The sequence below is a fragment of the Zingiber officinale genome, chromosome 7B (genome assembly GCF_018446385.1).
Source record: "Zingiber officinale cultivar Zhangliang chromosome 7B, Zo_v1.1, whole genome shotgun sequence".
In the NCBI taxonomy this organism is placed as follows: domain Eukaryota; kingdom Viridiplantae; phylum Streptophyta; class Magnoliopsida; order Zingiberales; family Zingiberaceae; genus Zingiber; species Zingiber officinale.
Window position 1 is genome coordinate 10,761,583 of NC_055999.1, and position 72,089 is coordinate 10,833,671.

Below are 72,089 nucleotides of genomic sequence, written 5' to 3' on the forward strand. Positions count from 1 at the left end.
CTACATTAAGAATTCAATTAGGTGGCCATGGATATTCCCTCGGTCATCTTGGAAATTTTAGTGAGCACCTTTTCTCAAGGGCTCACTGACAACGATTTCTTTCGCTCCTTAATCAGGAGGCCTCCTCGAGACTTCAACCATCTACTCGATAAGGCGATCGAGTATATTAATGTAGAAGAGGTGCAATCCGCCCGGAAGAATGAGATGGTCATGCCCGCTCCATTATCTGCTCTAGATCACCGAGCACCTCCACCGCCTCCTCCCCATAAAGGACCCTGAGCAGGTCCTCAACCTCGTCATCAAGAGTCGTGACCTCAAGCGATACAACATGTGGAGGCCGAGAGGCAAAGATCCCTCGAGCCCCTAAGATGGGTTCCACCCAAATTCTGCACATATCATCAATCAGAGGCACACAACACTCAAAATTGTTACAATTACAATTTAGAGAGGTGTTAGGCGGCTAACCAAAGATTCCGTCGGTGCTCACTGTCTCCTAACCACTGACACTATCAGCATTTGAACGATCCATCTCGAAGAGAATATCGAGGTGCTAGTCAACGCAAATGAATGCCCTAGAAGCAATGAGACCGAGCCCAAGTGATGTACGCCTATCATTTGTCACTTCTGGAATGTCCAATTACAAGACTTTAGGCAAAGCATTTTAAGGAAGCACTAAATGGGCTACTCAAAGAACATTGGGTTGATTATGAGAAAGGAGAAACTAAAATAATCCCAAGTGTTGGTCATGGTCTAATCCATGTAATAGGGCATATCCATCCATGACTCAGCCGTGCATAACGAAAGAATGCTAATAAGTATGGGAACTCATTCATGCATGAAGACTTAAGTATTTTTGATTCCTAAGTTATTAATTGTTTGCATGTGACATTGGTACTCTAAGTGTTGCATGACTTTATTTCGTTTTGAGTTCCTAGATTGCTTGCATGAGATATGCGACATTGGGACTTACTTATTGCATGCATTCATTTTGTTTTGGGTTCCTAGATTACTTGCATGAGCCATGTGACATTGGGACTTTACTTGTTGCATGCATTCATTTTTATATCTTCTTTGTTCACTCCCATTATATAAGGGACACAAATCTGAACATAAAAGGCAACTTGGTTTTGGTGAAATTTGTGTGTACTCTTAGTTTTTGAAACAACTTCTGAACTTATCGAGTATACTCTCACAGTGTTCAACACATCAAAATTTATCACCCTTGGGTGTAGCATTTCCTTTTCCTTCGTAGACTTGGTTCGTGTCAATTCTTAGTTACAAGTGAAGAGTCACTCTTGTCTTCTAATTCCTGGGATTTTATCCATCGTTGTCTTGGGTTTCATCACATTTGTTGATGGCGTTCGTATCATCTGGTATTAGAGATTCAATTTTAAAGGCAAGTGTAAATCTATCTTTACTTGCTATTCTACAAAAAAAAATATGGTAAAAAAAGAAAAGCATAATCAAAAAAAATGTAGCAAAAAAATAAGAAGAAGAAGAAGAAGTTGCTTGTGCAAGTTAGAGTTTTATAAAGTAATTTTAACAACCCATTTTTTTCTCTTACTCTCAATCTTCTACTCTTTCATTTTCTCTTAAAATTCTACCATCATAAGTTTCGGTGGTTTCTTTTGAATTGTTATGTGATATTCCAATTTGTTCTAGAGTTTGATTAAAAACTAAGAGATATCATCAATTGAGAGCCTACCATCCAAACGTGAGTAAGTGCTTGTGAGATTTTCTTTCATCTTTGTAGACATGTCCAACAACTAGGAGGATGGAAATGAGGGGGCTAGACAACTTCTGAACCTGCAATTGCAAGTACTGATGGGGGAAATGCGATGGATGATGAGCGTGGAAATAGAATCTATCCATGAGAGGTTGGAATGAGTAGAGGATGGGATGCCAAGAAGACATTAACAAGACCATTCTACTGTACCACAATGAAGACATGCTCAAGGGGTTGATGTAGAAGAGGAAGAAGAAGAGGTGGGGGAAGACTTTTGTGAGCAAAACTACAACCAAAGCTGGATTGTATATCGAGGAGATAGAAACGTGCATAGAAGGAATAATGATTTAGGAGGAATAAAGCTGAAGATTCCAACCTTCCAAGAGAGAAATGACCCAAAAGCTTACTTGGAATGAGAAACTAAGACGGAAATGGTGTTTGACTTTCATGATTTCTTAGAACTTAAGAAAGTTAAGTTAGCTGTTATTGAATTCACTGATTATGCTATTATTTGGTGGGATCAAGTGGTGATGACTTGGAGAAGGAATAGAGAGCAACCTGTGTCCACTTGAGAGGATATGAAAGTCCTCATGAGAAGGAGGTTTGTACCCGACCATTATTATAGAAGCTTATATCAGTGGTTTTAAAGGTTATCTCAAGGCTCCAAAAGTGTGGATGAATATTTCAAGGAGATGGAGTTGTCCATGATGTGAGCTAATGTCGATAAAGATCGGGAACCACCATGACTATGTTTCTATATGGTTTAAACCTAGAAATTGCTAACATTGTTGAATTGCAGCATTATGTGGAGCTATCGGACATGATCCACCAAGCACTAAAAGTGGAGGAACAACTCAAGAGGAGATAATTAGCTAGGAAAGGACAACTAATGAGTACCAATGACACATGACGTGAAGATCCAAGAAGGAAGGAACAACTGCAAAGCAAGCCAAAGTTTGAACCCTGCAAGAAGCCCAAACCCACAACATCTACAACTCAAGCTAATTGTGAGTCCATTTCATCCAAATCTTGATATTAAGTGTTTTAAATGTCAAGGGCATGGTCACATAGCCAGCCAATGTGTGAACAAAAGGGTAATGGTAATAAATGTCCAAGGTGAACTTGAGTCGGAAGATGAGGATGAAATAGTTGAAGACATGTCACAAAAGGAAGATAGTGATGATGAGAAACATGCTATTATTGGAGACTTATTGATGGTCGAACGAGTTCTCAATCTACAAGCTAAGGAGGAAGAAGGTAATCAAAGGGAGAACTTATTTCATACTCATTGCTTTGTCAATAACAAGAGTGTTATTATTGATTTGGGGGGCGGGGTTGTACCAATGTGGAAAGTACTGATTTGGTGAAGAAATTATTACTACCAACTCAAAAACATACGTGTCCTTATCGACTTCAGTGGTTAAATGATTGCAGTGAAATCAAGGTAACAAAGCAAGTCATAGTAACAATTTCCATTGACAATTATGAAGATGAGCTTTTGTGTGGCATGGTTCCGATGCATGCATGCCATATATTGTTGGGCAGACCTTAGTAATTTGATTGAAAGGTAACACATGATGACCTTACAAATAGGTATATTTTTACTTTGAAGGGACAACCTATATATTCTTGTACCATTGACTCCAAGATAGGTTATGGAGGACCAGTTGAGATTACAAAAAGCAAATGAAAAGAAGAGAGGAAAAAATTAAGAGGAAAAAAATTAGGGGAAAGAAATTGAGAGAAAAGAAATTAAAGAAAAAAATTAATAGAAATGAAATTGAGAGGAAAGAGCCAAAAGGAGTGGGAAAGGAAAAAAAAAAGAGAAAGAAAGAAAAATAATTTTTATGCAAAAAAAAAATATGAGCTCAAATGAGCTTTGTTTTCAATCAGTTGTCCTTATCCTTTTGTATAAGGAGGTACTCTTGAACACTAATGATTTTAACGATTCCTTGCATAGTGTTTATTATTTCTCTTTTATAGGAATTTGAGGTGGTCTTTCTTGAAGAGGTTCAGTATGGTTTACTTTAATTAGAGGAATTGAACATCAAATCGACTTCATACCTAGTTCATCCATTCCAAATCAACCTATCTATAGAAGCAATCCAAAGAAAGCAAAGGAACTTTAGAGGCAAGTTAATAAATTATTAAAGAAGGGATATGATCGAGAAAGCATGAGCTCTTGCATTGTGCCTGTGTTACTAGTCCCCAAGAAGGATGGAACATGGAGGATGTGTGTTGATTATCGAGCCATCAACAACATAATGGTAAAGTATCATCACCATTCCTAGGCTTGATGATATGCTTGATGAGTTGCATGGTTCTTCTATGTTCACAAAAATTGATTTTAGGAGTAGATATCGTTAGATTAGAATGAAGGAAGGTGATGAATGAAAAACTAATTTTAAGACCAAGCACAGCTTATATAAATGGTTAGTAATGCATTTTGGTGTAACTAATGCTCCTAGTATTTTTATTTGTTTGATGAACCATGTTTTGCGTGCTTTTTTAGGCATATTTTTCATTGTGTATTTCGATGATATTTTGATTTATAGCAAAAGCTTAGAAGATAAGTGTGTTAAAAGACGAAAAGCTTTTTGCTAATCTCAAGAAATGGTCCTTTTGTACAGAAAAGGTCATTTTCCTTGGTTTTGTAGTTAGTGCTAAAGACGTCGAGATGGATGAGGAAAAGGTGGAAGCAATCCAAGAGTGGTCAACACCAACCACAATCAGCCAAGTGAGGAATTTTCATGGTTTGACCAGCCTCTATAGACGGTTTGTTCACAATTTCAGTAATACTGTAGCTCCTCTTATATAATTTATCAAGAAGAATGAGGCATTTAAGTGGGGAGAAGAGCAAGAGAAGACATTCAACACCTTGAAAGAAAACATAAGTTCCACCCCTTTACTAATCTTACCTGACTTTTCTAAAACATTTTAAATCGAATGTGATGCTTCTAGTATGAGTATAGGTGTTGTACTTATGCAAGAAATGAGACCGATTACTTACTTCAGTGAGAAGTTGACTAGAGCAACCCTCAACTATTCCACATATGACAAAGAGATATATGCATTGGTGAGGGTACTAGAGACATGACATCATTACCTATGGCCAAAAGAATTCATAATTCACATGGATCATCAGTCTCTAAAGCATTTGAAGGGCCAACATAAGTGGAACCGACGTTATGCTAAATGGGTGGAGTTCATTAATACATTTCCTTATGTGATTCGATACAAGCAAGGTAAAGAGAATGTGGTCACTGATCCATTATCTTGAAGGTATACTTTACTTTCCATATTAGATACGAAATTACTTGGATTTGAATATATTAAGGATTTATATACTAACGATGCTGATTTTTTCGAAGTGTTCAAAGTATGTGAAAAGTTTGCATTAGGTAAGTTTTATAGGTATGATGGATTTTTATTTCGTGAAAATAGATTGTGTGCCTATGTGTTCATTGCATGAATTGTTTATAAGAGAAGCCCATAGTCATGGCTTGATGGGGCATTTTGGTGTTACTGAGACTTTAGGAGTTTTATAAGATCATTTCTTTTTGCCTCATATGAAATGTGATATGTCCTTTTGTAAAGACCCACCTTCTAATACTAGGCTGTAAGGCGAATCGTCACAATAATGCTAAACTATACTGTGCGGAAAGCTGGGCTAATTAAATTTTTACTCTACTAATGACCGATACAACTGATAAGAAAGGTCCAAAGACCTGCTCTGCTGGTGCACATATGCTACGGAGGGGAACCTGAATGCCCCAACTGAGCTAGGGGCTAGAAACTAACTTCCCAACTACCTGCCGGCCTGCTGATCGATCTACGGATCGATCAAAGCTGGGGAAGCTCCTGCTCCCAACTGGATCGGTCGGCTGACCGATCCAGCAGAGGCTGGATCGGTCTGCGGACCGATCCAGAAGAGGCTGGATCGGTCGGCACGACCGATCCAGGTATGTCTGGATCGGTCTGCAGACCGATCCAGGCACCTGGAGACGCTGGGATCGCTACTGTATCGCGCTGGATCGGTCGGCTGACCGATCTAGATCGGTCGGCTGACCGATCCAGTGACACGGCCAGGGCCTGATCGGTCGGGAGACCGATCAGAGTCTGATTTCACCCGGGGACTCGGATTTCAGCACTTTGGCGTGCCAAAACCTCACACAACACTTCTAAAATCTATAGAACATATTCTAATGACATAAAACTAGCATTCTAAACTGAATATAAACATGGTCTACTAATTTGTAGCATTTAATAACTGAAAGTGCATAACACAGAAATACTAAAAGTCCAATCGTTTAAACTTGCTCAATCCCCTAAGGATCTTTGATTCCAGTTCCATACACACACTTCCTCATCTGCATTGACCTCCAGCCTCCACTGCTAGTCCATCTTTCCTTTACCTTTATCTGCAGTATAAGGAAGAGTAGAATCTGTAAGCTTAAAGCTTAGTAAGAAACCATCTACCTCACAAAATCATGCATTCGATGCAATATGTTTTTAAATCATGCTATTTGAAAATATGCGCTGAACTTGCTAAGACATGGCATACTGAAATCGTAAGGCATAACATATAAGCATGGCATAAGCACTGAATCATGGCAAAGCAACCAAATAAACACTGAACTGAATATAGGCTAAACTAACTGAAACTAAATCTGTAACTGGAAACAAACTCAACTAGCATAATGGATTTTGAGTTTTGAAATCTAATACATAATAAGTGAAAATACATAATCATGCTGTTTGGGCCCAACATCTGTACTAGACCCGGGGTTGCAAGTCCCGAATTTGGCAGGGTTGTCTAGGCTATCTGAACCTAGGGACGACTGTGGGAGTCTAACCCAATGGATATTTAATCCAGTACAGTGCCACTGAAAATAAAATACTGATATCTATAGCTAACTGATATAACATGCTGTTTCTAGGTTATCTGAACCTAGAGGCGACTGTGGGAGCCCACCCATTGGATCGTAGTCCCATGTAGCTAAAATAAACTGATTTACTGTTTTAAACGCTTCTAATGCATTTAACTGTACTATTAAAATGCCTAAGTTGCATTTTTACTGATCTAGTTATTTTGTCGAACACTTAGTGTGCCCCAACTCTCCTCTTTATTAGGGAGATCACCTTTAGGCACCCGACAACGTCTACAACCCCAACTGAAGAGGGTAAGCGTGTCCGGCCCATCTAAAGGTGCTCAACTAAAATCCCTAAATCTAAGAGGAGGGTTAAAACACCCTACATGTCAACAAAATCTGCATATTACTAATCTAATGCATAGAAAATCCAAACGGAGCTATTATACTGCAGGTGAGGGGTTTCTTACCTCTTGATCGTAATTTCTTACGATTCTATTCGCTAGAGTTCCGGTGGAGGTGATCCTCTCGACGATCCGATCACGTCTTCGCGTTCCTCTCCCGGAGAAGAACCTCTTTCGTGTTGGAGTCGTCGCCGGAAGGTGAACCGATGGACCTTGGGCTTGGTGTGCCGTGCGTGAGGAAGAGGAGAAGAAGAGGGGCGCCGGCGTGAGGGTTTGAGAGGAGAAGGTGCCGAACCAAAAATAAAAATAACCCAACTCCAACTTAAGTTTATTATTTATATTAAGTGGTTTAATGAACCCAACTCTAATATAAATATATTTGGTTCTCCTTTCTTTCAGCACGGCCCTGCTGGGTTCATCGGTTACTAATCTTATCCGTAAACCATAGGTCTCGGTTTCGATTCCCGCCTAAGCTATTTTACGGTTCTAATTATTTTTTCTACTTCCGATACTCCGATTTTTCCGGAAAAATATCTAAAAATTCCAGAAAAATCATAGAATAATTCTAAAATAGTTTTGAGAATTTTCGGGCGTTACACCTTTCTTGTTGCAGCCGTAGTAGATGACTTCAGACTTCGCCTTTGTGTTTTATTGAGTCACCTTCTTCATTCTATACATTTTTTGTACCAGTTTGACGAGCTCAACGGTAATTTCATCATCTTCTTCTGAGTCGGATTCGTCTTCGGACTCAGGTTTGGTTCGACACTTGATTTTTGGTTCTCTCATTCTATTTGTACCTGCGATCAAAGCAATACCTTTCTCGACTGGTAGTGCATTAGTCTGTTTATGAAGTTTGAATTCAAAAAATAATTCATCTAATCTAATTAAGGAAAGGTCTTTAGATACCTTGTAAGCATCTACTATTGATGTCCATAAGGTGTTCCTAGGAAAGGTATTTAGTGCATACCTGATGATGTCGCGATTCTCTACTTTTTGTTCTATTGCATGTAGACCATTGAGAAGGTATTGGATGTGTGTGTGTAGTTGACTCACTGATTCACCATCCTATATTTTTATATTATATAATTTATTTAAAATTAGATCTCTTTTGCTTACCTTAGCATCGAAGGTGCCCTTGTGCAGCTTGATTAGCTTTTCCCATAATTCTTTGGCACTGTTGAAGGGGCCGACCCGATTCAATTCTTTTTTGGTTAAGCCACATTGGAGGGTCTAGGTTGCTTTGGTGTTGGCCTTGATTTTCCTCATTAGACTTGTGTCCTATTTTTCACATGATACTGGTTTTCCAGTACTATCGAGTGGAAGCGCGAAGCCGGTTTGGATGATGATTCACATTTTAACTTGTGTTTTGAGGTGATACTCCATTCGGTTCCTCTAGTAGCCGAAATCCTTACCGTAGAATAGTGTTGGCGTGTGGTGCTATAGCTTTCTTTGTATGCCATTTGAAGGAATCTTGTACACAAAAATGAAAGAGCAAAGAGTACCAAGACTTGGTTTTGGATTAGTAGTGCAGTATGAAAAGAGATTGTATAACTCGAGTGATATTTGTACCAACTTCGAGACACAAAAAACTCTATTGCGAAAAAAAACTAATCATAGGGGGTGATGATATCAATTTCAAGGAAAAAATAAAATAATAAAAAATAATAATATAATAAAAAATATAATGTCAAATTTTGTCAAACATGATATTTCACAAATTCTTACTAATGATGAAAAAATGAAAGTGAATTTAAAAAAAAAATAGAGGGAAAAAATGAAAAGCATAGAAATATTTTTTAAACAAAAACGATATTTCAGAAAGGAACCCCCTTCTCGATTGATGATTTCACCAATTCAAAGCGACCTCATTCTAATACTAATTGTAGGATCATTGCGTGCTAGAGGGAGGGTTAATAGCACTCATGGCTTTCACGTTCGTTTTAAAAATAATCAGAGAGATAAAGGAAGCGGAATAAAGAAAAAAAGAAAACAAGACAATGCTAACACTTTGATTTATTTGGTTCGGAGCCTGTGACGACTCCTACTCCAAGGCCAGCACATGAGAGTACTTTCGATGGCCAAATACTATCAATTCGAATAAGTTACAAATGCAAATAAGTAATTAAATACAAGTAACTTGACAATTAAACAATACCGATGACTTTAGAAATAAATCTTGAATGTAGTCATTGTTGACCTCCGCAAGTGTACGGAAATGTTGCAAGTAATATAAAAGATTATCGTATCCACAGAGACTGGAATAAACACTAGAAATGTTTCAACACGAGTTAGCTAAACAACTAATCAATTGGTTTCCAAAAGCTAAATGTAACTAATGAAAAGTAAACATAGAAATGAAAAACCAACAAACAAGATTATGGGCTATGATAAAGGAATGTCTTAGGATGTTTTGGTTTCTTTGTAGATTCCTCAATGTAAATGATCTACCAAATCCTATTTCTCAATTGTCCAACATTTATAGAAGGTTACCGGTTCTCTCTTACAATAAACAACCGGCCTAGCACTGAAATTTATACCTAAATGTGATCAATTAGATATGAACTTATGTTGTCCTTACACGGGCATGTTCCTGTCACGAAGATCCCTCGGATAATCAACACAAAGATCATACTTCTCAACCCATAAGATATAAAGATTAATCCCTAAATCTATCCTACCCTCTTGAATTATCCTATTTTTTCCTAAATCTTATCCCTCAAACGTCCTTACACGGGCTTGCACCTTTCGCGTGCTTCCCTCGAAAAATCGAGTGGGAGATAATCTCTACAAGATCCATAAGGCATTCAAACAATCAATCAAGAATGTGAATTAGGTCCACATCACAACAATTCATTCAAGATTGAATTGATACAAACAAGACAATATCATAGAAACAAGGAAATGGCAAATCCACAAGAGTTTACATCATTCATCATACAAATACTCCCTCCATCCTAAAACAAAGAGATCTACTCCATGAATCGAAGAGAGAAATCCGAAAATACAAAGATTACAAGCATTTCTTTGATCCCCAATCCAAGAAGATGAGAGAAAGAAAACTTATCTAAGATGAAGCTTGGTCTTCGGATCCAATCCACGCTCCCGAAGTCGAATCCGTTGAAGATCTTCCTTTAGATCGCCCAGAAATCCTCCCAAGATTGGAAGGAAAGACCCAAATCTTGCTTTCTCCCAAAGGGGAGAAGATCCCCTTTCAAATCAAGAAGAAGGGCTTATATAGAGGTGAGTTTTGGGCGCCACACGGCCCCGTGGCACGGCCGTGTGAGGTTCACACGGCCTGCTCCACTCTCTTATCTGCCGACCTCACACGGCCGTGTGAGGTACACGGCCGTGTCTTGCCTCTATCAATGCCCCCTTTGCACGGCTGTGTAGATCCACACGGCCTGCACTGCCTTCACCTCTGGAAACCTGGCACGGCTGTGTGGTGCACACGGCCAAAACTCTCCTTCTCTCTAGAAACCTCACACGATCGTGTAGTGCACACAGTCGAGGCTTCTCCTGTCTCTAGAAAACTGACATGGTCGTGTGATGTACATGGCCCAGGCTTCCTTAGGCTTCAAAACTTGGCACGGCAGTGTGAGGTTCACATGGCCATGTCATCTTCCTTCTCTGGTGCAGCTACACGGCCTGAGCAACCCCCTATGGCAGGGTCGTGTAGGGTTCAAGTGTCATGGCTTCCTCCATCGCTTTGCTTGCAGATTTGGCCTCAAACATGCATCTTTCACCAGATTCGACTCCTGCGTACAAAAAATGCACAAAAGAAGATCTCCGAACAAAGAGAGTAAATATGCTAAAAAGGAAAACTAAAAGTACAAAAATACATAGATCAAGCATGCTCAAAGTATGTGAATGTGCATCAAAACATGCTAATAAGTATATACAATCTACACACATCACACCCCCAGACGTAAACCTTTGCTTGTCCTCAAGCAAAATGTTGTAATCTAAATTCATATGTTCTACAATGCTCTCATATCCCTAATACATTCTCCTAACTCTATCAAAAAGTTTCATTAGTAAGCATGATCATGAAAACAAGTTAAGTTTGGCTCAAGCATAAGTATCCTGTGCACAGTGTAAATAAAACAACTCAAAACTCTTCAAGTTTCAATCTATGTCCTAGTCAAGTCGTCATCAAGTTTGAATTCCTAATGTATCCGGTGGTAGACAAGTAACCAGTGATAGGCACTTACTTGCCACACACTTGGTTAATATTTCTCAATCATCCCAAGGTCTCAAAGGCTTGCTCAATCTCAAGAGAAGCTAAGCAGTCATTTCCCCAGTAACCCAACTCGGTCTCCAAGGGGTGACTTGCTAGATTCTACTCACGACAACTATTTTTTATATCCCTTATTCATTTTTTTCATTGCTTTTTTTTCACATTTTTTTTTCATAAGCATTTGCATTGTGCAAATCTTATTTCACAAGTGTACTTTTAGCACAAATGTTGGGATATTTTAATTTTTCCAAATGAGCTTGCATGAGTTGAGCCTCATCCAGTAACCAAAGTGAAGTTTGAAAAATCACCATGGAAACCAAGTACTAAACAAACAAGATGAATCATGACTATTTCAATGATATCAACCATTCAAGCATCAAATCAAAGTGTAGTGAAAATAAGATCCTTAAGGTCAAGCCAAGACTAAAACTTATCTCCAAATGAAACTTAGCTTATATCATGCTACTCAAGATAGAGAAAAGAGGTACACTAGGCGTACTACTAGCATCATTTATAACATCATGAATCTAGATAATGAACGTGCTAACATTTTATCTTGAAGACAAGAAAGCATATAAGTGAAGTTTTGATGTTCTCAAGATGTATGCCACAATATTTCAAAAGATAGTCAAATGACTATCAAAACAAGCACTCAAGCAAGACAATCGAAATAGAATGCAAAACAAAAACTAAACATGCAGAAAATAAGAAAACAAGCAAAAACTGAAAGAGAACGCAAAAAGAAATCAGGTTTCACACCCCCCAGACTCAAACTTTTCATCATCCCGATGAAATCAATATGGTAGAGGTGGAGGTGGAGGGGGATGAGGAAAAGGGTGCCTACGACGTGGCTGGCCAATGGAAAAACTAGGGAAACCTGGAGTTTTGCTTAGGATTATATGATACTCAAACAAAGCATCTACTTGTTGACTAGTGACACTCATGCTTTGCATAAAATCTCTCATTCTAGCTTGATCTGTATCATAATCCTGAACAAATTCAGCCACTTGATCTTGAAAATTCCTCGTGAACTGAAAATGCTCTTGTACTTCTCTAAATTGATTATCTGATAAAGAGAAGCGACCTTCCAACATTCTTCATTGGGCCTCATGCTTCTCATGAAGCGATTCTAGAGAAGTACAAAAATCAAAAAAGTCAAATCTGGAAGAACCCGTACTATAAGCAAAAGAATGCCTAGCAGGATCCGGATGTTCGGATGGCTGCTGGTATCCAGATGTCGAGGGCTCAATGTGTGGCTCTGTGTCTCCGGATATGGAAGGGGCATTCTCGGGGTCTACATCAGTGATTACCCAATTAGCTGGGTTACGAATGGAAGTTCGTTCGGGACAAGGAAGAGGTAAAGGAAAACCATTCCTCCTAGGAAATGCAAAATTGTTCTCATCTCGAATAATCATTTTCATGGCAAGACATACATCCATATCGATCATATCATTGCCATGAACAACCTCCAACTCATCCAAATCAAGTTCCAAGTTAACAGCTACTTGAGTAATCAACCCACCAAGAACTATTGATCCCGAGGACGACCTCGCAGTTCTCACTAAGGTTTGTAAGAAATGAAAACCGGAATCAAAATCAACCTTATATAGCATAGCCCATAGAGAATAAAGTTCTACTTTTTTGATGACTCCATCACTTTCACCCCTACCAAAAATAGTTTTGCTCATGATACTATGTAGATATCTAAAAATAGGGTTTTGCATGTGAGAAGCCTTGGCTCTAGAGGGCTCATAAGGGTGATCTAATTTGGTAATTGAATTCCAAAAATGATTCCAATTAAACCTAGAATCAAACCTTCGAGAGCTACCGGAAGACAATCCAAAACAAGTGTTAAAGTCACTAAATATCCATTGAAATTCTTGATTCATTAATCTAAAAGTTATTTTGCCAACATAATCGTCCTCATTGGTAAAATGGACATCTAACGAACTCAGAAACTCCAAAACAAGGCGAGGATAAGTTGGTAGATGTGAGTACAACATATCACTCCAATCTAGGAACCCTATCATCCAATCTACATCATCCCTAATTCCCATCATATCTAAAACAGTTGGGTCCATATACCTAGTACACACAATCTTTCTATTGACAAAAATTGCAAATCTAGTTATATGATCATCATTTCTAAATACAATATTGAATTCATTGTCATTACCTTCGTCGCGCAATGTCCTCTTCCCCTTGCCTTTGACCGGTTGTTTCCCCTTATCCTTGCTTGGCTCCTTCCCTTTGTCTCCACTTGAACCACCACCTCCCTTGCGTAGTTTCTTCAAAATATTGGACATAATGTCTAGTTTAAGTAGGGGTGGGTACTATTTATGCTTAGAGGAATTAGATCTTGAGGAAATAGGTCTCAAAGAAAAAGATCTTAGGTTAAGGAGATGGAGAACTTAGATCTAGGAGAAGAGAAGGGTCTAGATCTGGTTGAAATTTGTGGAGAAGGGAAGGTTTTAGAACTAGATCTGAGAAAACTTGGAAGAGAGGTTGGAGAAAAGGGGAGTTTTCGAGAGACGGGGGTACAAAGATGAAGAGGGTGTGTGGGGGACATGGCCTGGATCTGGCCGTGTATAGTAGACATGGCCTGGCAAAATTTCCCCACACGGGTCGTGTAGATCTACACGACCCCTTCCTTCTCCTTCTCGGGTTAATTCACACTGTCGTGCCGATTGGCACGACCATATTGTTGGGTTTTTCGGGTTGCGAAAATCGTTTTTTCGCATCGTGGAAACCCTGAAACTCCCTAGCCAACGGATCCATGAGAAGAGTATAGAACAAAATTTTACATGTACAAGTTTACTAACTAGATCTACTCTTAGATCTATATGTTTAGAAAATTACCCTTGATGCATGCCCTTTTCGAATCCCGCTCGTCCAAGGAAGTGTCGGATCTCAAGATTGTCAACGTAGACAATCCTCTAGAAGTATCCACACGAACAAGATGTGTTCTCTAACACACAAGGATGGAGAAGAGAACACCACAAGTGTGCTAGCACTTCTTGATGCTCTCAGATGGGATTGGAAGAAGAAGAAAGGAAAAGAAGAGAACACACTCCTCTAAAAAAATCTCTATGTGACTTTCACTAACCTTTCTTCTTGGATTAGACTCACTCTCCTTTCTTCTCCCTTGCTTGAAACCCACGACCAAGAGAAGAGAAGGAGCAAAAAGAGAGCTTGAGGAAGAAGATGATGTGAATGTGAGTGAATGAAAAATTCATTCTCATTCAAAATCAAAAAGGTAACCCCCATTCTCATTAAATGTGGCCATTAAAGAGAATAGATTTGTAACCCCCATGAGGTGGCACACTTTGATGATGTGGCACATCATCATTAGTCCTCCTAATACCAAATCACTAATGATGTGGCAAATAGTCAATGCAAACTTGACTCTTCCTCTTCCTCTCAAGTCAAGTCAAACTTGACTTAATCTCTCTCATGGTTGATCTAATCCAACCATTTAATTCAAGCCAATTTAATATAATGAATCTAATTCATTTAATTAAATTGATTCAATGAGTCATAATCTAAATTAGACTCATTGAACACATGAATCAACTTGAGTCCAACTCAATTAGCCCAATTAGGATTACTCTTAATCCAATTTGATTCATCACATGAATCTAATCCTCTTGGTTCATCATATGAACCTAATCTCCATCCACTTGTTCTTTGTGTGTGACCCAATAGGTTCTTGTAACGTTGGCAATGCCCCTGAACCCATTTAGGACCATAAGTAATGAGCGGTATCTAGCAATACATCATTACTACCCAAGTTACAAGAATGTTGAGATCCAACATCACCTTATGACTATTACTTGTGACTCCTCACAATATATGACAAGTGTCCTTCTATCCTAGACATCTAGATTGATTAATGTGAGGCATAGACTATGTCATCCTCTAATCAATCTAAATCTTGAACTCCAAGTAGACTCACTAAAACAAATGAGCTCAATATCTCATATTGACTCATTTGGGCATGGTCATGCACTTCGTGGTCTCACTCTATCAAGAATACCGATGTGTCTCCCGTCATATGGGAGGGATAGATCTCATCTACATCACTCACATCCTTCCGCATAATTTGTTACATACCCAGTAATCGCCTTTATAGTCCACCCAGTTACGGGTGACGTTTGACGAAACCAAAGTACATAACTCCTTATGTAGGGAACCATGGTGACTTCAGGTCTAAGGACTAGTAGTCATACTAATAGCCACATGAGAAAGTATATGACACTCATATAACAATCCATGATACTTTCTCATGGCGGGTCATTCAGTATACATTCTCTAATGCATACCCATGTGTCAACTTGATATCTCTATATCCATGACTTGTGAGATCAAGTCTTTGAGTTGACCTACATGCTAGTCTTATTGCATTAATATTGTCCCTGAATGTTAATACTCGACTAGAAATGATTAAGAGTAGTGTTCCCTATATCATCTCACTATCGATTCAACTAATCGATTGATATAGATAAGAACCTTCTACTCAAGGACGTTATTATACTTAGTTTATTTGGCACCAATACAAGTAAGTATAATAACCAAAAACCAAATGCCTTTATTTATATAGAATATTATACAACAAGTCCATAATACAATCATCATATGATTGGCTCTAGGGCTCTAGCTAACAATCTCCCACTAGCACTAGTGTCAATCAGTGTAGGCTCTAAGCCCCAATGACCTAGTGTGACCATCATGATTCCTCTGAGCCAAAGCCTTGGTCAAGGGATCTGCGATGTTAGCCTCTGTGGGTACTCTGCAAATCTTCACATCTCCTCTCTCAATAATCTCTCGAATGAGATGGAAGCGCTGTAGTATGTGTTTGGTCCGTTGGTGTGAGCGAGGTTCCTTCGCCTGTGCTATAGCTCCATTGTTGTCACAATAGAGCTCAATAGGGTCAGCAATACTAGGAACCACCCCAAGTTCAGTGATGAACTTGCGAATCCAAACTGCCTCCTTTGCTGCCTCTGATGCAGCAATATAATCGGCCTCTATCGTAGAATCAGCTACTGTGTCCTGCTTCGAACTCTTCCAGCTTACAGCACCACCATTTATGCAAAACACGAACCCTGACTGCGATCAATAATCATCCTGATCGGTCTGAAAGCTAGCATCACTGTAACCCTTTACAGCTAGCTCATCATCGCCTCCATATATCAAGAAATATTCTTTAGTCCTTCTTAAGTACTTAAGAATATTCTTGACCGCTATCCAATGACTTTCACCTGGATCTGACTGGTATCTGCTTGTCATGCTCAAAGCATATGAGACATCAGGTCGAGTACATAGCATGGCGTACATGATAGATCCTATGGCTGAAGCATAAGGGATTTAATCCATGCAGTCTCTCTTCTCTCTAGAAGAGGGGCCCTTAGTCTTCAAAAGACTCACGTCATGTGACATCGGCAGAAATCCCTTCTTTGAGTTCTGCATGGCAAACCGAAGGAGTACCTTGTCAATATATGTACTCTGACTTAGGCCAAGTAATCTCTTAGATCTATCTCTATAGATCTGTATCCCTAGAATGTGGGATGCTTCACCTAAGTCCTTCATTGAGAAACATGTCCCTAGCCAAGTCTTGACAGACTGTAGCAAAGGGATGTCTTTCCCAATGAGCAGTATGTCATCCACATAAAATATGAGGAAGACAACTATGTCCCCTACAACCTTCTTGTAGACACAAGGTTCATCTTCATTCTTGATGAAATCAAACTGTTTGATTGCATCATTGAATCGAAGATTCCAGCTCCGAGAAGCTTGCTTTAGTCCATAAATGGACCTATGCAGCTTGCATACTCTGCTAGTATGCTTTGGATCTACAAAATCCTCAGGTTGTGTCATGTACACATCCTCGAGTAGGTTTCCATTCAGAAACGCGGTTTTGACATTCATCTGCCAGATCTCGTAATCGTGGTAAGCTGCAATAGCAAGCATGATCCGAATGGACTTAAACATCGCTACTGGTGAAAAGGTTTCATCATAGTCAATACCATGAATCTGCTTGAAACCTTTAGCTACCAAGCGACCCTTATAGATAAGTCCATCCATGTCAGTCTTTCTCTTAAAGACCCACTTACACCCTATGGGTTTTACCCCTTCAGGTGGATCAACCAAAGTCCATACTTGGTTGGTGTACATGGATTCCATTTCGGATCTCATGGCTTCTAGCCATTTCTCAGAATCTGGTCTCATCACAGCTTCCTGATAGGTGGTAGGCTCATCCTCTATGAGCACAACGTCATTATGGTCAGACAAGAGAAATGAGTATCTCTCAGGCTGACGACATACCCTATCAGACCTGCGAAGAGGTATGTCTACTTGAACTGGTTGTTGTTCCTCAACTCTTTGTGGAACAACATCATCCACAACACTTTGTGGTTCCAGTTCAACTTCCATCGAGGCTTCAGTGCTAGGATCCGCATCTTGAACTTCTTCAAGATCGAATGTACTCCCACTAGTCTTTCTGGAAACAAAGTCCCTTTCTAGAAAGACTCCAGTCTTTGCCATAACTATCTTGTGCTGACTGAGAATGTAGAAGTAATATCCCTTAGTTTCCTTGGGATATCCTATAAAGTAGCATTTGTCGGATTTGGGTCCTAATTTATCTGAGACTTGACGTCTAACGTAGGCCTCACATCCCCAAATCCTCATGAAAGACACTTGGGCATCTCTCCCAGTCCATATCCTATATGGTGTCTTTATCACGACCTTGGATGGAACTCGGTTGAGTATAAAGGCTGCCGTGTCTAGAACATATCCCCAAAGGTATGTCGGAAGATCTGTGTGACTCATCATAGATCGTACCATATCTAATAGGGTATGATTCCTCCTTTCGGATACACCATTCCACTATGGTGTTCCAAGAGGAGTGAGTTGGGATAGAATCCCACACTCAGCTAGATAGTCACGAAACTCATGGCTAAGGTATTCTCCACCTCAATTTGATCGAAGTATCTTAATACTCTTGCCAAGCTGGTTCTGTACTTCATTCTTGAATTCTTTGAACTTTTCAAAGGATTCAGACTTATGTGTCATCAAGTACACATAACCATATCTACTAACGTCATCAGTAAATGTAATGAAGTACCTATAACCGCCTCTAGCAGCGACATTGAAAGGGCCACATACATCACTATGTATAAGACCTAACAAATCAGTCGCTCTTTCGTTGTGCCCACTAAAGGGAGTCTTGGTCATCTTGCCTAGTAGGCATAACTCGCATGTCTCATATGATTCAAAATCAAATGAGTCCAGCAAACCATCCTTATAGAGCTGGGATAAGCGCTTGTCATTTATATGACCTAAGCAACAGTGTCAGAGGTAGGTTTGGTTCATGTCATTTGACTTGAACCTCTTGGTATTTATGTTATAGATAGGGCTCTCAAGGTCTAGAATATAGAATCCGTTCATCAGAGGTGCACTACAATAGATCATATCATTTAAATAGACGGAACAACATTTGTTCTTTATTGTAAACGAAAATCCTTTCTTGTCCAAACAAGAAACTGAAATTATGTTCTTAGTCAAGGCAGGCACATAACAACAATCATCTAATTCTAGTACAAGCCCAGAGGGTAGAGATAGATAGTAAGTTCCTACAGCAATAGCAGCAACCCGTGCTCCATTGCCTACTCATAGGTCTACCTCACCCTTCGTCAATGCCCTGCTATTTCTCAGCGCTTGTACATTAGTACAAATGTGCGAAGCACATCCGATATCTAATACCCACGATGAAAAAATAAAGAGGTTGACTTCTATAACATGTATACCTGAAGTAGAAATCTTATTTCTCTTCTACTTAAGATCTTCCAGGTATTCTTTGGAGTTCCTCTTCTAGTGTCTTGCTTGTCCTTGATATAGGTGACAAAAATGTTCAACCATATCGTAAGCGCCCATCAACTCATGTTGCTTATGAAGCTCAGAGTTCATGGTCGCGAGCTTAAGACAGGACACATCTAATGCATCATCTTGATGCTTCTTGTAAGCATCTCGGTCTGCTCGCGTGGCAGTGGCAGGAGGAGCCTCCGGAGTGGGCTGCTCCAGAACGTACAGTTTACGTTCTTGGGTGAGAACTATTCTCAGGTTCCTGTACCAATCCAGGAAATTTGCTCCGTTGAGCTTGTCCTTCTTAAGGACAGAATGCAGAGAGAAGTTGTTCGTGTTTGACGTCATGGAAATTCTACAACAGAAATAAATGCAGAAATAAATATCATATTCTTTTAAATCATTTAATTAGGTCTTCAACTAAATGATGCTCCCACTGAATTCTATAATTCATGTGGGACAAGATCCACATCATACTAACCCTTGAGTTAGCTTTGGCTAATACGCCCAAGATTTAGTATGATCGGTAGGTAACGATTACCAATTACATCTCTATGAAACTCTTATTTATAGGATCATTATCCGCAGTTATATTAAAACTTGAGTTAGCTTTGGCTAATACGCCCAAGAATTAATATAAATGTGATTTATGTCCTATCTTTCCAACCGTTGGAAGAATGCCTATAGTTGTACTCGATCCAACTGAGTTAACTAGTTACTCAATCTAATTGAGTTGTACTCACCCATGCGTTGATAGGCGGGACCAAGATTGTCCCTCCGTACCCTACCAAGATAATATGTGTTGCTCTACTTTGGCAGATTCAACAACACATGTGATCGAGGTAGTGATAAGTATCACGACACGGTAGGCATTAGAGTTGACGTGATTTAGATCTAATCTAAACGTCGATGTTGTATCATATACTCGATATAGATCTAATCTAATCGATAGGGTGCATCTTGTACATGATGTAGATCAAATCTAATCGTAAGGGTGCATCTTGTGCACGATTTAGATCTAATCTTAATCGTTAGGTACTAATTAATTACTTAATTAAACATGCATCACATACACAAGTAATTAACTAAATTTTGTGATTATGCCATGGCCCTACTACGATCTTCTCAAGCCAATGAGAAGATCGGATGGTCAACCTAAGGTCAACAGCTTCTCAAGCTCCTTCCTTTGACCACCTCGTGTTGCTCGCGCCCTCCTCGTAACTCCGTCTCGAGTGGACCTTCCACCGCTTCAAAATTTACATTACAATTTTGAAACTTGAGTTACATTCGAGTATAAATCTAATTTACAACCAGAATATAAATAGGGAGGCACGACGCGCAGGTCGCGTATCAAATACAGCACACACAAACACATGACGGCACGTAGGCCGTATTATAAATTACAACACAAATCCAATCATATTAGGTCTTTTTGGGCCATGACTATCACAAAAATAATATATAATTTTAAATTATATATTTTTCATAATTTTCTGTAATTTTTCATAATTTTATAATTTTTATGAGTAAATTTTTCCCGGCGGTCCTGATTAGCGATTTCGGGCACAATCGCGGAGCAAATCCCCTTGCGGGGTTAGGGGAAGTACCCCTAACCGCGATCTAACTATCGCGAGTTGCTCCTAAGCGATCGTACAGCGCCTTAGCCCGTTGTCCCAAAAATTTTTGGGTCGAAACATTGCCGTAACGGAAAAATCTTCTCAGTAGTCGAAGCCTACAAGTGTCTAAACACTTGTGCTTCGCTTCTACGAGAAAAATACCCTATAAAACTATAAAAATCATGAAATTACAGAAATTCACAGAATGTTTATTTTTCATAAAAACCAAAATAAACTCGTATACGCCTTCGCACGTGGCTCTGATACCACTGTTGGATTTTTCGGGCCGCGAAAACCGCTTTTTCGCATCGCGGAAACCCCGAAACTCCCTAGCCAACGGATCCGTGCGAAGAGTATAGAACAAAATTTTACATGTACGAGTTTACTAACTAGATCTACTCTTAGATCTATATGTTTAGAAAATTACCCTTGATGCGTGCCCCTTTCGAATCCCGCTCGTCCAAGGAAGTGCCGGATCTTAAGATTGTCAACGTAGACAATCCTCTAGAAGTATCCACACGAACAAGATGTGTTCTCTAACACACAAGAATGGAGAAGAGAACACCACAAATGTGCTAGCACTTCTTGATGCTCTCGGATGGGATTGGAAGAAGAAGAAAGGAAAAGAAGAGAACACACTCCTCTAAAAAAATCTCTATGTGACTTTCACTAACCTTTCTTCTTGGATTAGACTCACTCTCCTTTCTTCTCCCTTGCTTGAAACCCACGACCAAGAGAAGAGAAGGAGCAAAAAGAGAGCTTGAGGAAGAAGATGATGTGAATGTGAGTGAATGAAAAATTCATTCTCATTCAAAATCAAAAAGGTAACCCCCATTCTCATTAAATGTGGCCATTAAAGAGAATAGATTTGTAACCCCCATGAGGTGGCACACTTTGATGATGTGGCACATCATCATTAGTCCTCCTAATGCCAAATCACTAATGATGTGGCAAATAGTCAAGTCAAACTTGACTCTTCCTCTTCCTCTCAAGTCAAGTCAAACTTGACTTAATCTCTCTCATGGTTGATCTAATCCAACCATTTAATTCAAGCCAATTTAATATAAAGAATCTAATTCATTTAATTAAATTGATTCAATGAGTCATAATCTAAATTAGACTCATTGAACACATGAATCAACTTGAGTCCAACTCAATTAGCCCAATTAGGATTACTCTTAATCCAATTTGATTCATCACATGAATCTAATCCTCTTGGTTCATCATATGAACCTAATCTCCATCCACTTGTTCTTTGTGTGTGACCCAATAGGTTCTTGTAACGTTGGCAATGCCCCTAAATCCATTTAGGACCATAAGTAATGAGCGGTATCTAGCAATACATCATTACTACCCAAGTTACAAGAATGTTGAGATCCAACATCACCTTGTGACTACTAATTGTGACTCCTCACAATATATGACAAGTGTCCTTCTATCCTAGACATCTAGATTGATTAATGTGAGGCATAGACTATGTCATCCTCTAATCAATCTAAATCTTGAACTCCAAGTAGACTCACTAAAATAAATGAGCTCAATATCTCATATTGACTCATTTGGGCATGGTCATGCACTTCGTGGTCTCACTCTATCAAGAATACCGATGTGTCTCCCGTCATATGGGAGGGATAGATCCCATCTACATCACTCACATCCTTCCGCATAATTTGTTACATACCCAGTAATCGCCTTTATAGTCCACCCAGTTACGGGTGGCGTTTGACGAAACCAAAGTACATAACTCCTTATGTAGGGAACCATGGTGACTTCAGGTCTAAGGACTAGTAGTCATACTAATAGCCACATGAGAAAGTATATGACACTCATATAACAATCCATGATACTTTCTTATGACGGTTCATTCAGTATACATTCTCTAATGCATACTCATGTGTCAACTTGATATCTCTATATCCATGACTTGTGAGATCAAGTCATCGAGTTGACCTACATGCTAGTCTTATTGCATTAACATTGTCCCTGAATGTTAATACTCGACTAGGAATGATTAAGAGTAGTGTTCCCTATATCATCTCACTATCGATTCAACCAATCGATTGATATAGGTAAGAACCTTCTACTCAAGGACGTTATTATACTTAGTTTATTTGGCACCAATACAAGTAAGTATAATAACCAAAAATCAAATGCCTTTATTTATATAGATATGTTACAACAAGTCCATAATACAATCATCAAATGATTGGCTCTAGGGCTCTAGCTAACACATATCCTTCTTCCTCTCGGCCTTCCTTGCACGACCATGTCCGGAACACGGCCTCAACAGCCTTCTTCTCTGGAATCAGTACACGACCGTGTCGAATGACACGGCCAGTGCAGGCTTTTACACTGGTTTCTTCACACAGCCGTGTGTGAAACACGGCCGAGAAGCTCTCCTCCTCTGGATTCTCCTCCTTTCTAGCTCCTCCCATATTCCCATACCTATGAAGAAGTCATGGCCAGCTCATGGAAGTGAAATTTCAACCTGAAAATAAAACAAAAACCAAGTAAAACACTACTAAAGAAAATTTGAAACATAGAACAGGACTTAACCAAAAAGAAACCCTTGGGTTGCCTCCCAAGAAGTGCTTTTTTAAGGTCTTTAGCTCGACCAATCTAATTACTCCCCCCTTTTCCTTGCCCTTGGAGGGCAGACATATTTGTCATTTTTGTTGGGAGGTATCCTCCCAACATCTTCCACCACATAGTTTTCTTCATTTGGTGGCCTCCCATGAGGATGGAAATTCCATTCCTCCAATTTGTAAATGCTTGTCCTGCTACAAGCACTCAAGAGAGAAGAGACATGGTTAGAGGCTTTAGATAAATTATATTCCAACCGTTCCTTACCGATTATCAAAGAAAGTTTATGATTTTTAACATCTATAATAGCTCCTGCTGTAGCAAGGAATGGTCTTCCCAATTTGATAGGGATTTGGGTCCTCCTCCATGTCTAGCACAACGAAATCGGTGGGAATTATACTCCCACCTACTTCTACCGGCACATCTTCCATAATACTCATAGGGTACCTGCATGAGTGATCAGCAAGTTGTAGTGTCATGGTAGTAAGTTTAAAGTTTTTGAGACCTAACTTATTACAAATAGAATAAGGAATGAGGCTAACACTTGCCCCCAAATCGCAAAAAACTTTTTCAATAAATTCAGTTCCTATATTGCAAGGAATATAAAAGCTTCCAGGGTCCTTCAACTTTGGGGAAGTGTTCTTTCCCAAAAGAGCGATGCATTCCTCTGTAAGCGCAATGGTCTCAATATCTCCTTTCCTCCTCTTATTTGACATGATGTCCTTCAAGAATTTGGCAAATTTGGGCATCTGAAGGATTGCATCAATGAGTGGTACTTCAACACATATTTCTTTCACCTTCTCCAAGAATTTGCCAAACTCTTCATCTTTCTTTAACATAATCAATCTTTGAGGAAAAGGGACTGCTATACTTTGATGGTTGAGTGGAAGAGTCTCTTCAACCTTAATGGCACTCTCCTCATCAACTTGAATCTGATTTGGTGATGGAGGAGAGAGCTCTTCTTCATTGTGCATCCCTTTTGGAGCAGTCACTTGGGGATCTCCCAAGGTCCGTCCACTCCTAAGCTCAATTCTATTACAGTGTTCCATGGAATTAACATCAGGCTTTCCAGATAATTGTCCTGGTGCTCTAGAAGATGAGGAAGCTAGTTGGGCAATCTGACTTTCCAAAATCTTTTGATGTCTATCAGAATTATCCATTCTCTGAGTAAGCTTTAAAATGTCTTGTTTCATTTCGTTCTGAGCTTGTTTCATTTCATTTTGAATGGACATAATTTCTTCAAACATCTTTTCAATTTTGGACATAGGAAAGCCTTGAGAAGATTGTTGCTAAAAATTTTGTTGCCCGGATTGAAAATTAGGCCTTGTCCCCATGGATGGTCCTTGATCTTGGTTATTTCTATAAGAGAAATTAGGATGACTCTTCCATCCAGGGTTGTAGGTATTTGAGTAGGGGTTGTTCTGCCTCTGATTGAAACTCATGATTGCATCACATTGCTTTAATTGATTGATTTGTGCAATTATAGCCCCCAATGGACACGAGTCACTTAGATGTTCAGAACTTCCACATACTTCACAAGAAGCAACAATGGCATTGGCTGTACTCGAGCTAGCTCCCATATTCTCAAATTTTTTTTGTAAGAGCATCCAGTTTTGCAGCCAATAAAGTCACTACATCAACATTAAATTTTCCTGATGCTTTTGTTATTGGGTTCATACAAGAATAGCCACCACTTCTTTCATTAGCCCATTGATGGTGGTTTTGTGCTACACTCTCAATTATCTTCTCGGCTTCATCTAAACTCTTATTCATAAGTGCCCCTCCAGCAGCTGAATTAAGGGACACTTTTGTGTGATAGTTGATGTCGTTATAAAATGTGTGTAGCACTAATCATCTTTCCAAACCATGGTGTGGGCATTGTCTGAGCATGCTATTGTATCTATCTCATGCTTCAAATAAAGATTTTGAGTTCGCTTGTTTGAAGCTTGCAATAAGATTCCTCATATGAGCTGTTTTACTAGGGGGATAGAATTTGTCAAGAAATTGTTGCTCGCATTGCTCCCATGTGGTGATGCTATTTGGAGCCAAAGAATTCAACCATTGATTGGCTCTATCTCTCAAAGAAAACCCAAACAATAGTAGACACACTGCCTCTGAAGGAACACCATTCATTTTCATTGTACCACATATTTCATAGAAGACCTCAAAGTGTTGATTTGGGTCTTCATGCGGTCCTCCACCAAATTGATTTTACTGCACCATAGATATGATTGCAGGCTTGATCTCAAAATTATTTGCCTCAACTGAAGGCCTTGAAATACTAGATCGAAAACCCCTAGCATAAGGTGCTTCATAATCCTTTAGTGGTCTGTTTGCCATAATAGAATGTTCTTGTTCTTCTTGTTGTCTTTGTAGAATTTTTCTTCTATGAAATATTCTGTCTATCTCAGGGTCTAGAGGAAGAAGTTCTCCTGCAAAGTTAGATCTTCCCATACACAAGAACAAGATGGAAAGATATGTTTACAAAAGAAAGAGACAGTAAATCAAAAGAAAATAGAGAAAAGTTAGACAAAGAATGTTAGAATCAAAAATGCAGAATTAGAATTACAACAGAAAGAAATTGACAAGAATATTATACAAGAAATGAAAAACTTATAAAAACAGAATTCTAACAATTAGTTACAACTATGCAAATGAAAAGAAAAGTTATGTCTAGTCTAACTCAATTGATAATTCCTAATATTATAGTGTAGTCCCCGGCAACGGCGCCAAAAACTTGTTGACCTCCGCAAGTGTACAGAAATGTCGCAACTAATATAAAAGATTATCGTATCCACAGGGACTAGAATAAACACTAGAAATGTTTCAACACGAGTTAGCTAAACAACTAATCAATTGGTTTCCAAAAGCTAAATGTAACTAATGAAAAGTAAACATAGAAATGAGAGATCAACAAACAAGATTATGGGCTATGATAAAGGAATGTTCTAGGATGTTTTGGTTTCTTTGTAGACTCCTCAATGTAAATGATCTACCAAATCCTATTTCTCAATTGTCCAACATTTATAGAAAGTTGTCGGTTCTCTCTTGCAATAGACAACCGGCTTAGGACTGAAATCTATACCTAAATGTGATCAATTAGATATGAACTTATGTTGTCCTTACATGGGCATGTTCATGTCACGAAGATCCCTCAGATAATCAACACAAAGATCATACTTCTCAACCCATAAGATATAAAGATAAATCCCTAAATCTATCCAACCCTCTTGAATTATCCTATTTTTCCCTAAATCTTATCCCTCAAACGTCCTTACACGGGCTTGCACCTTTCGCGTGCTTCCCTCAGAAAATCGAGTGGGAGATAATCTCTACAAGATCCATAGGACATTCAAACAATCAATCAAGAATGTGAATTAGGTCTACATCACAACAATTCATTCAAGATTGAATTGATACAAACAAGACAATATCATAGAAACAAGGAAATGGCAAATCCACAAGAGTTTACATCAATTCATCATACAAATACTCCCTCCATCCTAAAACAAAGAGATCTACTCCATGAATCGAAGAGAGAAATCTGAAAATACAAAGATTACAAGCATTTCTTTGATCCCCAACCCAAGAAGTGGAGAGAAAGAAAACTTATCTAAGATGAAGCTTGGTCTTCGGATCCAATCCACGCTCCCGGAGTCGAATCCGTTGAAGATCTTCCTTTAGATCGCCCATAAATCCTCCCAAGATTGGAAGGAAAGACCCAAATCTCGCTTTCTGCCAAAGGGGAGAAGATCCCCTTTCAAATCAAGAAGAAGGGCTTATACAAAGGTGAGTTTTGGGTGCCACACGGCCTCGTGGCACGGCCGTGTGAGGTTCACACGGCTTGCTCCACTCTCTTCTCTGCCGACCTCACACGGCCGTGTGAGGTACATGGCCGTGTCTTGCCTCTATCAATGCCCCCCTTTGCACGGCCGTGTAGATCCACACGGCCTGCACTGCCTTCACCTCTGGAAACCTAGCACGGTCGTGTGGTGCACACGGCCAAAACTCTCTTGCTCTCAGGAAACCTCACACGGTCGTGTAGCGCACACGGCCGAGGCTTCTCTTGTCTCTGGAAAATTGACATGGTCGTATGGTGTACACGGCCCAGGCTTCCTTAGGCTTCAAAACTTGGCACGGCTGTGTGAGGTTCACACGGCCATATCATCTTCCTTCTCTGGTGTAGCTACACAGTCTCTCATCCTTACACGGCCTGAGCAACCCCCTATGGCAGGGTCGTGTAGGGTTCAAGTGTCATGGCTTCCTCCATCGTTTTGCTTGCAGATTTGTCCTCAAACATGCATCTTTCATCAGATTCGACTCTTGCGTACAAAAAATGCACAAAAGAAGATCTCCGAGCAAAGAGAGTAAATATGCTAAAAAGGAAAGCTGAAAGTATGAAAATGCATAGATCAAGCATGCTCAAAGTATGTGAATGTGCGTCAAAACATGCTAATAAGTGTATACAATCTACGCACATCAGTTATCATCGGAGCAACTTTTAGGCGTCAAAGAGGCATTTTCTGAGTAGCACACAGAAATAGAAGTTGTTTGAAATGTAGTGTTTTAGCCTTTGGTCGAAGCCTCCTTATATATCCCATTCTGGGAGCTTGGACCACCCCGGGCGCCCAGACCGTGATGTAGGCCCATCCAATCAACGCGCTCCAGCTTGGCGACCAAATAAACTTCAGTGTTCCGGACGCTCAGACTAGCTCTAGGCACCTAAATCTCGAAGGTGCCTACCCAAGCACCTCGCCCAGGCGAAAGCTTCCCTAGCGCCCGAGTAGCTCCGAGAGCCCGGACTCTGGGCACCTGAACTCCACCAGGCGCTCCGACCACCAATTTCTAGTACCTCAATTTCTTAAAAAACAAGGTTAGTTCATGCAATAATATATAACGAAATATAAGTTTTGACAGTCTTCAGAATGTCTGGTCTTGATTTTGAGTCTCGCTAAAACTCTTGGTCAGATCGATGTCTAGGCGCTCCGACCACCAATTTCTAGTACCTCAATTTCTTAAAAAACAAGGTTAGTTCATGCAATAATATATAACGAAATATAAGTTTTGACAGTCTTCAGAATGTCTGGTCTTGATTTTGAGTCTCGCTAAAACTCTTGGTCAGATCGATGTCTACCCTTTTTAGGGAACGCATCCTCACCTACTCTTCTCAAGAGAAATTATCTTTTGTCAGATCGGTCCTTCAGACCATCTGGACTTTTGATTAGTGTCCGAGACTTTAGGACTTCATGCTGAACGTCCGCTCCACGCCTTGTTCAGACTTTTACTTGGTCCGCGACCCCCAAGATTTTCACCTAAAGTCCTTGACTCTAGGATTTTACCTAAAGTCTTTGACCTGCTAAAACTTCTCCCAGTCCCCCGGACCAGGACTTCGTTGCCTAACCACAGCTAGGACTTGCCATAACCTAGAGTTACCACCCCCAAAACCTAGGGTTACCTCCCCCTAGGGTTTTCCACCTGCCTAGAATCCACTAGGACTTTTGCCTAAGAACACTTAGGACTTTCCTGTAAACTCATTCACACTTGTTAGACAACAAGTAATCTTAACTTTGAACCCATTGCCATTATCAAAATACATGTTCGATCGTTTGGTGCTCCATACACCAACAACATGACCCTTTGGAGGGTGATGAGAATGTTTTTGGGGGCAAGGAAGGTGAATGCGGTAGCTTTTGGGGATTTCATATTGAAGGTGAAGCACCTCTTAATTATAATTGTCAAAATCTGAACAAGTAAAAGTATTCCAAGAAGTAAAAAATTCTTGTGCCATGAAGGAGTGTAGGGGAAACAAAAAGGAAGTAGAAGAGGAACTAACTGATTGAAAGGAAGAAAGATATGCCAATAAAAAGCGTTGGAGAGAAGGTCGAAGAAGACAAAGCGCAAGGTGATTTGTTTCTACATCACTTAGGGTTTTTAAGTATAAGCCACGAGACTAGTCCCCATCACAACCGTTTGATCAAAATAGTATGCTCATTAAAGACTGTTAATTTACAAAGAGAGAAGTGTCATTGATATGTATGAAAAGACGTGTGTCAACTTTTGCTTCAAAGAATGTGTTAGTGGAACACGTGGCGTTCACTTATAAATAAGCATTTATGATGGATAAGATAGCTAAATCATTACACTGAAAAATGTCTTTTCGTGTATCAGTGGTATACTACCAGGCACCTTGATCCTTTGACATGCATTTTTTCAAAAAATATCACAAAAAGTATAGCATCAGTGGGCAAACGAGCCTGAACTCCACCAGGCGCTCGGACCACCAATTTCTAGTACCTCAATTTCTTACAAAACAAGGTTAGTTCATGCAGTAATATATAACAAAATATAAGTTTTGATAGTCTTCAGACTGTCTGGTCTTGATTTTGAGTTTCTCTAAAACTCTAGGTAAGACTGACGCCTACTGTTCCCTTTTTAGGGAACACATCCTCACCTACTCTTCTTAGGAGAAATTACCTTTTGCCATATCGGTCCTCCAGACCATCTGGACTTTTGCTTAGCGTCCAAGACTTCAGGACTTCATGCTGAACGTCCGCTCTACGCCTTGTCCAGACTTTTACTTAGTCCGTGACCCTCAGGATTTTCACCTAAAGTCCTCGACTCTAACATTTTACCTAAAGTGTTTGACCCGCTAAAACTTCGCCCAGTCCCCCGGTCCAGGACTTCATTGCTTAACCACAGTTAGGACTTGCCATAACCTAGAGTTACCAACCCCTAAGATCTAGGGTTACCTCCCCCTAGGGTTTTCCACCTACCTAGAATCCACTAGGACTTTTGCCTAAGAACACTTAAGACTTTCCTGCAAACTCATTCACACTTGTTAGACAACAAGTAATCTTAACTTTGAACCATTTTCTATTATCAAAATACATGTTCGATCGTTTGGTGCTCCCTACACCAACAACATGACCCTTCAGAGGGTGATGAGAGCATTCTTGGGGGCAAGGAAGGTGAATGCGGTAGCTTTTGGGGATTTCATATTGAAGGTGAAGCACCTCTCGATTATAATTGTCAAAATCTGAATGAGTAAAAGTATTCCAGGAAGTAAAAAATTCTTGTGCAATGAAGGAGTGTAGGGGAAACAAAAAGGAAGCAGAAGAGGAACTAATTGATTGAAAGGAAGAAAGATACACCAATAAAAAGCATTGGAGAGAAGGTCGAAGAAGACAAAGTGCAAGGTGATTTGTTTCTACATCACTTAGGGTTTTTAAGTATAAGCCACGAGACTAGGCCCCATCACAACCATTTGATCAAAATAGTATGCTCATTAAAGACTGTTAATTTACAAATAGAGAAGTGTCATTGATATGTACGAAAAGACGTGTGTCAACCTTTTCTTCAAAGAATGTGTTAGTGGATCATGTGGCGTTTACCCATAAATGAGCATTTATGATGGATAGATAGCTAAATCATTACACTGAAAAATGTCTTTTCGTGTATCAGTGGTATACTACTAGGCACCTTGATCCTCTGACATGCATTTTTTCAAAAAATATCACAAAAAGCATAGCATCGGTGGGCAAATGGGAGCACGTCCTCTCTGTCGGATCAATAAGTTGGCCGGACGAGCAAATATAGGACTCGGGTCTAGTCAGTCAACTACAAGTCTCCTTCAACTAGACTTGAAGGGAAGTCTAGTGATACAGGATGTTATACACAGACCCCGGGAAAACGTGGCGATCAAAGTTAAGGTGAGATGGTAGTCAAAGTCAAGGAAAGGTAGTAGTCAAAAGGTCACTCTCAATAGGACTTCGTCCCTCGTCTAGCACTAAGGTCCTCGGTACAAGGATGGCCAGTCCATTAGCCGATCGGCCCTAAGGAACCCAATGTTCTAGGCCTATGCTAAGACGTCTATTATATATTCAATCGGCTATTAGTCGAACGGGTTTAAGCGATAGTCGGTCTACCACGAGGCTGGTCAGTCATATGACAAGTCAAATTTTAGGGAATTAGCCTCCCTCTCTCAGTATGTCCTTCAGCATATGTTTGTTTGATCCAATAGCAATTTAGTAATAGTTTCGGTCAGATTGATATATCTTAGAGTGCCCGTCTCTCATATATACATGAAGGTGTAAAGTCATTCTCCTTATAAACTCGGTTGGGCTTCCAAATCTTAGGTTATTAAGAGGCATCTCCTATCCTATGGACGATCGATTTAAAGTACCGATCGGATCTCTTGGGACTCGATTCCCCATCAGAGGCAACCAGCATATGTCCAATTGCTCATAAAACTGACTAGATCTAGAGAATTGAGCTTCATATTGCTCCAATATCATATTTTCATCATTGCATGGTGCATCGCTGAGCGGCTTAAAGATAGGCAACTATATACTCCATTCGAGATATACTTAGGAGAGAACACCATCAGAGAATTTCAACAACCTGTCAGAAAACAATAACCGCTTGTTAGAGGGGTGCGGATCTTCTGGACCAGGAATTTCTAGTCCTCTCCTGGACCACACAAGTAGTATAAAACTCTCCTTCACGTGCAAAGCACGTGCACGCGCCAACACCCAAAAAAACCCTAGCCTCTTCCAACTCCAGCGTCGCCTCCCTCCCTCCACCGCCGCTTCCCTCCCAGGTCCTCCGAATGCTCGGAAACGGCCGCTGTGAGGAGACGTGCATCGACGGATCGAAGTGCCTCTGTCACATCCGCGGCAAGATGCACAAGAAGGTCTGGAACGCCGCAGGGGACATCATCCTCGTCGGCCTCCAAGACTACCAGGACGACAACGCGGACATCGTCTTCAAGTATATGCCTGACGAGGCCCGTCTCCTTAAGGCCTACGGTGAGCTCCCTGAGAACATCCGCCTCAACGAGGGCATCGGAGGGCTCGACGAGGAGGACGAGGGTGGTGCCGATGACTACATCGAGTGCGAGGATGAAGATATTGACAAGATCTAAGGTAGCCGTGTTCTCTCCTATCTGTTGATGAGATTTTCCTTATAGTCGTCTTAAATCCGCTTCTGGGAATTGGGAAATAACATATGTGTATGCTGTTAAGGTCTTGATTTCTGTGATAGTTGTCGGTCTTGAATAAGGTTATAGTTCTTGTTTGATGTGATGAATGGTGCTTGTATTTCACTCTAGTGGGCTGTAAAAATAACATCTTTGAACATCTTTAGTTTGATTGTTGCTATACCCTTTTGAACAATGCCGCAGATTTTCTCTGGCGGTGCCGTCGGTGTCAGCTACGACTACACCACCGTCGTGGTCGATAGCCTCGCTGAGAAGAAGCCTCTACCGGAGAAAGGCCGGTTCTTGGAGCCGGTGTTGCAAGCAGGGCTGTCGATGAAAATTTTGAGGGCGGCGGAGCGCAATGGCCGCCTTCTTCCTCCTTTGCCACCCCAGTGGACCAATCCTCCTCCGCCAATGTCGGGCGTTGATAGCCTCGCCATGAGGAAGCGTCTTCCAAAGTGACGCCAACTAACGGAGGCGACTGTGCAAGCGGAGCCAACGGCGGAAGAGGCAAGCGGCCGCCTTCTTCCGCTGCCAATGCAACATCTTTTTTCTGGCGTCGTCGTCATCGATGCTGGCTACGACCACGGTGTCGCCGTGGTCATAGCCAGCCTCGCGGCGAGGAAGCCTAAGCTGAAGCGAGGCCGGTTTTTGGAGGCGGTGATGCAAGCGGGGTCGACACAGAAAAATTTGATCGTGGCGGAGCACAGTGGCCACCTTCTTCCGCCGCTGCCGCACTCGAGGATTACTCCTCCGACACCGCCATTATTGCTTCAGGTTCAAGTTCCCGGTGGGAATTGGACCGACGGTCTGGTTCGTGGTTCGCTTCCGATGTAGAGTCTAGTTCGCGGTTCATAATTAGATCAATATTTTAAAATCGATTTAGGAAATTAATCACTTCGATGCGATTTATTTGCTACGATTTTGAGGATAATTAGGGACAAATTGTTTCTTTGTCTCCGAAGAAAACCTTTTCACAGAAATTTAATCAAGAATTTTACTTTGGTGATTCTTGTTGGACGCTATCTGAAATTACGAGAGACTGAGAGCACAAAGATTTTTAAAGCTAATGCTTTAACCACAGTGAAGATGAATAAAAAGACAGTAGCAGAAGGTCGTTATTGCACTAAAACAGACCAACATTAGATCTCATGGTAGATTAAGACACCAAATGATGTCTATCATAATGCTTAACACAAATTGTACTGAGCTTTATTTGGACGCAAGAAACTAGCTAACTAACTACTAGCTTAATTGGGAGGGAAGAAGATTTCATCGGAAGTCCTTTTAGATCTGAACAACTTCTCTAGCTCAGGGGTGGTGTCGAACGCAGCTTGCAACACCTCCGAGGACATCGCCTTCCACACAGAAGTCTTTCCGGCTAAATGAGTGAACACAGGGCTGCAAAGTTGCATAAAAACAGGTGGATGTTAGATGATATCGAATTTGTTTCTTTTAAGAAGATGGGGGTGTTGAGAGAGAAATATACTTAGGTGTGGATATGATAGAGAACCACTCCATTCCATCAGCATCAGTAATCTTTGATACAACAAAGAACCTTGGCACGATGAAGAGATAACCAACCTTCACATGTGTCTTGAGAACACACTTGCCGTCGACCCCGACCACCTGAACATGACCGCTGCCTCTAACGATATAAGTCACCTGGTAAGCTGAATCACAAGAGAATCCAGGAGAACACATGGCATGGCCATTGATCCTCACGAGATCAGCACCAAGGCCAACCTGTCCGACCAGTGGAAGATTCTTAGTGTCCAGGACTACAACACATCCACCGTTCTTGATGTCCACGTCTAGAGGCATTTCCTCGCAGTTGAGGACTATGCGCTCTTTATCCTTCGGTGAAGGTTCAAGCATTGCTTGGCCATCCTTAACCTTGACAATACCAGAATTGGTTTGGCTGCTGACAAGGTTCATTGCCTCATCTTCAGTAAGGTCCCAAGCATGACTAACAAATTCAGTACTGAAGCCTGTGAAGATGCCATTGGTGTCAGTGATGGGGAAATTGGTGAATTGCCCAGCCTTGTGGCCCTTCGAAGTGTCCCCGAGGAAGAGTACCACAAGTTCAGTGTCATTGGGAGTGAACCACCAGGTCACAACTCCAAAAGGAAGGGCAATAGCATTGCCCTTCTTTATCGCAATTACCTTCTCTTTTGTAGCCTCTGGAAGCACCATGCCAAAAGTTCCAATACCTGTTAATCAAAAACATATTAGGCCAAATAACTTCTAGTATCATTCAAGTACTTCCTTGCATCGAAAACATATTAGGCATGATTGACTGCGATGTGCTGGGTTAGTTCAGTTATATGATGACAGATGCTAGCTTTCACTGCAAATTTCAATGGTACCCATTATTGTTGTTTCTTTCAAATGCTTTCTAGATGCATAGCAACATTTGATTCTTCCTAGCAATTAAATTGTTAGCTATGATACTGAACTGAAATTGTTCTTTTATTTTGTCATGCCATAGTGATCAGTGGCATTTTTTTTCTGTAGTTAGGGAAAGGCAATTGTGTCGTGATGCTTCCTGAGGTTTTGTATCACCTTCACTATGCTACTATTAAACTGCTACTAATGTAACAATATATTGCATTAGTGAACTGAGGTTCACTATGTGCTATTAATTTTTCAAAAACAAAACAACAGTTGAAGTGATAGAGAGGGATGAAATAGAAAAGATGTTCAAAAGGGTATAGCAACAATCAAACTAAAGATGTTCAAAGATGTTATTTTTACAGCCCACTCGAGTGAAATACAAGCACCATTCATCACATCAAACAAGAACTATAACCTTATTCAAGACCGACAACTATCACAGAAATCAAGACCTTAACAGCATACACATATGTTATTGCCCAATTCCCAGAAGCGGATTTAAGACGATGATAAGGAAAATCTCATCAACAGATAGAAGAGAACACTGCTACCTTAGATCTTGTCGATATCTTCATCCTCGAACTTGATGTAGTCATCGGCACCGCCCTCTTCATCCTCGTCGAGCCCTCCGATGCCCTCATTGAGGCGGATGTTCTCAGGGAGCTCACCGTAGGCCTTAAGGAGACGGGCCTCGTCAGGCATATACTTGAAGATGATGTCCGCCTTGTCATCCTGGTAGTCTCGGAGGCCGACGAGGATGATGTCCCCAGTGGCGATCCAGACCTTCTTGTGCATCTTGTCGCGGATGTGGCAGAGGCGCTTCAATCCGTCGATGCACGTCGCCTCGCAACGGTCGTTTCCGAGCATCCAGAGGACCTGGGAGGGAAGCGGTGGTGGAGGGAGGGAGGCAACGCTGGAGTTGGAAGAGGCTAGGTTTTTTTGGGCGTTGGCGCGTGCACGTGCTTTGCACATGAAGGAGGGTTTTATACTACTTGTGTGGTCCAGGAGAAGACCAGGAATTCCTGGTCCAGAAGATCCATGCCCTTGTTAGAGAATATTCTTCTATTGTAATGTGAACATTCAATGGAATCTTTTTCAAATGTGACTTTATATTTTCCATTAGGTGACACATTGTGATAGCATATTCCTACAACCACCTCATTAATGGCGTAAATTATTAAAGGGGTGCACACATGTAACAAAAGATTTCTTAGACGGTGACTATACGCTTTCCAGGCTGTACATATTTACTCAATAACTTTTGACACCCGACATTCTATGCTACCTCATGATTATAGAGGTTATGAGAGGTGGTATCTAAAGGGAGTCATTTCCATTGGCAATGTATACTTTAATACACTCACACGACGTAATACTTTTTACGCTCTGCTACTCATCTACTATTCCTCTCTCCTTTTTCTGCTCAGACGAAACACTGATTTGACCATCAGAGAGTCTTCACCAAAGACTCCTTTCTTGATTTTTGGTATTAATATTTTGTTTGATCTCTCTAGTGTGTGCAAAGAAGAAGAAGCTCATATTTTCTCCCATCTGAGATCTACACAACCACCTACCCAGTACGTCATCTACATCGATTTCAGATGAGAGTTCAAATCATCTGATCTGCAATCCCTAGTCTCTTCTGTAATTTACACATCAAATCGCGACCAGAATCCAACCAAAATTAGGCGCGATCTCCCCTGGGTTCACCTTCCCAACTAAGTTATAGTTTGAGACGAGTCAGGCGGCCATTGGTGGTTAGACGGACTGTATGGCACCGACCAAGGGGCGGTCCGCCCAATCACCGGTGACCTCCGACCATTTGCCTTGACTCAAACTATAACCTAGGTGGAAATGTGACCCAGGAGAGATCGCAGCCAATTTTGACCGGATTTCGTCCGCGATCTGACGTGTAAATTATGGAAGGACCAAGAGGAGACCAAAAAATTATAAATCAGAGGATTTGAACGCCTACAGACCAAATCAATATATAACAATCATTAATTAAACAAATCAATATGTATATGTGTTTTAATGTCGAAGTGGTTAAGGAAATAGATTGAGAATATGTTGGGGCCCGGAAACGAGATCGAGAAACTAACAATAATTAGCATTTGCTGATTAGATTGCTTAAATGAAAGGGATATATCGATCTGTGGGCCAGAATCTGTTTTGTGGAAGAACAGACTCGACGTACGAGTGAGTAGTTTCATGTGGCGTCGGCTCTCGCACCTGAGTAGTTCATCCTCCGCAAGACTCCACGTACGACGACTCATGCACCTTTCAAAAGGAAATCTAGGGCTTGCACGATTTGCTAGTGAAATAAGTTTGATGGCTAAATTTTCCTCTACTTAAATTTGTTTCTTTTAAATATACATACATACTTCAATTTTTTTACTTAATCGATACTTTCTAAAATAATTTGATGGGATAGTTAAATAGATAAGACAGAATGAGATCTCCCTCTCAGTTTAAACCAAATCTTTATAAAGCAAATCACCAGATTTTGATCAGGACATCTAAGAAAATGTTCTCTTAGAAAACACACATTCCCCATCATCAACCGAAATTTTGATATTCTTTCATTACTGCAACAAATAATATGAAAAGAAATAAGGAGCATAAATAAATAAATAAATAAATAATAAAACTAGCTAGCAAAACAGCCTCATTCTAAAATGTTTCTCTCCGTTCTGTTCCGCTAGCACAAGCATCATCATCCGGTCTAATCTTCAAGATGACATGTTAATCTAAAAGGAAGAAGTTCCTAAAAGAACAAGGACATATGCATTAAACTCATACTAGAAAGGAGAAATCAGATTCCTTTTTTCACATCAGAACCAATTTTTCCTTGCATTTTTCCATGATCTGATAGCTTCGTCTTAGCTATCAAGAAAAAAAAAATGAAAGTAAAGTGGGCAAAAGATCTCAAAGCTCAAGTCAGCTCCTCCTCATGACTCTCCTGTGGGCATATGATCAACTCCAAAATATGAACAACTTCACTCATGGTAGGCCGGCTTGATGGGACTTGCGATGTGCATACCAGTCCCAATTTCACCACCGGCACAACCTCCTCCATCGGAAACTTTCCACCCACCTTTCCATCCACTAGTTCATCCACTCTTCCTGCTTCTAGTGCAACTCTTACTGAATCACTAAGCACCACCACATCATCCTCCATGTACTCAACCGGCCGTCTTCCGGTGATGATCTCTAAGACCAACACCCCGAATCCATAGACATCACATTTTTCAGTTATCTTCACTGTCCGGCATGCAAACTCCGGTGCCATATACCCAAGAGCACTCTGAATCTTGCTGCTAAGCACGTATCTATCAAGCATCGGTAACAATTTGGCCAATCCATAGTCTCCCACCTTGGCCTCGCCTGAGCCATCAATAAGGACGTTGCTAGACTTCAGGTTGTAGTGGATAATATTCAGCCGATGGAGGTAATCTAAACTTCTCGCAATCCCAAGAATCACATGGAAGCGTTCTTGCCATGAGAGGGAGCTTGAGTTGGAACATTCATGGAGGTGCTGGTACAGATTCCCACCTGAGACATACTCGTATATAAGGAGCTGCAAGGATTGAGTCCAATAGTACCCTTCCAGAGCCACTAGATTAGAATGCCTCAATTTTCCTAGTTTTTTAACATCCCTTTCAAAATCTACTTGCGACTTCACTAGGCTCGAAACTGTGAGCTTCTTGATAGCCACGGGCCTTCCATCCTGGAGATTTGTCTTGTAAACGGTACCGAAGCCGCCGCGGCCCAGTTCGCAGTCCTTGTTTAGAATCGCATGAGCTCCAGCACAAAAACCTGCAGTGTCGTCCCCTGAGAACATAACAAGCTTGTTCGAGGTCACATCGCTTGCAGGAGAGTTGCTGTAGTAGCCATCGGAGAGGGCAGAGGCAGCAGGCAAATGGGAACCAGCGGAGGTGGCTCGCACACGAATGTTGAGGATGGTGATGGTGATCACACCGAGAGCAATCACGGTAGCAGCTCCAATCGCAATGAGGGCGGATATGCTAAGTATGATTTTCTTGTGGCGAATGCTGTCAGATGAGAGTGTGGCATTCGGAGACGAACTGGATGAGTTGGGATTGAGGACTATTGGCTTCGGGAGAACAGTGCGGCAGGTGCGATTGACTGCCGAGCCGCAGAGTCCTGGGTTTTCCGAGATGGAAGAAAGCGGGATGGTATTGAAGAAGTTTCCTGCGGGAAGATGGCCGGAGAAGAGATTGTGGGATATGTTGAACCAGTTGAGACGGGCAAGATTGGAAAGCTGCTTTGGGAGGTTGCCACTCAATCTATTGAACGAAAGATCCACGATCTCAAGGTCCGTGAGATTGGATAGTGTGGGAGGTACAGGGCCTGTCAGATTATTCAGCGACAATAATCTGAAAGAAAGAAATTCAAACATATAAATTTGAATCGAACAATGAGAGAATTATAGAAAAAAATTAAACAAATCCTTGTCCAATTAACTATAGCAATTTAGTAAAATCAAACTAAAGAAATCAAAATAATTAATATTATTTAAAAAAAAAAACTGAATTTCGTATTAACTGAACCAAAATTTCTAACTTAATGAGGATCGACCTTAACAAATAATAAGACAAACTTCTTATCCTACAATAAATTATAAGCAGTTAGTTGTAACAATGAATCATAAGTCAACCCTGGACACACATGCTTGGTCAGCACTGACAACATTCAACAAAATGACAAACTACCGGCAAGAGTACAACTTCTAAGAAACATAAACTTTGAGACACAGAAAAGCAGGACCAGTAATTTGAGTTAATATTGAAAAATGGAAGACAGGAATCATACAAAGGCAAAGAGAGAGATTAAATACTTACAGAATTCTGAGGGAAGAGCAATTCCCTATCTGCGCTGGGATTCCTCCAGTCAGAGAATTCTTCTCGAGACTGAGCTCCTTCAGGGACACTGCTTTCCCAATCTCCGGCGGAATGTTTCCATTGATCATGTTCATACTAAGATCAAGAACCTCCACTTTCTCCAGCGCCAACACAGCAGCAGGTATAGAACCTGAAAATGAATTCCTAGAAAGGTTCAAAAATCTCAGGCCTTGAAAAGTGCCGAGAGCAGAAGGGACTCCGCCGGAGAATCCATTCCCTGACAAATCCAGATGACTCAGAAACCGACCACCGGGCGCATCGGCAGCTGCCGAGATGAATCCACTCATTCTATTTCCTGAAACCGAAAGCTCATTCAACTCCAATTCGAACATCCATGGCGGAAGATTTCCAGTCAGCGAGTTGCCACTCAAATCCAAGTTTTTCAAGCTTCTGCAAGCACGGATCGACTCGGGGATTCTGCCAGAAAACCAATTGGCAGACAAATCAAGGAACTCCAAGTTGTTCATTTCCCCAATCCATGTTGGGACTGGCCCTGCGAATAAATTGGAGCTCAGGGCCAAACGGCGGCATAATGTGAGTTTCCGAATGGATTCGGGAAGGTCGCCGGTGAGTAAATTTGCACTGACGTCGAGATGTCTCAGCAGCAAACAGTCGCCTAGGTCATCCGGCAATCGGCCGGCGAAGCGATTTCCTCTCAATCCGATCGACCTTAAGTTGTATAGTCGACTAACTCCCTTTGGTATCTCTCCAACTAGGGCATTGTCGGAAAGGTCTAGGGTTCGAAGAGCAAATAGGGACCAGAGGCCGCTTGGCAAAGAACCCGAGAGCTGGTTCGATGACAGATTCAAGGCCGCCAAGGTGGAGCAAGAGCCGATGCTCCGAGGGATCTCTCCGGAAAGGGCATTATTCGCCAACGAGAGAGACCTCAATGACCGGCATTGCTCGAAGAACTCATCGGCAATCATCCCTGAGAGATTGTTGCCGCTGAGGTCGACGACCCGGAGGGAAGCGAGCTGGAGGAGGCCGGGGTAGAGGCTCCCGGAGAGGTTGTTGCCTGAAAGGTCCAGGGTTTGAAGGGCCGCGAGCTGGAGGAGTCCGCGTCCGATCCTGCCGGAGAGGGAGAAGCCGGACAACGACAGCTCGATCACGCGGTTTCCCCGCGGACTGCACTTGACGCCCGTCCATGCGCACGGGTCGTCCTCGTCCTCATTCCAAGACGCCAACTTGGAGAGGGGATCCACAATGTCGGCCTTGAATACGATTAAGCCGAGCACGTCGTCGTTCAGGGCGGCGGATTCCGCCAGCAAGGGCCAGAGGAAGAGGAATGACCCCAAGACGAAGCGGAGAAGGTTCCACATCCTCTTCCTACAAACAGCGACAACAATGGCGCAACGCCTTCCTTGGAATGCCTTGCTAACTAAGTAGCCATTCTCTACTCAAGGGAAAAAGCTTGGTGAAAGTTGAGAATGGGGCAGAATGCATGAATCATGATGGTGTCCCTCGCCCTCGATAAAGTGAACATGTTCTTGTAGGAACAGAGTGGGAGAGGCAAAGAGAGCGGGGTTGTTCCTTTTTCTTTCTCTTTAATGATGCTGCGCTATGCTCTGCTTTGAGCTTTTGATCGATTTAACATGTTGCTGTGGCAATTATTCCAAGCATAGGCACTTGACTCATCCTCCTGCTTTTCTTGCTTGCATGAACAGCTCATTCTTTGAAAAAAAAATAATAAATCATATAATAACATTATAAGTAAATCTATCTAATCTTATAGTTCTTATTTTAAATTAGGAACAATCAAAATAAATCTTCTCAAGCCGAAATTGGCTAGTTGATGCTGAAAACCACCCCTACTGAATCTATAACCTACCCTAACCAACTTAATATTGATAGGCTGCCTTGACAAATTTGCCAAGGTTGGTGAGGGATTGACGTTCTGTGTAACAACTCTCTATGATTGTAATTGATTCCGATCTCAAAGCCATATGTTAAACCCATTAATCATCGGAGATTGACATTGAAAATGGGAGCGACGAGAGAGGATCATTCTCTTCCTTGAAACATTTGGCGCAATCATGAGCAGTAGAGCCGGGGGCATTGAATCGCCCTACAACAACTCAGTGAGGCCTACGGCAAATAATAATCCCACCACTTGCCTTGTGGAACACGAGTCACCAACGCCTACTCCAATCGTCGAGCCAGACATGTGCGATGCGGCTCGGTTCGTTTGTAGACGACAGCGAGCGGAAGAGGCAGGAGCAATTAATGCGGGTCGTTGACGTGCACCCACCTCGGAGCCAGAACGGCATCGCATTAAACGCGGCCGTGTCGGTTTGCGCCTCGCAGTAAAAGCCCCGCATCTGTACGGCCCCCCGAAGCAGCTCCGAGTTGTGGCTCGAATTCCCAAATCGTCCCGCAGCATTGAATGCCACGGATCTCTAGATTTTCTACCACATCGGCGTAAGCTTAATCGACAGAGTTCGAGAGCTTAATTTATTATGGTTGTTGCCTCTGCCTTGCATCGGTTGTTGTGCAAAGAGAACTTTTAATTAATGAAGGTCGTAAATTAGCAACCACCTCACCCCTGAAAATGATCTCCTCGCTCGCGCGCGTTATGATGCTCAGTGGCATCGCTAGCTAGCTCTCACTGCGCGCGCGTGGTGGGTTTTGATTGACGCGTATGATGGTGTTTTGGCATTCAGAATTGTTGAATTCAAATGTATCTTTTCTGGGCATGGCAGGTTTTAATGTTTCTTAGCCATTTTGCCCAATCATCCCAGTCACACTAACTCTACCTTTTTTTTTAATAAATAAATAAAAATCATGTTTACAATTTAATTTCAAGATTTTAGTCTCGATATCATTCCTCTAATTCTTTTTAGTTATCAAATGTCTAGACTCTTCACGTGGAGCTTATACGACGATCTTGCGTAGAAAAGTTTCTCCGGCACGTATTAATTCTCCAACCAGCACGAATACCTTATCCACTTTGATCTTGTTTCTATGTGGACGAACTTGCTGGGCGACCGACAAGGATCTAATCCTCGAACCTTTATTCCCTGATTGGGCCAACATTATAAATATATACTCGCCTCCTCATAGTCCTAAAGTAAACTGTTCATGGCACCTCTTCAATATATGCACGAGCCACCTCTATCCAAGTCATATATCTTCATGTGATCTTTCCAAGTTGACTCGAGAATACGACGTCGATAGATGGGAGGATCTGATTCGCTAGGTAGCTAGTTAGCTAGTTAGCTAGTGCATGCATGATTGGAGTCGATCAGTTGCATCTAGCTACTGTTTTCTTCATATATACGCAGGCCTATAAATATAGACAGAGTAAGCTGTTTAAGTTCAAGATACAAGTGAAGGTGAAATTAAGAGCCCATGTAATTAGGGAGAGGTTGGATCAATTAAACTTCAGGATCATTTACCTTTCGCTCTCCCTCAAGGGCTTCTGCCATGTCCATGGCTGGCATGCAAGTTATGAATCCCAATTCCGAGGCCCTTGAGGTTGAGTGGAGGGGAGATGACTCGAACTGAACCCTTTGTATGCCCCAAGCAGTTCCCTTTGCCATGCATGCCTATTGCGTTTTGCAAATTGATTGTTTTGGGCTCTTTGGGATCGTGATATACATATTGTATCGAGGGAAGATTTTAGAACTGAGGTACAAGAAATATACTTTGATGAATATGAAATTATTCGAGAATCGATATATCATTTAAAATCATTTGTTGCAGGAATTTTGTTTGGTTGCTATAGAGTAACATATTTCAAGTCTGAACATGTTTGGAATGAGAAAGTGAAGCCCCAATCTTACTGTCGAGAACTACAGCCAAATCAGGTAATTGAATTTATTTTAATTAATTAATTAATTAAAGATAATTTAATTAGATAATTAAATATTAATCAGTTTAATTGATTTATAAGTAATACTTAGTTTAATCAGTTAGATAAAATGATTCGATGACATATAGATTAGATCATTAAGTTGGTTACTTTTATTTATATACTTGGTTATTTTAGTTATTAATGTTTCGATATTAGCAACATATGATTTCGTATTATGTTGTATCTGATTTGTTATTAAGGGATATTTTCTTATTATTGGATAATGATAATTTCTATATTTATTCACTTTAATACAGAAAACTCAAGGAATGAAGAAAAGAAAAACTATTAATTCTTTTTTTAAAGCAAAAGAGGAGACATTGACAAGTCAAGGGAATTCTTCATCCAATATTGATATATCAAATTCAAGCGATCAACAATCTAACAAATCTCCTATAACAGATATTGATATCAGTTCTCTTGAACCTGATCCAGGATTACGTACTCCGATATGGAAATATCCTGTTAATCAAAGGGATGAAATTAGACGAGCTTATATTAAGATGGGGCCATATCAGCCTATTAAGAATGAGTATCCACCGACCAAATTCGGAAGTCAAAATCGACGATTTCAAAGTCATTGGTTTAAAAAATTTACTTGGTTAGAGTATTCTCCTTCAAAAGATGCTGCATTTTGTTTTCCATGCTTCTTGTTTGATCATAAGCATCCTCGTAATCCTGCATTTACGACGGATGGATTCAAATATTGGAAGCGAGTTAATGATGGTGATAGATGTGCATTTTTTATGCATATAGGATGCAATACTTCACCACATAATAATGCTATGGAACATCTTGATAATTTGATGAATATACCTCGTCATATTGATAAAATGATGAATGCACAATCTTCAGAAGAAAAGCAGAAGAACAGATTGCGGCTTACAGCAACTATTGAAAGCATTTGATGGCTTACTTTACAAGCATGCGCATTTAGAGGGCATGATGAATCTCCATCTTCTAATAATCGTGGAAATTTTATTGAGATGATAAAATTTATGGGAAAAATGAATGAGAATATTGGGGACATCGTCTTAGAGAAAGCTCCAAAAAATGCAAAGCATACTTCACCAGATATTCAGAAAGATATTTTGAATATTTTTGCCAATCAAGTGAGAACTAAGATTCGTAAAGAAATCGGGGATGCAAAATTTTGTATTTTAGTTGATGAAGCAAGAGATACATCTAACAAAGAGCAGATGACTATTGTATTAAGATTTGTGGATATTGATGGTTTTTTACGAGAGCGGTTCTTTGCTATTGTACATGTGACTGACACAACTGCTGCAACACTTAAGAAAAAAATATCTAATACTCTTGGCTGTTATGACTTGCATATCCACAACATGCGGGGACAAGGATATGATGGTGCTAGCAATATGCGTGGCTCTTGGAATGGATTACAAGCTCTATTCTTGAAAGATTGTTCATGTGCATATTATGTACATTGTTTCGCTCATCGACTTCAACTAGCATTAACTGTAGCTGCTGAAAAAGAGGTATCCATTTGGTTATTCTTTTCAAAATTGAATTCCATTTGTAATCTCTTTAATGCGTCTCCTAAACGTCATGCTGAGTTACTTTCTGCTCAAAAAGCTGAAGTTGCGCATATGGTAGCTATTGGTGAACGTGATACTGGTAGAGGATGTAATCAAATTGGAAATTTACTACGACCTGGAAAGACTGGCTGGAGTTCTAATTTTGACTCAATTTGTAACATGATTGATATGTATAGTTCTGTGATTACCGTATTAGAAAACATGGTGTATGATGGGTCCTCTAACTCCATCCGTGGTGAAGTTAGTGGTTTGTTGATAGCGATGAAGTCTTTTGATTTCATATTCATATTACATTTGATGCAAAAGATAATGGGGTTAACAAATCTGCTTTGTCGAGCATTGCAAGAGAAATCTTTAGATATTTTAAATGCAATGGACTATGTTTCAACTACTAAAACTTTGCTTCAGATTTTGAGAGAAGAAGGATTTGCTATTCTACTTACTTATGTGAAAGAAATTTGTGCCAAGTATGACATTGAGATACCTCAAATGGAAGCTCGTTATAAATCTGCTACAGGTCGTTCTTGTCAACAAAATGATTCAATCACAGTTGAACATCACTATCGATTTGATGTATTTACTGCTGCAATAGATTTTCAAGTTGAAGAGCTTAATAGTAGATTCAAGGATGAGGCAGTGGAACTTCTTAAGCTTAGTTGTGCTTTGGAACCTAAAGAAAGCTTTAAGCTTTTTAATGTTGATCACATCTATCGACTTGCTGAGAAATTTTATCCTCTTGATTTTGATACACAAGATTTACACCACTTGAGAATGCAATTGGAGCACTATAAGATTGATATTGTTGGCCATGAAAGATTTCAGAATTTATCAACTATTTCTGAATTATGTCGAAGATTAATTGAAACAAACAAATCAGGAAGTTACAATTTGATTGACAGGTAATTTTTTCTCATTTATTAGTTTATATATATTATAATTATATCATTTACTTATATATTGAATACAGTATATTATTTAATTGGCAGGTTGATTCGTCTTGTTTTAACTCTTCCCGTCTCTACAGCAACAACGGAACGAGCATTTTCAGCTATGAAACTTGTTAAAACAGCTCTTCGTAACAAGATGGAAGAAGAGTTTTTAACAGATTCTATGGTCATCTATATTGAACGGGAGTTAGCGGAAACTATTGATAATGATATAATAATTAATGAGTTTGATTCTAAGAAAAATCGAAGAGCACAACTTCAATAATATTTTTATTCTATGCTTTTGAATGTACTGAATATTAAATATTTTATGTCATGTTTTTGAAAAATTAATATTCACATACTTTTATTTGTATTTTTGAATTGATTAATTTTTTATATCAATTATAGTCAGCCCCAGGTATCTTTGAATCCTGGCTACGCCCCTGTTAGGTGCCCTTCCTAGCTACTTAATTAGGTGAGAGTCACTAATTGCCATAATTAGTGCTTTAAGCAAGGAACGATACTCTTTATGGTTACATTCATTTGTCTCGTTAATTATCCACATAATGTAGTTTGACAATATATAGCTAGTGCACTGATATGCACTAGTTAATTTATTGTTGATGAACTCGTGTATATATAGCTCTTCTAACTTACTAGTTTGCCAGGCCTATCATATATGATGGTTTGTTTTGTTTTCTAATTTATTTCTCTACAAATAACTATGGGACTGACTATAAAACAAGCCCTGCGTCTATGCCCTTTTTGCCAAATCTTCTAACCTCTGTAGTAATTACAAATTACACCAAAATATATAGTAACACCTTCAATCTTCTAGTTCTGAAGTTAAAATCTCGACACAGATACATAAATATTAACATATTTACTTGTGAAATTCATGTACTGACACTTATAAATGTTACCAGATTTCAAATCAACACTAGTTTCTTGTGCGGCCTCAAATAGAGTAGTGTCACATTAAACGTAACATAGAGACACCTCATAACTAGTTAATACTAAAAAATGATTCTCTCGGCGTCTTTTTTTCATTCATATCACAACAAAAATATCCGACGGAATTATATATCCATCACAAATCCATCGCTAAACCCATCTACTGACCGATTTACGATAGAAAAACATTTTTGTCTCCAAATTTGTAATAATTTGGCAACAAAAATAAATATCTTTTATGAAATCTGCGATAAATAAAAAATTCATCGCAATTATTGTGATGAAACCATTATTCTTTACAGAATTTGCGATGAAAAAATTATTCGTTACAGATTTTGCAATCAATATTGAATTTGTTGCAAATGTTTGTGACGAATAATTGTATTCGTCGCAACATCCTAAGATAATATTAAATATTTTTATTTTTATATATTTTATATGAATTATTGCTATTTTTAAAAATTTTATGTTTCTACGACGAATCTAGAATTAGTCGCAGATTGAGTTATTTTTAAAAAAAATAAACAAACATGTCCAAAACTAGTTGATGGACCTAGAGAGCTCGGAATGATATGAAATCAGGTCCTATATGTTCGCCTCATTTTCCAAATTAAATTCACACATTCAAATATTAATTTAACATAAAATATTTTGATCAGTGATTTTTTAAACATAAATTAGACTTTATGGATATATTAATATTCAAAAAATCACTAATCAAAATATAATATGTCAAATTGATGTTTGAAATTGTGAATATAATCAAAAGAAGTAAACAAACACATAAGAATTGGTTTAATGTCATTCTGAACTCTCTGGATTCATCAACCGGCTTCATATATATTTAACTCTTTTTTTTTTTTGAAAAAATCACCCAATCTGTGACGAATCTTGGATTCGTGACAGATTTGGCGACGAATCTTGGATTCATCGCAGGTTTGATGATGAATCCACGAATTTGTCACAATATTGGCGATGAATCCGTGGATTCATCGTAGGTTAGGTGGTTTTAAAAAAATAATAAATATGTCTAAAGTCGATTGATTAGACCTAGAAAACTCATAATAATATAAAATCAATTTTTATGTGTTCATTTAGTTCTCCTGATTTTATCTATGCCATCAAATATTAATTTGAAATAAGATTTTTTTTAAAACGTGAATTAGATTTTTCAGACATATTCATGTTTGAAAAATCACTGATTAAAATATAATGGGTCAAATTGATGTTTGAAGATATGAATATAATCAGAAGAACTAGAAGAACACATAGAAATTGGTTTCATGTCATTCTAACCTCTCTAACATCAATTTATAACTCTAATATGTTTAACTAAATTACCTTTGTAACTCTAACATATTCAACTTACCTTTAAAAGTCATCTAATTGACTTAGCTATGAAAAATATATATATTAGGTTAAAATAATGTTTGAGGATATTTATATAATTAGGAGAACTTGATGAACATATAAGAACTAGTTTTATATCATTCCGAGCTCTCTATATCCATCAACGAGCTTCAGACGTATTTATTTTTTATTTTGAAAAATCACTCAATTTGTGACGAATCCTAGATTCATCACAGATTTGGTGATAAATCCATGGATTCATCGCCAATTTTGCAATGAATCCATGGATTTGTTTTCAATTCTACAAATCCACAGATTCATTGAAAACTTGGCGATGAATACATGGATTCGTCACGGAAAAATATATGTCTGAAGTCAGTTGATGGACTTAAAGAGCTTAGAATGACATAAAACGAGTTCTTATGTGTTTGTCTAATTCTCTTAATTATATTCATGTCTTCAAATATCAATTTGACTCATTATATTTTGATCAGTAATTTTTTGAACACCAATATATTGAAAAATTTAATTCGTGTTTAAAAAAACACTGATCAAAACATATTATATCAAATTGATATTTGAAGACATGGATATAATTAGGAGAACTAGACGAATACATAAGAACTATTTTTATGTCATTCTGAGCTCTCTGTTGGCGATCGGTGGCCAGCTAGAAGGGGGTTGAATAAGCGGTACCCCTAAATCGATAGGTTCCTACGTATGTTAGCTCGCGCAGCGGAATAACACAAAACATGTAACGACCCGGCCCTCTTGGCCCATTTGGCGGCCCATTTGGCGACCTCTCATGTCGTCGACCGTCGGCCCTTATGTCGTCGGCCCATTTGGCGACCTCTAATGTCGTCGACCGACGACCCTTGGCCGTGTCGTTACTCACTAGGACTTTCCACCCCTGGTCAGTGGATTTTTGCCTCCCCCAGGATTCGAACTCTAAACCTCCAGGCTTAAGTATTAGAGTTTATGAATCCTGGTAATCAAGTGAGATGATCTCACTTGGTTACCAGGATTCATAAACTCTAATACTTAAGCCTGGAGGTTTAGAGTTCGAATCCTGGGGGAGGCAAAAATCCACTGACCAGGGGTGGAAAGTCCTAGTGAGTAACGACACGGCCAAGGGTCGTCGGCCGACGACATTAGAGGTCGCCAAATGGGCCGACGACATAAGGGCCGATGGTCGACGACATGAGAGGTCGCCAAATGGGCCGCCAAATGGGCCAAGAGGGCCGGGTCGTTACAAAACAAACAAGCTAAACACTAAAGGAAATACAAAGACTAAGAAAGAAACGCAAACCAATACACGTCGATGTAACGTGGTTCAGATATTAGGGCTCCTACTCCACAGTTATCCGTAAGGTGGACGATCCCTCACTCCGTCGGTGGATTAGTCCTCGAAAATTTCGGCTAGCTCAAACCTCCTTGTGGATGGAGAAACCTCACCACAACACTCACCAAGGATCACTTGGACACAAGGGAAACTTTGAACACTAGTAGACTACTAATTAAACTTTAACCAAGTCCAATTTCGGCAGTCCTAGCCAAGCTTCGAAGTCTTGGTTATATAGGTCACAAGTTGAAAAACTCCGCCTACCAGTCGACTGCCAAAACCATCAGTCGACTGCTCCCTGTGGAGATTCGACCGTTAAATCTCAACGGCTCGATACCAATCGACTGGTAAAAGTACCAGTCGACTGCTCCACACTGGTCGAGTGAACAGAAGCATTCTGTTCGCTCCCAGTCGATTGTTCAGTCGACTACACCAGTTGACTGATGAACCCACCAGTCGACTGGTACACGAGTACAATCTCTCAGCACTCGGACCCTCACCCTTACAACTCACTGTTGGTGCAAGTTGCACTAGAATCAAACCTGAGTTTTGATGTTGTCAAAGGTTCAAGTTAAGTCTTGTTATGATCTAACAAGTTGACTGAGTGTGCAGGATGTTTACTCAATCAAGAAAGACCTAGTTGGAGGCTAGGCAGGAGAAATCTTAGCAGATCGTGGAACCCAGGTGCAAGTCCAAGGAGGTCGAGAGGACCTGAAGCTTGGCAGTATGATCGAGAGGTCTGGAGGACCTAAGATCAAGGGAAAGTCCTGGCGAGCCGATCAAAGCTAAGTGAAAAGTCCAAACTAGATCTGGAGGATCTAAGTTTGGCAGGTAGATTGAGGTAAACAACTGGAGGAGCGACAGTGAGGTCGGGTTCCCGAAGGGAACAACCTTAGGTCGCTGATCCAACTGAAGAAACCGGGAAGGTTTCCAAGTTGAGATCAAGACAGTTATATTGTCTTTCATATTATTAATCTTGCATTATATTACTACTGTTCTAACATCTGTTTTGCAGGAAATAGTTTTTGCTTAACTTTCTATTGCAGGACCGACTGGATCGGTCGACCGAACAAGATCAATACAAAGCAGCTAACATCTCAGAACAGATCAGATCAGAGTCCGATCAAAAACTGATCGGTCGACCTAACAGTAAGATCGGTCGACCGAACCTTAGTGACTCAGCACAGGACAGATCATCAACATCGATCAGCAGCAAAGGAAATAAGCTGATCGGCCGATCGAACTTGGGGATCAGTCGACCGATCCAATCAGCATTGATTCAGCATTAATTGATGATTTCGGCAGAATCACGACGAACAGGGAAGGAGGCTGTTCGGTCGACCGAACCATTAAAGACCAGTAAATGCGAAAGATCGAGCCAGCTTCGAACTTCAGCCAGGAAGGAAGGGAGCGGGTTCGGTCGACCAAACAGTGGGATCGGTCGACCGAACCTCTAGTACATCTATAAAAGCAGGCTCGAACACAGAGGCAAGGAACAACTTTTCTGATCGACTCCTGTGCACTTCTGCAAGTTGCTCACGCGACAAGTCATCATCAACTTTGCAAGCAACTTCATACGATTGTCGACCGAGCTACGATTTACTACTACTTTTGTCGGTATAGCTTTACTTTTTGCACTGCACTTTAATTCTATAAGATAGTAGAAGTGTTACTATCTTATATATCTGTACTTGTATGATTCACTTCTTTACGAGGAGTTCGGAAAGAAGGATTATAGTGTTTTGCCCATCGGTGCGGTCAAGGACCGCGGGCCTTCGAGTAGGAGTCGAGCTAGGCTCCAAACGAAGTAAAAAACCTTGTCTCTTTTCTTATTTCCGCTGCACGACTTTGGTTTCAAAAGATTAAAAGAATAGTTTTTAAACGCGCGATATTCACCCCCCGCTCTATCGCTTAAATCGATCCATCAATTGGTATCAGAAACGGTTAGCTCTAAAATTTTTTAACCGATTTTCAAAGCATTTGTTTTAAAAAATTTCTTTTCTTCTCCTTTAGAATATTTTTATTATTTATTCTTCAGGCACTACTAATCCCAAGACGAAAGTCTTGGAAATATTTTTTTAAATTTTTGTCTTGCAAGGATGAGGAACTCGTATCAAGAAGGATATAGTACTGTCCGACCTCCACTATTCAAAGGAGAAAATTTTAGTTATTGGAAGAATAGGATGGAGTGTTATTTGAAGTCCGATATCGAGCTCTGGTTCACCGTTTTGAAAGGATATACTCCCCCAACAAAGAACGGAACAACACTAGAACCAGAAGAATGGACTCCCCAAATGATCAAGAAGGCACAATTGAACTACAAGGCGATCAACACCATTCAGTGCGGGCTTACTATGGAGGAGTTGAACCGAGTCGGTCCCTACGACAACGCCAAAGAATTGTGGGACTCGCTAGTCAAGCTACACGAAGGAACTGACGACTCAAAGGTAAACAAACGAGATTTACTTTTAAATAATTTATTGAATATAAAAATGTTTCCCGGAGAGACGGCCTCGCAACTACACGCTCGACTAAAGGACATCTTAAACGACCTCCACCTGATCGGGCATAGTCTTGAAAACCGCAACACAATAAGGTATGCTCTGAATGCTTTTCCGAGGAATGCTTTGTGGGCATCAATTGTAGATGCGTACAAAGTTTCCAAGGATCTTTCAATTCTTAAGTTAGACGAATTATTTTGTGAATTGAAATTACACGAACAGTCTAACACAAGCCATGTCGAGAAAGGTGTAGCTTTGTATGCAGGATCAAGCAAGGAAACAAAATCAAAAAAGAAGATCGAGTCAGAAAGCGAACCAGACTCGGACTCAACAAATGAAGAAGAATTAGTCAACATGGTCCGAAGGTTGTTGACTAAAAAGAAGTTTAGAAGAAGCACCAAAAAGACCCCACCAAATCAGATCCAAAACAAATCAGAAGTGATCTGTTATGGCTGCAACAAGAAGGGGCATTTCAAAAATGAATGTCCAAATCGAAAAGAAGAAGGACCCAAATCAACAAGACGAAAGAAGGCTCTTCAAGCAACATGGGACGAAACTTCTTCCGACGCGGAGCAAACGAAGCACTCAAGCCACCTTGCATTTATGGCAAGAAACGAAGATTTCGGGTCCGAGTTTGACGAAGAGTACGAATCCGAGATCGACATCGAGTCTGAGAGAAACCCCGGATTGGAAGATTCAAATATGGTAATGATTTATTCAAAGTCTAATTTGCTTAAAGTAGTTAAATGTTTGTTTAAAAAATTGTCAAAATCAGAAAAATGAAATAACTTGTTACTTAAGGAAATATACCACCTTAAGCAACAAGTTAATTTGAGTGACTCAACTAACCGAGTTCAAATCGGAACTTCAACTCAAGTTGAAAAACTTGAGGAAGAAAATTCCGATTTGAAAGGTCAAGTCGAGCGACTCAAGAAAACGTTGGAAAGAAATGGGATCCAAGTGTCTAAATATGGTACTTGGATCACAATGAGCCATGTACAACAAATCAGGACTTGGTTACAAACTCGAACAAACAAATCATACTTATCCTTAATCAGTCAAAATACTAGAAGTCAAGTCCAAGCATGGGTTCAAACAAAATTTTTAACCAAACAAATTGAACCAAACCTCTACTTGGTCCCTAAGAGTCAAATCCATTACTTAGATAGACCTTATCTAAGTTATAACTCAGGGGGAGCAAATAGAAAATCAATCCAACCAACTTGATTAAATCAAACTCAATACTTAGGCTTAGGATTATTTTCTGCTTAGAACGGTTAGATGAAAAAAGGTTTACCAAACCCTACAACATAGCATCGGAATGGATTGGGATGATAGTACATCAAGAAAACTTTGTCGAAGGCATGTCTAGGCTGAATATGGAATTCTACCTGGTGCACTAGACTTAGTAGATCTGACCGAAGCTACCCCAGTCAAACATGGGCTAGTTAGACCAAAATTTAGTACTAAGTTTTTTGGGCAGGAACAGTTTAGAAAGTCTTCAGCAAGTGGTCTAATGATATTCAAGTAGGTCATATGCCTCGCCACTAAACTGAAACTTATCCTTAAGACGCCTGCTTGATTAACCCAAAACTAAGTTTGAATCTAACATGGGTTCAATAACCTCTTTCAATAAATTCAAAATTTATTGAAATCTAATTCAAATTTAGTTCAAATTTAATTAATTCAAATTCAAACTTATTTCAAATCTAATTTAAACTTAATTAATTCAAAGTCAAACTTATTTCAAACTTAATTCGAACTTAATTAATTCAAATTTAAACTTATTTTAAAACTTTTTAAAATTAATTATCTTAAAAATTATTAAAAATTATTTTAAACTTATTAAAAATTATTTTAAAAATTTATTAAAAATTATTTTAAACTTATTAAAAATTATTTTAAAAACTTATTAAAAAAACTTTTTAAATTTAATTATCTTAAAATTTATTTAAAAAACTTTTTAAACTTAATTATCTTAAAAATTATTTAATCTAAAATCATAAATACACTTCAACCAACTTCATAAACAACTAACCCACTCAATTTCATCCTTTAACCAAACTTTGGTTTAATCCTACATTGTGTAGGCATCCAAAGCTCTGGATAAATGGATCCTGGACAGCGACTGCTCTAGACACATGACTGGGGATCAACACAAATTTATCAACATTGAATTCAAAAACTTAGGGTCAGTTGCTTTTGGAAACAATGACAAGCTAAAGGTAATCGGTACAAGTGAAATTCAATTGCAGTCAAATATTTTAATTAAAAAGGCTTTACTTGTTGAACATTTTAATTACAATTTGCTTAGTATAAGTCAACTTGTGATTCAGGATTTAAGGTTAAATTTTTATCTTCTGAATGCTTAATAAGTTACAATGACTCAACTAATATATTACTAAAAGGCTTTAGAGATAAAAATATATACTCTATTCATCTACCTAAAACAATATCCAAATTTTTTCTAACTAATAATGATGAAACTTGGTTATGGCATAGGAGATTAGCTCATACCCACCTTAGAAATTTATTATACTTAAGCAAAAATGGTTTAGTAAAAGGTTTGCCAAAACTAGGAAATCCTATAAATAAATTTTGTAATTCTTGTCAACAAGGAAAACAAATTAAATCAACTCATAAATCTACAAATCAAAATAGAACAAATAGAATACTTGAACTAATACATTTAGATTTATTTGATTCTCATGGAATAGAATCTTTAAATGGAAATCTTTATTGCTTAGTAATCATTGATGACAACTCTAAATTTACCTGGGTAAAATTCTTATCAAATAAAAGTGAAACTTTTGAAACATTTAAACATTTATGTAAGCAAGTAGAAAAGTAGAAAGAAATTAAAATTAAGAAAATAAGAAGTGATAATGGAGGTGAATTCAAAAATCAAAACTTTAATACTTTTTGTTTAGAAAATGGTTATCACCATGAGTTTTCATGCCCTAAAACTCCACAACAAAATGACTTAGTTGAACGTAAGAATAGAACCTTACAAGAAGCTACTCGCACAATGTTAAATGAATATAATATACCAAAACATTTTTGGGCTGAAGTTGTTAATACAGCCTGTTATGTCCAAAATCGAATTATAATTAACAAAGACCAAAATAAAACATCTTATGAAATTTACTTTAATAAAATTCCTAACATAAAATATTTTAAAGTTTTTGGTTGTAATGTTCACATCTTGAATCTTAAAGATCACTTAGGTAAATTTACTCCAAAAACTAACCAAGGAATTTTTCTTGGGTACTCATCTACAAGTAGAGCCTATAGAGTTTACAATAAATCTACTTTGAAAATTGAGGAAACCACCAATGTAACCTTTAATGAAAATGATCATATTTCAATCAATGAACATGGTCCAAATTCTAGTTATCTAGTTAATCAAGAAGAAGAAGATGAATTAACAAAAAACAAACAACCTGAAATTTCTAATCCAAGAATATTAAAATCTAACCCTAATCATCCAGTTAATCAAATTATAGGAAATCCTGAATTAAGGGTTCAAACAAGATCTGCCTTTAGAAATCTAAGTCAAATAGCATTAATATCTAAAATTGAACTTAAAACCATAAGTGATGCATTAGTAGACCCTGACTGGATAATTGCAATGCAAGAAGAGTTAAATCAATTTGAAAGGAACCAAGTTTGGGATTTAGTACCTCCACCAAAAGGAAAAACAATTATAGACACCAAATGGGTATTTAGGAATAAATTAGATGATCAAGGTGAAATTCTATGAAATAAAGCTCATCTAGTAGCCAAGGGGTTCAGTCAAGTCGAAGGACTAGATTACGACAAGACCTATGCCCCGGTAGCCCGGCTTGAATCAATTAGAATGTTGCTTGCCTATGCAGCATTTAAAGGTTTCAAGTTATACCAAATGGATGTTAAATCTACCTTTTTAAATGGTTACATTAAGGAAGAAGTCTACGTAAGTCAACCACCCGGTTTTGAGGATATAGAAAACCCAACCTATGTTTTTAAGCTAAAAAAGGCATTATATGGCCTAAAGCAAGCACCTAGGGCTTGGTATGAAAGACTGTCTAGTTTCTTAAAATCTAAAGGGTTTAAAGAAGGACAAATTGATCCTACACTTTTTATAAAAACTATTAATTCAGACATTTTCATAGCCCAAGTTTATGTTGACGATATTGTCTTCGGTTCAACCAACTCACAATTATTAAATGAATTTGTAACTTTAATGGAACATGAATTTGAAATGAGTTTAGTTGGTGAATTAAACTATTTTTTAGGTCTTCAAATTATACAAACCAAAGATGGTAACTATGTATATCAAACTAAATATATAAAAGAACTTATTAAAAAATTTGGTATGGAATACTCTAAAGAAATTAAAACACCTATGACTAGTAACATCATTCTTGATAGTGACAAAAATGGTAAAACTGTTGACTTAAAACTTTATAGAAGTATGATAGGAAGTTTACTTTATCTAACTGCAAGCCGACCTGACATTTTATTTACAGTTAGTATGTGTGCCCGATATCAGACTTGTGCAAAAGAGTCCCATCTATCATTGGTTAAACGAATTATTAAATATTTAAAAGGCACTACTAATGTAGGAATTTGGTACCCTAGAACTTCACATTTTGACTTAGTCGGATATTCGGATTCGGATTATGCCGGGTGTAAGTTAGATAGAAAAAGTACAAGTGGAGGATGTCAATTGTTAGGTTCATCTTTAGTTAGTTGGTTTAGCCGTAAGCAACAATGTGTTGCCTTATCTACAACTGAAGCTGAATACATAGCAATGGGTGAATGCGTTGCCCAATTGTTATGGATGTCCCATACATTAAGAGATTTTAATCTAGATTATAAAAATGTAAAAACTTACATTGATAATATAAGTTTTATAAATCTTACTAAAAATCCAATACATCACTCTAGAACTAAACATATAGAGGTTAAGCATCACTTCATTAGAGATCATGTGTCAAAAGGGGATATAGAACTTCATTATATTGAATCCAAATCTAACTTGGCAGATATTTTTACTAAACCTTTACCTGAAGCAGAATTTAGTAATCTAAGAAGACAGTTAGGGTTGTGTTTTATAGAATAGGGTCTTTTGTTTTTGAAAATTATTACTTAATTTATTTTTCAATATTATTTTTGTAAAAATTCCCTTTCAAATTTTTGGTTTTCAAAATTTCTTTCAAATTATTTTCAATTTTCTGGAGTAGTCTAGGTCTTACCGTAGAATTGCATGATCCTATAGTCCTAGGAGCCAACATCTCACAAGCACAGTAGGATCTCTTGTTTGATAACTTAGAATGGGTGAGATGCTTAGGTCTTAGCCCTAGATTTCAGATGCTTATGTCAGTGCATCGATATAAATCTGGGCTTTAAAACAACATACATGAATCAATTTGGGTTAACTAACCGGTAAAAACCCAGTTAGTACTAAATACTCAAATTGACCAACCTGAGTCATCAGCTACTATCTAGTGGTAGTTAGTCTTGAACAAAGGTTGGACATTTCATCATAAGGACACTTTTCCTTAGTTTTCCTACCCATGCTTGGACTTTTAGGAATTTGTCAATTTTAGGGGGAGCTTCAAAACAAGATTTTTTTAAAGTTTATATTATTTTTACTTAGTGATTAAAATATTTTCAAAATATATTTAAAAAAAAACATTCTTTTTCAAAATATTATTTTTCAAAATGTTTTTCAAAATTCATTCTTGTCAAAATATTATTTTTCAAAATGTTTTTCAAAATTCATTCTTTTCAAAATATTGTTTTTTCAAAATTCATTCTTGTCAAAATATTATTTTTCAAAATGTTTTTCAAAATTCATTCTTTTCAAAATATAATTTTTCAAAATGTTTTTCAAAATTTATTCTATTCAAAATATAAATTTTTAAAATGTTTTTCAAAATTTATTCTTTTCAAAATATAAATTTTTAAAATGTTTTTCAAAATTTATTCTTTTCAAAATATAAAATTATTCAAAATATAAAATTATTTTTCAAATCTATTTTTCAAAATGTTTTTCAACATTTATTCTTTTCAAAATATAATTTCTAGATATTTTCAAAATTTTATTGACTTAGTAAATTTTTTTATAATTCCATTGAAAATTTACTTTACTTAGTTAATATTTTCATATTTTAATCATTTTTATTTAGAAAACGTTATGGTTAAAATCTTACTTGATTTTTGGGTCTACCTCTATTTTTGATGTGTGTCAAAGGGGGAGAGATAGTGAATTCAGGGGGAGAAAAGTTAAATTGTTTGTTTATTTACTTTTTGCATATTTTTAAACTTAACTTTAAACCTTGGTTGTCAAACATCAAAACGGGGGAGATTGTTGGTGCAAGTTGCACCATAATCAAACCTGAGTTTTGATGTTGTCAAAGGTTCAAGTTAAGTCTTGTTATGATCTAACAAGTTGACTGAGTGTGCAGGATGTTTACTCAATCAAGAAAGACCTAGTTGGAGGCTAGGCAGGAGAAATCTTAGCAGATCGTGGAACCCAGGTGCAAGTCCAAGGAGGTCAAGAGGACCTGAAGCTTGGCAGTATGATCGAGAGGTCTGGAGGACCTAAGATCAAGGGAAAAGTCCTGGCGAGCCGATTAAAGCTAAGTGAAAAGTTCAAACTAGATCTGGAGGATCTAAGTTTGGCAGGTAGATTGAGGTAAACAACTGGAGGAGCGACAGTGAGGTCGGGTTCCCGAAGGGAACACCCTTAAGTCACTGATCCAACTGAAGAAACCGGGAAGGTTTCCAAGTTGAGATCAAGACAGTTATACTGTCTTTCATATTATTAATCTTGCATTATATTACTACTGTTCTAACATCTGTTTTGTAGGAAATAATTTTTGTTTAACTTTCTGTTGCAGGACCGACTGGATCGGTCGACCGAACCTGTGGTTCAGTCGACCGAACAAGATCAATACAAAGCAGCTAACATCTCAGAACAGATCAGATCAGAGTCCGATCAAAAACTGATCGATCGACCGAACAGTAAGATCGGTCGACCAAACCTTAATGACTCAGCACAGGATAGATCATCAGCATCGATCAGCAGCAAAGGAAATAAGCTGATCCGTCGACCGAACCTGGAGATCGGTCGACCGATCCAATCAGCATTTATTCAGCATTAATTGATGATTTCGGCAGAATCACGACAAACAGGGGAGGAGGCTGTTCGGTCGACCGAACCATTAAAGACCAGTAAATGCGAAAGATCGAGCCAACTTCGAAGTTCAGCCAGGAAGGAAGGGAGCAGGTACGGTCGACCAAACAGTGGGATCGGTCGACCGAACCTCCAGTACATCTATAAAAGCAGGCTCGAACACAGAGGTAAGGAACAACTTTTCTGATCAACTCCTGTGTACTTCTGTAAGCTGCTCACGCAACAAGTCATCATCAACTTTGCAAGCAACTTCATACGATTGCCGACCGAGCTACGATTTACTACTACTTTTGTCGGTATAGCTTTACTTTTTGCACTGCACTTTAATTCTATAAGATAGTAGAAGTGTTACTATCTTATATATCTGTACTTGTACGATTCACTTCTTTCCGAGGTGTTTGGAAAGAAGGATTATAGTGTTTTTCCCATCAGTGCGGTCAAGGACCGCGGACCTTCGAGTAGGAGTCGAGCTAGGCTCCGAACGAAGTAAAAAACATTGTCTCTTTTTTTATTTCCGCTGCACGACTTTGGTTTCAAAAGATTAAAAGAATAGTTTTTAAACGCGCGATATTCACCCCCCCTCTATCGCTTAAATCGATCCATCACTCACTTGACTCTTCGTTGCAGCTTTGACCTCTTGCCTTCAAGTCTACTTCCTTTGGCTCTCGTTCCTTATATGCACCCAAGTCTGCGGCTCATTCCAATGCCATCCTTCACATATGCCTTGAAGTCACTTCCCTCGGCACTTGTCCTTGCTACCTTGTCCATGGCCCCTCGGATACTCCATCCTTCACCGGACTTGAAGCCATCAACCTGAGACATATGTGTATCCTGCAAACCTGTACACTCATATACATATATCAAATACAAGGTTGAACCTAACTTAAACCCTTTGCCCAAACACCAAAACACATGATCGCATAGACCATTGGGATTACTCCAACAATCTCCCCCTTTTTGATGTTTGACAATACGTTTAAGTTAGGGAAAACAAATAGCAAATAAATATACTAAAAACAATGGACTTACGTTGCCAAAGCTACACACTTGGACTTACACTACCAAATAGACTTCCTTTGCCAAGGGTACACACTGGGACTTACACCGCCGAATGGAAAATGTAAACATGCATTAGAACATATCCCAAGGCTACCCCTACACCTAAGCTCCCCAATGAGCTAGGATTTTACCACAGGGATTTTTAAGAACCTATCACAAGGCTCCCCCTACGCAAAGGCACTCAAGGTTTTCATAATTAAACCTTACTTCTCCCCCTTTGCCTAACATCCAAAAAGCTCCAACAATCTCCCAATTGTCAAAACTTATCATCCAAACTGACCCTAAACTTGTGTATTTATCCCCCTAGGATCTCATACACATATACGAGTTGACCCAGTCAGAATTTAGTGCTGAAAACAATTTTAGACTGGTATCAATCGGCTGCCAGAATCACCAGTCGACTGCTCCTATCGAATTCAACACACAGAACCATTTTATGTTGATATTACCTTATCGTTTGCCTTTGACCGTGTGGTTTGCTCTTCCGTCCAATATCGTAGTCGGAGCTTCTTCCCTTTCTTATCCTTCGGGACTTCAAATGGCTCTTCCACCACCATCATTGTGTCCCAATCCATCTTGAGGAAGTTCTTTATTTTCACCAACCAAAATGTGATGTTCCATAAGCTTCCTCCTTCAAACTTTGGCGGATCAATCAAGCTAGTCATCTTTTGTAGTTGTTCTTCTCGATAGTTAGTCCAGTGAAATGCGACCTTGGCTCTGATACCATTTGTTGGCGACTGGTGGCCGACTAGAAGGGGGGTTGAATAGGTGGTGCCCCCAAATCGATAGCTTCCTACGTATGTTAGCTCGCACAGTGGAATAACACAAAACAAACAAGCTAAACACTAAAGGAAATATAAAGACTAAGAAAGAAAAGCAAATCAGTACACGTCGATGTAACGTGGTTCGGAGATTAAGGCTCCTACTCAACGGTTGTCCGTAAGGTGGACGATCCCTCAATCCGTCGGTGGATTAGTCCCCGGAAACTCCAGCTAGCTCAAACCTCCTTGTGGTGGAGAAACCTCACCACAACACTCACAAAGGATCACTTGGACACAAGGGAAATCTTGAGCACTAGTAGACTACTAATTAGACTTTAACCAAGTCCAATTTCGTCAGTCCTAACCAAGCTTCCAAGCCTTCGTTATATAGGCAACTGGTTGGAAAACCCCACATACCAGTCGACTGGCAAAACCATCAATCGACTGCCCTTTATGGAGATTCAATTGCTACATCACAACGGCTCGATATCAGTCCACTGGTAAAAGTATCAGTCAACTGCTCCACACTGGTCAAGAGAACAGAAGTATTCTATTCGCTCCCAGTCGACTGCCTTGTCGACTACACCAGTCGACTGATGAAATCACCGGTCGATTGGTACCCGAGTACAATCTCTCAGCACTCGGACCCTCACCCTTACGACTCACTTGACTCTTCATTGCATCTTTTACCTCTTGCCTTCAAGCCTACTTCCTTTGGCTCTTGTCCCTCTGATGCACTCAAGCCCGCGGCTCATCCCAATGTCATTCTTCGTGTATGCCCTGAAGTCGCTTTCCTCGGCCCTTGTCCTTGCTGCCTTGTCCACGGTCCCTCGGATGCTCCATCCTTCACCGGACCCGAAACCATCAACCTGAGTCATATGTGTATCCTGCAAACCTGCATACTCATATACACATATTAAATACAAAGGTGAACCTAACCTAGACTTTTTGCCCAAACACCAAAACACATTATTGCATAGACCATTGGGATTGCTCCAACACTCTCTAGGTCCATCAATCAACTTCAAACATAGTTATTTTATTTTTTTGAAAATCACCCAGTCTACGTTGAATCCGGGATTCGTTGTAGATTGAATGATTTTCCAAAAAAAATGGTCAAAAGGCTGTTGATGGACTTAGAGTGTTTGAAATGGCATGAAATCAGTTTCTATGTATTCATCTAATTCTCCTGATTATATAAATGTCCTCAAATATTATTTTAATATAATATATTTTTTTCATAGTTAAGTCAATTAGATGACTTTCAAATGTATAAGTTGAATATGTTAGAGTTACAAAGGCAATTTAGTTGAACATGTTAGAATTATAAATTAATATTAGAGAGCTCAAAACGACACAAAATTAGTTTTTATATATTTATCTAGTTTTTCTGATTATATTTATACTTTCAAATATCAATTTGATCCAATATATTTTGATCAATAATTTTTTAAACATAAATTAGATTTTTCAGACATATTTGTATTAAAAAAAAAATCTAAAAAATAAAATAAATAGCAACAATTCATATAAAAAATAGTAAATTAATAATATTTAATATTAAAAAATGCATATATTGCAAATATGATTGTTGTTAATACAACATAATTAGACTTGCACAAACCATGGGGCTCTAATTAGAAAAGGGGTTATCATTTTTCTCAAATTGCAAATAGTTTATTATTTAAAATAATTACATAAATTTGAAATTTAATAAAAACTTGTGATTAAAATAATAATATATTTAGTAAGTCATATCATCTCAACGTGTACCGAATAAATATTAAAATGTTAATTTATTTTGTTTTTTTTGGATTTTACAACGAATCTATGAACAATATAACATAAAAAAATATATGTATAAAATATTTGCTAAATTATTTTATAATTTTTATTTTTATTTTATAATTTAAAGTATAGGGGGTGTTTGATTCTTTCCTAGGAATAGAAATCGGAATGAGAATCATAGTATTGTGGAATGAAAATGAGTATTAGCATGGATATCACTCTTAAAAGCAATGTTTGGTAAGGTAAATATTTTTTATCAGAATAAATTAAAATTTTCTTTTTTACCCTTAAAGAAAAAAATAAGAGAAAAAATTAGATGGTAGAGAAAGTTGAATGTGAGAGAAAAATATGATGAAAGAGAATGATGAGAGAGAAAGTGTGATGAGAGAAAATGAGGAAAGAAAGTGTGATGGGAGAGAGCATGATGATAGAAGATGAGAGAGAAAATATGATGAGAGAGGATGAAGAGAGAGAAAGTGTAATGAGAAAAAAATGAGGAGAGAGAATGTGATGGGAGAGATTGAGGAGAGAGAAAGTATGATGAGAGAGAAAGTATGATAAGAGAGAAAGTGTGATGAGAGAGAAAGTGTGATAAGAAAAAATAGGAAAGTGAATGTGATGGGAGAGATTGAGGAGAGACAAAGTATGATGAGAGAGAAAATATAATGAGAGAGAAAGTATGTTGAGAATAAAAGGGAGAGAGAGTGATGGGAGATTGAGGAGAGAGAAAGTGTGATGAGATAGAAAGCATGATGAGAGAGAAAGTGTGATGCGATAGAAAGCATGATGAGAGAGAAAGTGTGATGAGAAGAAAGAGAAAAGAGAGTGTGATATGAGATATTGAGGAGAGAGAAAGTATGATGAGAGAGGAGATATGATGAGAGAGAAAATGTGATGAGAAAAAAAAGAGGGAAGTAAGTGTGATGGAAGATATTAAGGAGAGAGAAAGTGTAATGAGAAAAAAAATAGGAAAGAAAATGTGATAAGAGAGATTAAGGAGAGAGAAAGTGAGTTATAAAATGAGAAGAGAGAAAATATGATGAGAGAGAACAAGTAGAGAGAAAGTGATATGAAAGAAAAATTAAATAAATATTGATCCTGTCTGAACTGTGAGTTGATGAAAGTTGGGGAAGTGGCGCTCTCTGCTGGCTCCGCGTAGACGCCGGGATGAGGTGGACCTCCGGCGAACCTGCAACAAAGCCGGGTCGGGAAAGGGTTCCCGGCGACGACCCTCCGACGCTCAAGTTAGGCAAGAAGAAAGCTGAAGAAAAATAAGGAGAACTGTAGCTACAGTATGGTTGATTGCATACCTCCGTCGAAGTCTGGGGGTCCTTATATAGGCCCCCGGGGAGGCACGTGCACGCTCATCGACGCGTGCGCGCTTCCCCAAACATACATCAAAATGGATGTGTCAGAAAAGCACGTCTGACTCCATATCGCAACCGTCCGAGCATATCTCTGACATGACAGTGGAAATCTCTACCGTACGATTCTCTGTCTGGTCTGGCCGCCGACCATGCTGTCTGTCGGCAGCACATATCTCGAAAAGGATATCTCTGGCCGTCCCCTTTGTACTCTTCTGCACCTTCTGTCTTTTATCGGGCTGAGCAGGAGAGACGCTCGGCCATACTGGTCATCCGGGGGGGACGCAGGCGGGGCCGAGCGAGTGGGCCGCTCGGTCATATGCTCGGATGAATAGCGCCAACGTTGGCCTACGGCCCAGTTGAGAGGCCGCTCGGCCCAACTAGCTGTTGTATGTGGATTCCTAAGCGTCAGAAACTCGACCCTTAGTCAAGTTATCTCCGTGCCGGCCTGGCCTTCTGCTGCGGCCGATCGACAAGCTGGCCTCATGCTCGGCTCACCTTTTACGTTGATCGTCTCGACCTTGACCTCCACGTGCCATTAACCTCTGTCCGTACGGGACCCCTCCTTTGCCACCGAATCAAATATATTTTGATATTTGATATTAAAGGGAAAATTTTAGTTTTGGGTCAAAAGTATTTTTGGAATAAGGGAATATTTTGATTGTTGAAAGTAGAGTAATGACTCATTGAAGGAGGGAGACATAAGAATGAGTTATTATCTAATTATAAGGATTTATTCCCTTATTTGTATTTCCATTTTTATAATCCAAACATCAACAATGACAATCAATGATTGTTATTCTCATTCCCCACTCTTATTCCCTTAAACCAAACACCCCCTAATTTTTACTAAACTAATTCTCACCTCGGATTGGGGATGAATTTGACGATGAAATTACCAAATAACCCTAAAATATGTAAATTGTGTTGGATCGAAAGCGCTAGAGGGGGGGGTGAATAGCGTTCGTGGCTATTTTATTCGTTTCGTAAAACCTGAGTTTAAAGCAGCAGAAAATAACAACACACAAAGACCCAAGTAGTTTTACTTGGTTCAGAGCCTTGGGCGACTCCTACTCTAAGGCCCTCGCTCGTTGAGCGATTACTGTGGGCAATTCACTATTTCGCGCAAAGAGATTACAAGTATATGTTACAATAAGTGCAATAACAATAAAATTATACCGACGACAATAATAGGAATCTCGGAGCTTCGGGTCGTCGGTGACTTGCAACAACACTTCAGGGCATCTTTTGAGCAGTACGTTGATGAAAGATTGCGTTAGAACTAATATGTCAAGTTGCTGCTCGAAGACCCCTTTTATACAGTGCTGGAGGCGTCTCCAGGCCGCTGAGTCGCATGCGTGGATCAACTCTGATCTAGTCGCACATTATCCCATTGAAGCCGCCTCCAAGATGATCCAAGGTGCCTCCAACGCCTGGTCCAAGGCGCCTCCAGTGACCTCTGAGGCGCCTCCAGCGTCTCTGGATAGCTGGCTTCGGCTAGCACCCGAGGCGCCTCCAAGCCCCATGGAGGCGCCTCGGACACTGTTCATCCGAGGTCTAAGTTGCTCCTTTGTTCCTGCAAAATGTGTTAGTCCCAAACACAAACCCTGCAAAACAAAGTTAGCACAGAGACAAAATGATAGATATACTTGACAGTCGTCGGACTGCCCGTGTCTGACTTCGGATTTCCAACCGGAAACCCTAGGTCGACCCGACGCCTACTGTTCCCTCTACGGGGAACGCGTCCTCACCTACTCCACTCAGGAGATTTACCTGATGCCAGTGCGATCCTCCAGATCGACTGAACTTTTGCTCAGCGTTCGAAGCTTCCGGACTTTCTGCTAGACTTCCGCTTACCGACTGGTCCACTCTTTCACCTGGTTCGCGACACCAGGACTTTCCACCTAGGGTTAATACTCCCCTAGGACTTTTGCCTGAAGCTCTCGACCCGTCAAGACTTTCCGCATAGGGTTACCACCCCCTATGACCTAGGGTTACCACCCCCTAGGGTTTTCCACCTGCCTAACCGCAGCTACGACTTTTGCCTAAGTACACTTAGGACTTTTTCTACAAGCTCATTCATACACATTAGATAACAATTAAACTTAACTTTGAATCCCTTTGCCATTATCAAAACTTGAGTTCGATCGTCGGATGCTTCCCGCACCAACAAATTGCACCTGATCCCTCCTTGCCCTAAACTGGTTTCCCTCTTGGTAGCGGCGGCGACGGCGGCAAGGATGATTCCTCTCGGTGACGAACTCCGGTCCAGTAAGTTCTCTCCCCTTTCCTCTCCTCTGATCCGATGGACCCTTGGTTGGCTGCGACCAGGCACAATTTCCCTTGGCCGGCCGTGGCCAGGAGCGGCTTCCCTTTGTCAGGCGCAAGGGGCACGACTTTCCCTTAGCCGGTTGCGACGGGCCATGTCTGGCATTGGTGGGCCGGGAGCTGGCCTTGGCAGCTTCTCGAGCTGCTTTTGCTACTTTTTATTCCTCCTGTAAATTTCATCTTCTATTTTCTCTTACTGTCCCTTGTTCTTGTTTCTTGTTTCTTGTTCTTTGAATCGTTCTGCAGCATAGGCCGAAGAAGAGTTGGGTAGATTACTTACTCCTCGGTAAAATGGGTAAAATCTTTAGAATTCTCCTAAGATTCGTTAGCTTTGCAAAATGTTAAAATAACAGTAAAGACATACGTTTGTATTTGGTTTAATTGATCTGTGTTACTAGATTAAGCTAATTAATAAAGACAAAATATGTGTTAATTGACTAGCTTAATTGATGTTTATTAATTCTGTGTTTCAGATCAATTAATTCTAATTTATCTATATTTAGCTTAATTTTGTTTGTATTTTGAGAAATTAGAATCAGTTTATTGTGCTTTTTAATAAATGCTTGAAAGTATCAGTTTTATCTTTCCATATAAGCTTTGGTTTACACACGGTAACTTCACTATCATTTGTAATTCATGTTTTACACTCGTCTTTGTTTTGTTGACCTCGGTTAGGTATATGAAAAACCAGTTAATTATTTATGTTTAGTATGTTTTGTTAATGTTTTAATAAATTGGAATCAGACATAGAGAAAGAGTTGGATGTATAAATGGAATTTACCTGAACGTCGGGTGTAATTGATGAGTTTATGATTGGGTTGGAATATTTTTTATATTTTACATTTAGTAATTTAATAATGTTGAGTATATGGATAATAATAACATAAGATGTTCATGCATAAATTGTCATCATGGTAAATTTTTACTGGTAAAGTTTCATATAGGGATGACATTTTTCTCGTGGGTTCGGAGGCCCGCGGGGAAAATTCAAAATGGAGATGAGGATCTCCGATTTTTTGGAGATGGGGCGGATTTGGGGAGGGTATGGGAATACTATCCTCATCTCCGAATCCGCCCCGAATATTATTATGATTAATATTAACAAATAATAATAAGATTTTTTTAAAAAGTATTAATAATAATATTAATAATAATAATAATAATAATAATAATAATAATAATAATAATAATAATAATAATAATAATATGGGATGGGGCGGGGGTGAGGATTAGATCCCCGTGGGTTTGGATTCGGGGGATCCCCGAACCCGAAAAAATGAGAACGGGGCGGGGATGGGAATGATAAACCCGCCACGCCCCGCCCCATTGCCATCCCTAGTTTCAGAGCATCTTTGTAGATTTGGTTTTACTGTAAATTACTATAATTAAACATGTTATGGTGAATCATTCATATCTAGTGAGGATTATTATAGACACAACATACAAGTCTTTGTTAGTAGGGATCAGAGTTATTATGATCACTTAAATCTATATCAGAGAATGATATTTGATGCAACAGGTTTGAATTTGATTCCTGGACCACATGGTACAAGTTCTAGTTGTCCTCCAATAATTGAGCAAATCTTTACTATGTAGGCACCACCATTGGAAGAGGTACAAGTACTTGGTGTCGATGAAAATACGAATAATAAAGTATATCTCAAATTTAGGAAGTTTTGAGTGTTACAGATGAACCACTGTAGGTTTATTGTGACAGTCATACTAAATTATCTCATTGCAAGACTGTTAAATGTCAAAGTAAAGCATAATGTATCACAATATTGTTTCAATGATTTTGTTTAAGTTTTTGGAGAGACATTATCGCATGATCATATACTGGCCAATGATTTTTAAAATATGAAAAAACTTATGAAAGAATTAGGTCTTCCTGTGGAAAGAATTGATGTTTGCAGATATAGTTGTATGTTATATTGGAGAGATGATGTAGATGTAGATGTTTTTAAATTCTATAATCAAGCTAGGTACAAGAGTAACAGAAGGAGTCAACTGAACGTTCATCATAAAGTCAGTTGTTTTATTTGCCTTTAACTCCTAGGTTACAAAGTGCTTTATGCATCAAAGTGTTGGTGCGGTTAGCACTAACGGTCTAACCCAGGTTTTGATGAATGACAAAACAGGTTAAGTTAGTTTTATTGTTAATCTAACACTCTGACCGAGTGTGCAGGAGAAGCCCAGACAGGTTGACGGGCTGACCGGATGTCTGGCACGAAGCCCAGCTAGGTCAACGGGTCGACCGGATAGCTGGGACAAAGTCCAAATGGGTCGACGGGCTGACCGGACATTTGGCACGAAGTCCAGCTAGGTCGACGGGTTGACCGGATAGTTGGCGAGAAGTCCAGACGGGTCGAAGGGCTGACCGGACGTGTGGCAGGTAAGTAAAGGTAAGTCACTAGTGGAGGGGAGTGGCTGTGAGGACGCGTTCCCGGGAAGGGAACTTAGGCGTCGATCCAACTTAGATCCATTTCGGAAATCTAAGTTGAGATCGTAACTAGATTCCGGTCTCGTAAAGACGGAATTTAAGTCATATTCATTTCTATTAAACAAAGAATTGTGCTAATAATCTGTTTTGCAGGGTATAATTGCCTCGGACTAATGTGTTTCTTGTAGGAAGGTGTCTGCTGGAAAACGTGGGTCTGGGCGCCCGGGAGGTACCCAGGCGCCCGGAGGCAAAATTTTATCCCCTTCGCGTCAACGCCACATGGAGGCTCCTGGTTGGGTCAACTACGTCACACCAGGGCGCCCTGAAGGTTCCAAGCGCCCCCGAACCTCCTATATAAGGAAGGTCAAGGCTGAAGCTCCAACACAACTGAGAATTCGCTCTCCTGTGCTCCTGCGACGCTTCGAAGCTCTGACAAATGCATTGCTCTTTTTAGTCTCTTACTTTGTCGGTATTGCTTTATTTTTTCATTGGCATTTCTCTGTACTTAGTTTGTAATAACTTTCGAACTGCTAGTGGATTGCCCATCGAAAGCACCCTTGTGTGCGGGCCTTCGAGTAGGAGTCGACACAGGCTCCGAACCAAGTAAAAATGCCTATGTTAGCATTGTTTTTACGTTTCCGCTGCGTACTTTACTCGACAATTTTTTGTAATCGATATTCACCTCCCCCCCTCTATCGATTCCTCACGATCCAACACAAAGACCACTACTGAACACATAGCTTGACATACAAATCATTGAACGAAAGAGGGGCTAATATGTCATCAATCAGATGTAGAGACATGGAAAAATTTTGATAGAACATATCCTGAATTTGCGAAGAAGACTCGAAACATTAGGTTAGGTCTTTATGCTGATAGATTTGCTCCATTTGATAAATCAAGAATGTTGGATCGAAAGTGCTAGAGGGGGATGTGAAAAGCGCCCGTGGATTTTTCATGTTTTTTCGTAAAACTTTGGATAAAGAGAAAACATAGCGAAAAGGAGTAAAAGAAAAACAAACAGTTGACATAATTTGATTTACTTGGTTTGAAGTCTATGATGAAAGTACTTTGGGCAAGCTTGTTGACACATGTCCACACTCGTTGAGTGTTTACTTTGAGAAATTCACTAAAATTTTGATTGTTTATACAATTTAATTTAAAATGAAAGTACAAGTAAATGAAATTAATTATACTGATGACTTGGAAATGGAAGCTCGTGCGTAGTAGTTATCGAGGCAGCGTTCAGGCGTCAAGGAGAGCTATTCGGAGCAGCGTGCTAGTCCAGAATTTGTAATTCATGAATGCATACAAAGAGTTGCTCTAACAAGTATTTTATAGAGCGTTGAGGGTGCCTCAAGCTGCATCCAAGGTACCTCTAGCAGTAACTTTTATCCCCTATGCTTTGGTAGCAATAAACACCACAATCTGTGATTTTTATCCTTTTGAAGGCGCCTTCCAGATGCTTCTAGGTGCTTCCGTGCCAATCTCCAGGGCACCTCCAAGCCCATGGAAAGTGCTCCAAACCTTTCCGTGTGAAGCTTCAGCCAAGGCAACCAGGCGCCTCCAACAACACAGGAGACACCTCATCCTTTTCTTTTTCCCTATCGTTTTCCTCGTGCTCACCGTCACCTTCTTTTCTTCTTCTCCGCTAGCGATTTTATTTTGCAGTAAGCCATCTATTCTCGCTGCATCCTTGCATTCCTTCCCTTTCTTTACTCTATGGCTGAATCTCCTCATCCTCCCTTGACCGTCGTCGGGCTCTTGTATACCTTCACCAAATCTAAGTTCAACAACGATGAGATCGACCAGATGTAGCTAACATATTATTTCCTTGAGGATTATAATATTACCATTCCGTCTCCCTACGACCGCCCCTATACACCCCCGATGGTTTTCCGCCCTTTTTTAAGGATCAACTTCTAACCAGCCTATGATTTTCCATTCATCCCTTTATCTATGAAGTTTGTAAATATTTTCATATTTCTTTGTATCAATTAGTGTCTAACTCCTTTAGGCTATTGTGCGGGGTAGTCATACTATTCTACCTGCATGGCATTCCTCTGATACCCCATGTGTTCCATTATTTCTCCTACCCCAAACTATCTGAGCTAGGCACCTTTCTTTTTCAAGCCCAAGTGGGTGCAGTCTACTTCGATAAAATGCCCTCCTCTAATAAGCACTGGAGGGAGCATTACTTCTATGTCTATCTCCCCATTTGACCCAAATTCCCTACTGACTGGTAAATAGAGCTGGCGAAGTCTCCTTCGGTCGGCCAATATCGAGGTCGTTCAAACTACCTACAAGCAGCCACGAGCTTGGCCGATCAGAAATATCACATACACCGGTTTGTTATTGGAGGGGGTCCTGTATGTGTTTGGGCTAAACCCTATTCGGCTGCCCCTCCCCCTAGGTATGCCCTTTTTCTTCCTGTCGTCCTTGAATTTAATTGATTTTTCATCCTTTCTTGCATCCTAAATCATGTTGAGGGCACGACTGAGCAGCAAGAGCAAGCTTGTCGACGCGGAGATCAATGCCAAAGGGGTCACCAAGCTGGAGAGTCGAGGTTTGTTGCCGGTTGAGCACTAGGATGAGCAACCGGTGAAGCAGGCTGGAGTCATGTGGCCGCTAGCGACGCTGCGGCCACCACTGGTGAGCTACCACTCGAGTGGCAATCTATGGCGTCGATCGTTGTGCCCTCGGAGTCGACCACTTCTAGTGAGAAACTAATCCAACGCCGCAAGAGGCACTGGGCGGAGGTTTCTTCCCGCTCGGCAACTTCGGCCCTATAGGCTTCTGCCCCTTCAACTTCCCGCATTCTATTTGATCGGGGCGAAGCTTCATCCTCAACAGTTCTTGAGAAAGAGGCTTCCCTTCCTATGCCTCCATCCTCCAATCGGACACCTTCGTTGTCGGCACTATCGACCAGGACGGTATGTGCATTGCTGATCGCCTTCTTATCACATCCACCCACCAACTCGGTTAGCCAGATATCCATAATTCTCTCCTCTCCTGTATCCAAGTCCAAAGGCCTGACCACTTTAGAGCCATCTACTCCAAGTGGCCGGCAAAGCATCAAGGC

At 39.6% G+C, this 72,089-nt stretch overlaps 5 protein-coding genes across 5 annotated transcripts; 2 read left to right on the forward strand and 3 right to left on the reverse strand.

The window, feature by feature from the left end:
- The first annotated feature begins 31,865 nt into the window (after positions 1-31,865).
- On the forward strand, positions 31,866-32,451 carry LOC122003562 (eukaryotic translation initiation factor 1A-like). The gene has a single exon (XM_042558658.1). It carries the CDS (start codon positions 31,903-31,905, stop codon positions 32,215-32,217), a length of 315 nt encoding a protein of 104 aa, XP_042414592.1. The 5' UTR covers positions 31,866-31,902; the 3' UTR covers positions 32,218-32,451.
- A 1,070-nt stretch (positions 32,452-33,521) lies between these two features.
- LOC122004162 (11S globulin seed storage protein 2-like) lies at positions 33,522-34,564 on the reverse strand. Its single transcript, XM_042559088.1, has 3 exons — positions 34,537-34,564; positions 33,761-34,484; positions 33,522-33,672 (listed from the first exon to the last, which is right to left on the reverse strand). The coding sequence occupies exons 1-3, from the start codon at positions 34,562-34,564 to the stop codon at positions 33,522-33,524; spliced, it is 903 nt and encodes a 300-aa protein (XP_042415022.1).
- Positions 34,565-34,986: 422 nt separating this feature from the next.
- Positions 34,987-35,538, reverse strand: LOC122003563 (eukaryotic translation initiation factor 1A-like). Its single transcript, XM_042558659.1, has one exon. The coding sequence runs from the start codon at positions 35,533-35,535 to the stop codon at positions 35,221-35,223; it is 315 nt and encodes a 104-aa protein (XP_042414593.1). The 5' UTR covers positions 35,536-35,538; the 3' UTR covers positions 34,987-35,220.
- A 1,849-nt stretch (positions 35,539-37,387) lies between these two features.
- On the reverse strand, positions 37,388-41,200 carry LOC122005281 (probable LRR receptor-like serine/threonine-protein kinase IRK). Its single transcript, XM_042560267.1, has 2 exons — positions 39,534-41,200; positions 37,388-39,068 (listed from the first exon to the last, which is right to left on the reverse strand). The coding sequence occupies exons 1-2, from the start codon at positions 40,910-40,912 to the stop codon at positions 37,604-37,606; spliced, it is 2,844 nt and encodes a 947-aa protein (XP_042416201.1). The 5' UTR covers positions 40,913-41,200; the 3' UTR covers positions 37,388-37,603.
- A 1,714-nt stretch (positions 41,201-42,914) lies between these two features.
- LOC122004163 (zinc finger MYM-type protein 1-like) lies at positions 42,915-46,217 on the forward strand. The gene is made up of 4 exons (XM_042559090.1): positions 42,915-43,222; positions 43,296-43,399; positions 44,302-45,904; positions 45,992-46,217. The coding sequence occupies exons 3-4, from the start codon at positions 44,433-44,435 to the stop codon at positions 46,215-46,217; spliced, it is 1,698 nt and encodes a 565-aa protein (XP_042415024.1). The 5' UTR covers positions 42,915-43,222; positions 43,296-43,399; positions 44,302-44,432.
- Positions 46,218-72,089: the final 25,872 nt, after the last annotated feature.

Coding starts and splice junctions, on each gene's coding strand:
- LOC122003562 (XM_042558658.1), top strand. CDS start 31,903: ATGCTCGGAAACGGCCGCTGTGAGGAGACGTGCATCGACGGATCGAAG.
- LOC122004162 (XM_042559088.1), bottom strand. CDS start 34,564: ATGCCTAATATGTTTTCGATGCAAGGAA. Junction 34,485..34,536: donor TATGTTTTCGATGCAAGGAA/GTACTTGAATGA, acceptor TTTGATTAACAG/GTATTGGAACTTTTGGCATG. Junction 33,673..33,760: donor TCTATCATATCCACACCTAA/GTATATTTCTCT, acceptor GCAACTTTGCAG/CCCTGTGTTCACTCATTTAG.
- LOC122003563 (XM_042558659.1), bottom strand. CDS start 35,535: ATGCTCGGAAACGACCGTTGCGAGGCGACGTGCATCGACGGATTGAAG.
- LOC122005281 (XM_042560267.1), bottom strand. CDS start 40,912: ATGTGGAACCTTCTCCGCTTCGTCTTGGGGTCATTCCTCTTCCTCTGG. Junction 39,069..39,533: donor TGCTCTTCCCTCAGAATTCT/GTAAGTATTTAA, acceptor TCTTTCTTTCAG/ATTATTGTCGCTGAATAATC.
- LOC122004163 (XM_042559090.1), top strand. CDS start 44,433: ATGATAAAATTTATGGGAAAAATGAATGAGAATATTGGGGACATCGTC. Junction 45,905..45,991: donor AGTTACAATTTGATTGACAG/GTAATTTTTTCT, acceptor TTTAATTGGCAG/GTTGATTCGTCTTGTTTTAA.